We start from the raw sequence: 72089 nt of genomic DNA, 5'->3' as shown, positions 1-72089 counted from the left end.
CTTTTCTAACGAAGTATAATGTTCTCAGACATTCCATCAAAATGGCAAATATTCATTGTTTTGCTGGCAGGATTATGGAAAAACCATTTTCATAAAACCTTGTGGATGGGAAACTTTGTGTAGCAGAAAGTTTGTCTTTGACTGAAATGTTTCTAGTATATTTCTTCTGTCTCAAGGGCACAAGCTTAAAAACAAAAACAAGAAAAAAAACACACACACACACGGAATTATTAAATCTGTAGTCTTGAGACTTTAGGTAGTTATCAGTCAGGTTTGCCATTTAAAATGCGACACATAACAGAACCAACACTCCTACCAGACCTCGATCATTAAATGAACAAGCCTATGTGAATAGGAAGTTCTTCCCCACCATCACCGAGCAGGTAAACCAAGAGCAGTCCTTCAAAAGCTAATGTTCTGCAGCTCATTACCGTCTTCTCTGCACCGCAAACATCACGTGCTGCAGCCCGAGTCATCATTAAGGTTGAAGCAAAGTGGCCAGGCCCTGTAATGTACATTTACTGTGAGTCTGATCAACACATTTGCAAATGGTTATCGTACAAAGGCTGTCTCATTTTGAAAGATTATAGAACCCAGTTATTCTCCAAGCACCCACAAGTGTAGTAGATTTTATTAGGGTCGCCAAATAAATTTGCGTTATTTCTTTCGGTTAACTTTTATTCAATGTTTAAATTTGCAGTACACCTTAGAGCCATATAAGAGAGCCTGAATGTTCATATAGTTCTGGTAATTGTGGACCACTTTACTGATACTTTACTGATGGGAGGAATAAACTAAAGCCCGTTAACTCGGGCTTAATGCATTTATTTATTCTCATTTACTAAGTATTTAACAAAGCCAGTTAGTCTTGAGAGGACTATCAAGTCCTGGTCCACAGCCTGTAGAGGTCACCACCACAAAGTCCTGTGACATCACGGCAAGTGTCCTCCACGTTTTGCCACCATTATAGCAGTGACACCCTGCCAAGCAAGTAACCAATCCTGAGGGGGACTAGCCTCTCCACCCAGCTGATCTACAAGATGTTGGAGCTGTCTGAGACGACTTCCTACAAACCATTTCCCCAGTAAAAACACCACTTCCCAACAGTCTGCAAACAAAAACTCCTTTCAGACTGAGAACGCATCCATTCAGACTGCACTTCGAAACCATTGAAAGAATAAAAATAAAAACTGAACTTGAAGCTGTTCAGCATCTTAGCAGACGTTCATTTAGCTGGATGATGTTTTCAATTGTTGGGTTGTATCCACACAGATGAATGCATTTATTGTAAGTCGCTTTAGATAAGCTAAATAAACGTAATGTAATATTTTCCAATGATGACCATCCACCTCGGAGCACCAACTCACCTTAACCTGGGGTTGCAGAAACTTACACTCCTGCAGATTCCTGCTCTACAACATCAGGAGGATTCGCCCCTTCCTCACTGAGGAGACGGCGCAGGTGCTCATCCAGGCTCTTGTCATCTCCCGCCTGGACTACTGCAACTCACTACTTGCCGGAGCCCCGGCGTCGGCCATCAGACCTCTGGAGCTTGTCCATAAGCTGCAGCTCGCCTGGTGTTCAATCGCCTCAAGTTCTCCCACACAACTTCCCTTCTCCGTGCTCTACACTGGCTCCCAGTAAGAGCTCGCATCCAGTTTAAAACTCTGGTGCTAGCCTACAGGGCAGTGAATGGAACAGCTCCCTCCTATCTCCAGGCCATGGTCAAGCCCTACACCCCCGCACGACCACTTCGCTCTGCTGCCTCTGGGCGATTGGTTGCCCCGTCGCTCAGAGGTCCCTACGGCCGATCGACCCGGTCGCGGCTGTTTTCTGTCCTGGCCCCGCAGTGGTGGAATGATCTCGCTACTGACAGCAGAATGTAATGTACATTGTTTAGTTGTGCTGTGAAGGTGGACGGGCCCTCCTCCTTGCGTTGATTGTCAGGCGAGAGCACGAGGACATGAAGAGGTAAAACTCCAGAAAAACGTACACAATAAAACATATCACAAAGAAGATTGACAGAGGACTTAGGGGTAATGGTTTATTTTTGGAAATGACAAAAAAATATGCTAATCTTGGGTCTTTTGTTGCTTTCCGGTTGTTTGTCATATGCCCCTTCGGGGTCTTACCATATGTATATATTAATAGCAGCAGAATGGTTTACTTCTATCTGCATTCAAATTTCCTTCACTGCTGTTTCAAGTATCGAGTGCGTTCATTTAGCCAAGAGAGGGAGTTTGATTTTAGCTTTCAGATTTTCATCAGAGCAATGGAACGACAGTGCCTGTTAAAATAGTTCATCCAAATTTTTTGGAAAGACATTTACTAACTCTACAATCAAGTACTAAGTCTTTGTACAAGATTAAAGGATTCCACTCGCTGAATGAACTCTGATATGTGGCGTGAAGGGCAGCAAACATTGATATTCAAATCTAATTGATAAAACAAAAGATAGAAATTCTGAAAAGTCTGTATTAAAGTTATTGTACCCCGTGGTCTATAGACTAAAAATACATATTATGAGAAGAAGGCCTGTTCTAAGAAAGCATAAGACTTCAAACCTGTCATGTAGCAAAAAGCTAAACCACAACTTCTCTGAAAAGGTCAAGTAGATGGAGATGTCTAAAATCAGGCGATGTAGCCTCCACTGAGACAGCAGACTCGGGTGGAGGCGACCATCAACAAGTCCAAAAAATATGATCTCCCCACCTGAGACCTTCTGATGAAGAGCCTGCTCTTATAAATCACTGGACCACCGCATTTGCGTGGTCAAATCAGTCGGCCTGTGTTTCAAATGCGCGATTTATCCATCTTTTACAAGTACAGTACTAGTTATGGAATAAATGCTTTTTACCCCTCATCAAAGTGAGATGAAAAGGCTTATTATTGTTCACTGGAAGGGGTTTTGAGATTGGCTAACTCAAAAAGTACACAGTAAATGCAGTTCATAGTATTTGTGCATGCAGTCTAAGAGACACTTTGTCCAAAAATACTCCTATAAAAACTACTTATGGAAGAAATGCTTTCTACCCCTCATCAAAGTTAGACGAAAAGGCTTATTATTATTCTCTGGAAGGGACCTTGACATTTGATAACTCAGAACGTACACCGTAAAAGTAGTTCACAGTATTTGTGCATGTAGTCTGAAAAGTATTATAGTCCAAAAATAAAATAAAAATTCATGAACTACTGTTCTGTTTCTTAATTGCAAACAGTGGAAATGGAATCACACGCTATTCTTTACTTTGAAATCCAGCCCGAAAGTGTGAAACTATATTCAGAAGTCACTTCGGTCACTTCCTACATTCAGTTTATATATAGTTTTACTTTCAATGGCTCTGCAACAGCTCCCCAGGGATGTTCCGTTGGATTACCGTAAATGTTAGATCAAATGCGCACTGGAAACACTGTTGGCCTGACTGCAGAGACCGACTGTAACGTTAGCAAGTGGAGAGGTGAGTGAATTAGAATTACATCATAATACACAATAGGCTGTGGTACAGATGGGTGACAAATTCATCACAGAAATAATTACTATTTTTGTTGGTGAGTTTGTAGAATCTAGAAACTCACCTTAAATTGCCTCTGTTCCATCTCCGTTGTAGCTTTCCAACGAGGCCTTTGGTGCAATCGTGTCACCTTTAAAAGTTTTGGAATCCACCATGGAACAACAGCGTTTTTAGAGACTTCATCAAACTAATAAATCCAACAACGAGTGTCTTCTGTGATTGGTTATCCATTTATCAGTGTTGATAGGAGTTGTCGTTAGCCGTTAGTTTAAGCCTACTGTGGGCAAGATATATCCCATGATGCATTGGGTTGAGTGAGTCTGTCAACTAATCAAAAGGCAGTGTTGCAGTCTGGGCCTGTGTTAGGTTGCAACAATGCTGATCTCAGAGGCCACGCACAATGGAATAACCTGACATTTACCCCATCCTAGTATCATGTAGAGCTGTGCAGTTTGTGCAGCAGAACGAACATGGAGCGTCAGTTTGAGAATTTGTGTGACTATAACACAAACAAAACCGTAGCAGTGTCTGCAAATGTAGAGCAGTCCATGTTCAGGTGGTGAGCTTTTATAGCTGGAAAACACACAGGGCCCAGGTGAGGCTCATCAGCTGACGACCATGAGTCAGTAAGAGAAAGAGCAGCCAGGAAAAGAAACACAGACCCCTAGTGGATTGGAGGAGTCGTCACAATCACCAAAAGTATCAAAGTTAAAAAAAAATAAAAAATTCCAACCCATTACAACTTTGTATTTAAAAGTATCTCTGTTCAAGTTTTGAAATAAATATATATACAATATATTTTCATATTCATGTTGCTTTGATATGATATTCAAACACCATCTCCAGAGTGGTTCTATTCTGCAATTTATTGATCAATTTCATCACTTTTTGCTGTATGAAATAGTTTCGTTATTACCATCATCATCAGAATTTTGTAAATGGAATGGAAAAACTGACAGGAGCACTATTAGAGAAAAGCTAAAAAGTCAGTTAACTGTCGCAGTAATGTCAGTTACACAGCGATATCTACATAACTAATAACGCATATCCAAGTAAGGCTGTAGCAGCAAAACCGCTGACAGTGCTGATCTGAGCAACGGGGCATTTGTTATGGTCACTTGTTTATGGAATAAAATGTTTTCTGTTCCAAATCTAAATTCTCAATTCAAAACACACAGGCAAAGTAGAGTAGAGTTAGTCATTAACTGCTTAATGTGGATGCTGACCAGGGTAAAGTTAGGTAATAACACTTAAAAAGGTAACCATGGAAATTGCACCCGTGGAAATAATGTATTAACAAGCTCCCTTTGTCAAACAATCAATGTAAACACAATGGATGTATAATGGCCGAGGGCACATGAAGGAAAAGAAATAGAATACCTACAGTTGTGTAAAGAAAAATCCATATTAGATTCTGTATGAGCCAAGCATCATTAAGAACAACAGTTGCTAACACTGCCTGGTAATTATACTCCACACTGGTGCTACACTGGTGCCAGGACTTTAGCAGTGTCTGGTTGTCCGACAAGATGAGTTTATTAAAGCTGCAGTCACCTACACTACATTTTTCACACTTTGGGTTTTGATCAAAGTTTCTACCATTGGAAGCAAAAAACATGGCTGTCATTTTATTTTATGGTGGTGTTTTCTGCCCACCCGATGTTTGACTATTGTTTTTATCTGTTATAATAAGATCGCACTGACCAAGTTCACCTCTGGAACATTGCTGAAAACTTGGTCAAACTTTTTTTTGGCAGAGACAAAAACGCAGGCAGGCAGCTAAAGTATTGCAAACCACCAAATTTAAATTCAGTTAAATTCAGTTTTTACCACTGACTGAAACAACTGTTGGCTTCTTTTTTAGCTTGTCTGATTATGTGACTGCCGGAGTTTCTTACATGAGACTTCACTTTATCAATGTTGCCGTGTTCCCAGATATGTGCTAAATCTTAAAATGAATTAATGAGTACACAATCATCATAACCCGTAGAAATAATGGTCAAAGTTATACAAATGGAAGGAGTCGTACTCCTAATTTTGCTTGAATGTGCCAGAAGCCAGCAAAGTAAACACATTTGTGCTGCCAACGTTCCCGTCAATAGTTTCTTTCTTTGCATGTATTTATTTCTGTCAATACCAAACACAAAAAGTCAAAGGTCAAAACAAAAGAAAAGCTACACCAATGCCACACTGCCAACACAAGGCCGCAATACATTGTCTGGTAAAAAAAAATGCAATACAAAAAAAAAAATATTTGGAGTCTGTGTGACAATGTTGATGTGAAGCCTCTGAATGAGTCAGCTTGAACCCTGCATTCACTATTCTATTGTCATGCTGAAAGGAATGAGTCAGCGCTGAGTGAATGCAGATCTTAAGGTCACGTTGTGTCTGCGATGCGTAAGCCCTGCTAATGGCTGCTCTGAATGCACCTCTGTTGAGAAATTTAAAGACATGCCCACATCGAAAAAAGCCTGTGTGACACTCGAGAAGCAAGCACCACATCCACATTTCTCTCCCTCGGTGATCCAGTGGACAAGAAATCTCTTTTTACCTCCTTCCTTGTAGCCTAAATTACCTGTGTATCTGCTTTGTGGAGATAGGCCCTTATCTCACATGGAATAAGGTGACAGGGAAAGCAGCATGGTCTGTGAGGTGGATCCGATGGGAGGGCATATCTTGGAGGCGGTGGCTCTCTGCATCATTGGCAATCCTTCTATGCAGTATTTGCTGTGGTAGCTCCGGTTCAACTTCTGCTCAGCACTTGTTTCACCACGTGAGCGGTATTGTTTCCCTCGCTGCTGAACATCAGGAGCGGCTTTGCCTCTGATCACGTTCAACACAGAAGTGGCGATGTAGAATTTAAAGACACGTCATGGTTGAATGTTATACTAAATATTTACAGCGGATCAGATGTTACTATGTGTAATGTAAATAGGGTAGCTCATAGCAACAAACTCACAGAGAATCACCAGTGATTTACCGCCTTGGACCTACTTTTGCCGGATGTCCAAAGACACATCTTCAAATATATTTGTCTGTATATTTTATATATTTTTAACTGATTTTCTCTTAAAGGTGCTAAATTCAAACCTCAGAATTGCAACCCTCCTGTTACCCCTCAGGTTAACACTATTACATCCCTCAGCACTGTTGCCGTTGGTTGCACTGTTAGCTTCTAGTCGTCAACCCTCAATCATAGATATGCTCTCAATTTAGAATTTACCTCTGAAGAAAAGAAAAGATGGACCTAAATCGAAAATGATTGAAATGTTGCTCCACCACCTGTGCATATTCTGCACCAACACATTCACATCCTCTTATTCACAAGAGAGTCAAACAGCGGGCAGGTTTGAGGGCTGAGTGGAAGCTTTATTCTATCAACCTGCGACTGCAGAAGGGGTCAACCAGTCCGACAGATGTACTGGTAAACAGCCACATCACGCTCAACTAATTTGACAATTAATCTTTAAAAGTAATTAGACTTTCAAACGAGGACGCAGATGCACAAGCTTGCAGGCATGGATGGATTACTGAGCGGGCCTGCCGAGCACATGCCCCCAGAGCTCTGAGTGTCAGTGCCCCCACACCCCCACACCCCCCCCACACCCCAACCCCGCCTTCACCTGCAAAATGTCACTGAAAGAAACTCGTATATCAACTAGAAGAGACTCGAAAAGACCACACAGAAACAACCACAAAGAGACAAAAGAAGACTACAAGGAGACTAAAACAACTACAACGAGATGCAAAATGAAAACAAAGAGACGTAACATATACAAAGAGACACAAGACAACAACGAAGAGACACAAGACAACAACAAAGAGACACAAAATTCCTGAGAGATGCATGAAAACAAAGACAAAGAGACACACAAACAAAGATGAAACAACAGAACGGTCTGTGTGGCTCTGATGTAGGAGAGGTGGCCTTTCGCATGGCTGTGCCCAGGTGCCCATTGTCTCTATTCCACCCATGCATGCAGGTGATGCACATTCCCTCCAACACTTGCATGGTACTCCTCTGATCTACAGGAGGCGCCAAGAAATGCAGCAATGAACCAGTGACGGAGGAAGAAGAGGACTGCAAGCAAGTAAACATGAATGTAAACAATGCAAGTTTTGAAATTTAAAAAAAGGAAGAAAATGTATAGTTAGTCAGACCATGATGCATTTTGATGAAACTAAATGAAGATTTGTATTGTCTAATACTTTACACAATAAAATAACAATGGATTTAATTGGAACAACAACAACAGCAATAATAATATTAATGCATTTTACTCAATGGTTGATGCTTCTTGCAACATGCTAGAAAAAATAAAAATAGATTTGGTGTTTTAAGCTACTTTCTTTTTCTTAGCTTGCTGCTTTCCAATGAAGACAACTGAAAGCATTACAGCATTGTAATGTCAATCAATTTGGGGGGGAAATTGATTGATCTTTAATTACATTTTAATTGGGGAATATATAACATTTGTCTAATTATCACAAATTTAATTTAAAGTATATGACACAAAGAGGTGTCAATAAACAGACATTTAACAAGAACACTATGTCTTGTTACGCAACACAATGAACAAAACAACCAGTATTGTACATCTACATTTGAATGTCCCTATCTGAAAGCGGCTGTCTGCCTGGACAACACCTCACAGACTGGTTTGACTCTAACACATCTGTGTGCATTCGTTCGTTCGGGCTGCTGTTGACGCTGCTACACATCTTTAAGAAGCCGTACTTTCACAGTTCGCAGACAAGTGTGAATGTGAGCACATCAACCTGAATGAACTGTATGTGTGAACACTCCAAGGGGAAAGATAGATGAGCTACTGTGAGCTTGCTAACAGGCAATCTCATGACGTGTCAGTTTACCATTTTGTTCAGACTGATATATGTTTGAAAATCAAATATCCACTCAAGAGATTTGTGCCGCCATTCGGGTACAATTGAGGCGACTGACTTGAGGATCATATTTATATAAAAGATGTGGCAGAAGTTACTCTGAATAATGCAGCTGCCTGCTGCCGCCGTCTCTTCACTTTGATGCTGAGTAGCAAATCCAAGCTCACAACTCTGGCTAGCATGTTAGCCAACTACTGTAAGTTGCATGTGCAGCCTTGTTTGGCCCCACTAAAAAAACAAGTTCAAAATAATAATAATAATAGTTCATACATTTTTCAAAATGTGTTCGCGGGATTATTTATTGCAAAATTATTTATGTCCGTCCAATTTCTGGAGCATAATCTAAACACCTTGATCCAATAAATTCTCTTTAACAATCAACCATAAACAATTAAATCTGACAAATGTATGCACAACTTTATTCACACCAAATCAAACATCTTTGTTGTATTGTAATTGTAAGTCACTCTAAGTGGTCATTGTTTGCTTGAAATAAAAGTGAAAACAATATATTTTATTATTTCTGATTAAATATTTGCAAGAACTACACAAAAAACTACGTAACTAGCAAACATAGACCATTTAGAGTGACTTATACTCACATTATAATGCACTAATCACTGTTATAATGCATTAGAAAAAAGACTATAATGTATTACAAGTATGAGAATTACAATAAACTATGATCCTTGCAAAAAAAACTGTCAGTGAGTGACCAAAAATGATGCAACTATTGATACTTGCTTTATAATGAGTGCGTATCAGCAGAATATAACTCATAATTAAGTTTATAATACATTACAGAGGTTCAAAAGTGTGACCAAGATGTTATTTCCCCCCCCCCCACACTCTTCTCTTGGTCAGTTTTCTGGTGCAATAACACTCTTGTGTTCCTGGCAGAGCTTTCCTTCAGACAGTGAGGCTATACATCATGCTGCCCCGACCTGCCATCCAGCATGGCTGAGAAATGTGCAGCAAGAGACTCAGGCAGACACACGGTGGACTATTTTTTTTTTTTAGCTTGTGAAAGGATGAAATAACTTCATCCACCAACAGCTCCGTCTATATCACACCCCGAGTCCACTATGTGCCATCCTTGAGCACATTTAACACAATAACACGTCCTCACAATGTAGTTTATTTTGCAAACTCAATATCAAGGAAGATTCAGAATCAGGAAGCAGCCACGTACGGGCTTATTGTGTTACCGTATACCAGCCAGTAAAAAAAATAAATAAAAAAATCCAGGCCATCAAGTTGTCAAATCGTTAACGAGCCTTTCTCACACTCTGTATACGAGCAGAAAAGCCATTAACAGGTCAATGCTGCACTGTGACATGGACTCAAAAAGTCAACCGGCTGGGAGATTGCCCTCAGGTGACAGGGCCACGTTCTTCCCAGCAGCAGTGAGGGGGTGTGGGGTGTGTGTGTGTGTGTGTGTGTGTGGGGGGGGGGGGGGGGGGGGGGGGGGTTGTCAGGGCTCAAAAGAGGATTCATAATGATATCTTTAACAATAGACTGCCCGACTGCCAATGAGTCCCTGCCTGTCAGAGGAGCAGAGCCAAATAAGATGCCTCCTTCCTTTCCTGGAAAATTATGTAAATCTTAAAAAAAAAAACCGACTATAAACTCATTTAAAGCTCCACTAAGCAGATAAAGACACGTTTTCACTATTTTCTGGAATGACAAGACTTTCTCGGCAGCAAAACAAAAGAAAAACTCTTCACACTTTTTGCCCCAGCGATGTATAATAACCCCGCGCTGCCTTCCTTGTAATAACACTCCACCCCTCCTCCCCCTCCTCCGAGTTCAAGGCTCTTCTTCTGACATTATTATTACACAGTACCAAATTGGAAGTGTCTCAGGAGGTAGAGAGATGACATTCAAATATCCTGTCCGGTTCTCTATTCATTATGGCCGGCGTTAAGTGTTTTTCCCAACTAGGAACCCAGGTGAGCAACTCTCACCTAATCAGCTCCCCGGGGAGATCCGGCTTTCGCCTGAGAGGATGCTGTTGTGTGGGTGACATTCAGATTTTCTTTTCATTATTTTCAGTCATTAACGTCAAGTCGGTTCAAAACAAAGTTCTCGAAAGTTCTGTACGAGCTCCTGATTGGAAGCAGCATAGTCAGCGTGGGACAGATCCGGATCTTTCGACCCTTTTTCATGTCTTCTTTTTTTTTTTTTAAAGCTCTTTCCATTAAAATTTGAATAGAAATAGGAGCTATGACAGCTATTCAATAAATGTCCACTTATGTTTTTTTTTTCCAGGCGGTGTGATATTACCCTAAGGTGCATGGCAGTTGTGTAAGTTATTGTCTCTGTTTAACAGAAGCGCTTTCTTCCACCTCTCATGTACCCTAAAACCACTTCCTCAAACTTGCAATCACGAATGAAACGTCATTTGTTTTCTCGAAAGAGAACTCTCCGTGCGTCGCTGTACCGCGTCAGTCAAATGGATGACCTGAGGATGTGCAACCACTTTTTTAGGCTTTTTCAATTGCCTTGAAGCAAAAAAAAAAGTAAAGATGCACTCAGCTCATATTTCCAAATTAGCGTGTCCCTTTTTTGAACACAGAAAGGCACACTAACGAGAGGAGCAGAGGTGGTTAGAATGCACAAGATTCACAGGTTTTTTTCTTTCTGAGGGATTATTGGAGCGTATCCCTTCGGCTGGCAGTATAATAAGTGGGCTGAGGCGCTACGTACTAATCGTTTGACAGGAACAAAGTAAGGAAAAAAAAGGAGGATTTTTAAAAGGACTGCTTTGACCTCTGGTGTCCGAGGAAAAGAGGTGGTATGTAGGTCTCTCTATGAGTAATACTGCGGTGTCTTCAGTAGAAAGGGAATGTCTATTATCGCCCCCTTTAAATGTTAACATCTCCGTACTGAGCGGACTTCTAAACCTCAGTCCTGCTCAAAGAAATGAAGGAAACTGGAGGTAAGAAGGGAGGATGTGAATACCTGCACTACGTATGCATTGCACAGCTTGCGAAGCATGAGTTTTATCAACCCCGTCTCCGTCTTCCCATAGAACTAAACTGCACTCTCGCTTTACGCAAAAAAACTGCTTGGTTAGATTTAGTAAAAAAACGTCATGATTCGGCTTAAATGGCCTGCAAATACGGGACAAAAACAGCAGCCTACTGGATGAAAGCCCTGTGTTTTTGGACCCCTTCACCACCCCAACCTCACCAAAAAGAACTGATGGTGTGTCTCAGGGAGGAGAGAGAACCAGTGATTGAGCTCCAAGAGGGTTTTTAAATATCACGCCCACCTCCAATACCTGCAGGGGAAGCAGCCTCTCAAACCGACGCTCACAACTACCGTTATATTTACTCTATCTATATATATATATATATATACTATAATTTACTAAAAGATCGGTAATTGTGGGTTTGAGAAAAGGATGTGAATAATTGTTCTACTTCTAGTACTCATAAATTACTGTGATTGTGCTTTGTAAGAAAACCTAATGATAGTATCCATAATGTGATAAACCTCTTATGCAATTTCTACATTTGCACACAAATCTCAGAGTGTCAGTGCGTGCAGACTCAGGGGAGGAGCGTCCTCGAGGGAGGGGCTCTCAGCGCTTTGTGTTTCACAGCTCTCGCTGTAAAGCTAAAAGCAGCTGCATTTCTTCCCAAACGGTCCCTGCTTGCACTCACCTTTAAAAATAATCAGCATATCTTCAACAGTTGAGACCCGCACATATTTGACACAACAACATCGCGTAATTCCACACAGTGCCCCTCCAAAGGGAAACGGGGCCTATTTCATATTTACGCCTATAGTGAAGAGATGGTGTACTTGGTTGCGCTTTTGAGCGAGAGATTTCCCTAGCCTCTCACATAAAAAAAACTAAAAAAACGGTACCACCCTTTAAACATTCAAGTCATGGTTCAGTAAGGTGCCTGCTGTCAATTTTATTTATAAACCTCCCTGGCCTGTTCTTTCATTCAGACAGGCGCTCCATCCACCCCTTGTACATATCGCCAGGAGGGATGCAGACGCCACCTACGAGGCATCCTCAAAGGCAAAGGGTAAACACGGCTCACAACAGCACTTAATGTAATCACTGGGCAAAGAAACGCATGCCTCAGCAACATCAAGCTACAGCACTCTGGGAGGTGTTAAGGTGAATAAAAGCGCCTCAGTGCATCCCGTGGCTTTGGAAGTGTAGATCCACTGCAGGAAAGCCACATCCCAGGCATTACCCTCATCCCTTCGCGCCCCGGTGTTCGTCCCTTTCGTGCGACACGTGGCGAGGCTGCGAGGTCACAATGACTCCTCGGGTTGCACGTCTGACAACGGGCCGTGACGCTCGCAAAACCAAAGTGATGGTTCCCCGTGTGGAAATGCAAAGAGGAGCAGCCACAATAAAACAGATAGATGCCCTGGATAACGCCAGAGGAGCCCTCAAACTGTGGCATTTTAATGACATAATGGGGCCAGTTGCATGCGTTTCCTACTAATTTGCAGTTTCACTTTATGCGAAAGGAGTAACGGTAACCACGTGAGAGCCTGAAGTAAAAACACACAGCTCAGAGGTGGCCATCGTTTAACTAATTTGCATTGTATTATGATTATTATTTTTAACTCCACTATTCCCAGTTGCAACTTGTTTTCTACCTGTGCAACCAGCGTTGTTTTGCTGTTATTCCTGATGTGTCAAAACACTCATCTCTTCAAAATGATATGCTATGCCCTGGGTGAATACTGGCTGCACGGAGGAGCTCCATATTTTCTGGATAACATTTAACATTTTTTGCTGCTGCAAAGAGTTTGATGAATGGGCCTACAATTCTGAAAAAAATAAGTCCTTTTGAAGAGTTTTGTTCTGTTTGGAAGTTATAGCGCCACCAGTGAAGTCCAGAAAAATGTGTTCGTTTTTTTTGCCCCCGTTACTCATAATTTGCACGTTGAGTCTTTGTTAATCTGACTTTAAAGACATAAATTAGGCTTTTTATATATGCAGAGTAGAGCAGAACGATGGTGCTTAAATTAATTAGCCTATAGTTTACGCAACACTGACGGCATGCCAGCAGCTGCTGCACTATTAGCATATGCATCATTATATGAACGTTTCAAACTGGTGTTTGATATGAATTCCCCCGTTAGGAGAAAAAGTTGGGAACATGTGTTGTAAATCTAATTTTACTGTACCCCAGTCCAAAGTGTCTTTTATAGACACAAATAAGCAAATGAATATAGAGTCTCATCATCATTAAAATGATATCTTAAAAGTAGTGAATTTGAAATTCAGCGTATATCTACTGCCTCCATTGGGCTCCTATCATGCCGACGGCTGAGCCGGCAGTTCGCAGCTTTTTACATTTTTCTAAATAATCGTATAATATCGTATATATGACAAGTTAAAAACCTATAAACAATAACACTTTTTGCAAATGAACATCATGAAAATAAACAACAACAAAAAACTATGCAGCTAATTGTGCAAACGGTGCCAACAATGGCAACAGTGCTGACAGAGCTAACAGTGTTTATGTGAGAGGGAACCAGAGGGTGGACGCTCGGTGTTATCAGTTGTCATCATCATTTCAGAGCAGTGCAGAGCGAGCGACCGCGAGCGAGCAAGCCGGGAACGCTCACATGCACGAACATGCGCTAAAAGGCACGAGCTCTGAATGTTGTATGGAGAACCTTAAAAACTAAAGTGAATAGAAATAAAAAATAACTAGCTTGCCGTTCACTTGAAAAGCAATGTGGTTGGTGGACAAAACGGCCTAAAAACTTCCCGGTGCAAAGGGAAGAAGACTTACTGGACCCAAATAGGTCACCAGCAAGAGAATATCTGAATAATGATCGGGAAGCCAAAAGAAGTGCAGTCGCCGAGTCCTTAACTTTCCTCATACTGCACCTTCAGGCCTCATTGCTCATACTTCTGCATTTATGTTGTGTGCTACATGACAAACTTAAAGGAGGTGAGAGTCACAACACATAGAACAGGCACTGCTCTTGAATAGAAACAGCCCTTGTCGCGTCGCATGGACTAGTTCGAGGATGAGGACGTAGTTAGATCTTCCCGGTGTGCACTACTTTTGCATTCACAGAACACTAAGAGCTTGGTGTAAAGAACGACTTTGGCACTCTGAGGTGAGAAACTTTCCTGCCACTTTCTGTGCACCAGAATTACATTTAGGCAAATGTGATCAATCAACAAGGTTTTCAGTTAGCGCGGAAGAAACATTTCTGGAAATGACAGCTTTCATATGTGAGTTTAGTTTGTGTTTTCACATGCAAAAGCCTTCCACAGCTTGACGAGGGCAAACCTGAGACTTAAAGGAAGATGCGTCACCTCACATGTGTTGAAGATGTGAAAAAAAAGCTAGAGAGAGAGTGTGAATACAAAGCCAGCGCGGCCCTCGGGTTTTGGGACAGAGCCGTGGCCATCAGTGCCGAATCGTAGCACACACACAAATAACCGATGCACTTAGTGTTGTTCGCTCATCTGCCATTTCCAGTCTCAACAGACACACTTCTATTTTAATTGCCGAAGAATTGGCTCAAACAAAGTGACAAGAGTCCACGCAAGTGTTGCGCTACAATACAAATGAAGTTGGGTGTGAAGAATCAGAGATGTTTCTGCAGACTGTGCACAGAGGGTGTAATGGGAAAGCCTTACAATGTTTTAAGGGCCGTCCTCAACAGTGGAGGAGTCGCTCTCGGTGCTGTTACGAAAGACGGTTACAATCAAGTAACAGGATTCTTTGCATGACAAGTATGTCTTCAGTTATCATCTTGAGAGTAAATAAAAGGGAACTGTCACAGATTGGGTTCGCTACAGAGCCACTTCAATTTCTGTGCAAACAGCCAGAGCGGTATGGACAGAGCGCACTTCATTGCTATTTTCTCATGCTTTTCACAGATCCGCCGTATATTTTGGCGGATTGGCGGCAACGCATGGTCTCTGTTTCCTCGAATTGAAATGTGCCCGACTTGGATGTATTTGCTCAGCGATGCTTCAATAGCATTTACTGCCCTCGCAGATGGCTGCTCTCCTATAGCCTGGAGGAACATAGTCAAGTCTGAGCTGCTTTTAACTGCAACCCAGCGAGTTGGCTTCATTTTGTATTAGTATTGCAAATATCTCAGGGAGAGGAGGATATTTATTCCCCGAACACTGGCAAATATGAGCAAAAGAGGACTCTCAAACCATGAAATTTCAGGGGGGAAAATGAATCCACGTCTATGTGACAGCCTGCGGGTGCTATAATTGGGTTGATAAGACATTATTCGTTATTTTCGCCGGTTTGCATCCCACATCTGAGTCAGGGAGCTCAGTCATGAAGCGACTCTCGTGCTTTCCCCCCACGTGAGGGATGATGAGGCTAATCCAGGACCATTCAATCAAATGAAACATTTTAGTCTGACTATTTTTCAATGTCACATTTCTTCTCATTTGATCCATGAGGTAGGCTTGTCCCATTGGCGTCATCTATCATCATCAACTCGAGCTATCGGGCTCACCTGACCACCGAGCCGTCGCTCTCGGGAGACAGATGCCTCCGAGGAACATCTGTCAGTCAAAGACTCGCGGAGGCTTTGCTGCATTTCCATCTTCAATCAACCACAAAGAAACTCATGAATCTTTTGCGCTGGAATCTAGTCCTTGTCAATGTACGCATGCAAGTGTGCTGCTACTTAGGTACACAGCCAAACTCTGTAAAGAGTTCCTCTTTGACACTCCAACTGTGTTGGGTATTCAGTTGGTTGCAACCAGGCGGCCGCCTCCAGTTCTGACGAATGAACTCAACGCAGAAGTGTCTTAAAACTTGCATTCTCTCTTGTGGCCATCAGGGGCCGATTCCTCTGGTTGCAAAAATAAGTCGTATTGTATAGAAATATTCTATATACATTTGAGTTATTACCAGTAAACATTGTAAAATATGAGTTTATGGTCACAATCGTTTCAAGTCTTCTTCAATATAGCATGATGTTCATTTAGTAAATGATGGTCCCTTTTTAGAGTCGAATAGACCATAAAGCAGAGTATGCTTCAGGGCGGGCTTACTGTGATTGACAGGTCGCAGAGCCGTATACGGCTTCTCTGCGTCACTCCTCTGCAGTCCAATTATGGTCACTTTCGTTCACTGTCTGCAAAAAGTCAAGATGGCGATAGCCGTAATTCAAGATGGCGACGGCCAAAGTGTTGAACTCAAGGATTCAAAATGGCAGTCCATAAACCAATGGGTGGCTACACAGTTACTACGTCCACTTCTTATATACAGTCTATGGTTGCAACTTGCAACCACAGCGATAGATATCACCAAATTCTACACTGTACCTTTAAGAGCTTTACAGGTAAAATAATTCTAAAATCTATCCCTAGAAACACTGGGAGCCAATGGAGTGCAGCTAAAAACAGTTATCCATATGAAGATTTTCACAACCCTGTCACAGATATATATGATTCCTGCAACAGCTTTGTTAAAAGGGCAGCTTCGAGCCAAGACAATGGGGGGCGAGTGGTGTTATCTGCATTCAAAAGATATGTGAGATACTATGAATAGCTCAAAAAGATAGAATGCAAAATAAGACTTTGTCAAACCTTTGGAGATGCAAGAGCAGCAGTTCATCCTGTCACTCGAGAGTCATCTTTGAGCGAGTTTGAAGGCTAATCAATGGCAGCCGACATCTAACTACAACGACCTCTGATTTAAGCAGTCTAGTTAGCAGAAAACATCCAAACATGCCAACACTGCTCACCTAGATGGACTGACTGAGTCCTCGAAATATCAATGCATCGAACAGCTGCTGATGAAGCGCTGACGCAAAAAGGCTGTAGCAGAGAAATGAATTAAGCCTCCTGAAGAAACGGACGGGCAGGACAGGCAACAGATTTCAGGATGTTTTGCGGTCACCAAAGGTTGACCGCAAAGCGTTAATTGGGGTCACACCTCCGGGAGAAACTCTCCTTTCAGTGTAATTTTCTTTGCTGGATCATTTGGCTGCAGGATCAGATGGAAAACTGGTACAAATTAGCCAATTTTTGGTCTGAGACCCACTAGTGAAGTGGGGGAAAACTGGGATCGTTTCATCAAATCATATCGGTGTTTAGACACATTATGTAGCGATTCCTCCTTTGCCAATAATAATAAGCACTCTTGCCAAGTTGCAAACACCATGTCATTAATCTGTTTTGCGCCACACTCAATTACTCCATTTTCTCCAAGGATCCCAGAACAGACTGTGGCCTTAACTGTGGTTTCACACCATCTATAATTAGAGAAACAATTATTCAATTCCACCATAATTGTGGCGGCAGAGCTGTGTAACGCACACATATCACTCCCTGTGTACAGCCACAGTGTCTCCCTCACCGTTCCCTCTCACCTTCAGAGTTCGTGTGGGGCTAATGAACACAGCTCATAAGAGCTGCATGCTCCCCCGATGGTTCAGGAGGATATTTCACTTGTTTATGTTCGCCATATGGTTGGTGGGGACCGGGGAATAAGAGTTACCTTCACAAGGGCTCTCCACACACCAATGGCCTGTTTCATGCTTGCTTTATGTGTTAGTTGTGCTGAACTTATTGTTTTTAAATGCAATTTTTTCGGTCACTTTGAGGACACCGTCACTGTTCTTTTACTAAAAACCCTAAAGTACCTTTATAAAATCATATATATAAATATATATTAAATGGCCAACGTTAGATGTTACTTAGCAGTCTAAAAGAAACTTTGGGTGTTTCGCATCAAACCTCAACTCTTTTCTCGACAATAGCTTTGTCCAGCTGTGGAAAGCCACACCAATGTTTACTCTCATTTTGCTTCTTTTTAGATCACTCCTATTCTTTGCCGCCAAACGTGCTAGCTTCAGCCATTTTTGTGTTTGCCACTGATCGATGGCTGTACCTTCAACATGATTGACCAAGACCTCGAGGCAGCTCTACCTTTTGGTCCTCTCATGTTGGACTGAGGGAAGACCGGACGCTATGGTTACTCACTATCGCCTCTAGAGGTACAAGTGGTATTACAAGACAGGACGGGGCGAGGCAAGCTGGTTAGCGTGCTCATTTCAGTGGATATGTCTGCAACAGTTTGACATAATGTCTACACTGTAACCTCTTCACATTCTGTTGATAATATTAGTACATTTTTTAAACGTATTAAAATTCAGAACACTGCACTTTTAATAAGACAACAATGAAAACCTGTTGGTAATAATGAGGAGAGCAGTCATACTTTTTATGAACACTAAACAAAAATAGAAACATGTGCTGCATAAGTGGTAAACTTTGCATTCATTAATGTAGGCTATATTGAATTTTTGGACATTGCAACACGGGTGCATATTATAGAAGGTGTTTAGTTTCCTTTATTACAGTTAATTAAACAAGGTACAACAACTGTTCCACTGAGGAAATGGACAATAGTGGCAATAATCAGCATGACAGTAAGTCAGACCCAGTGGCTCCATTCAAAACATACACACGTATGCAGTACACCAACATGCAGCCTGCATCTCCAGTCAGCGTCGGATATAGTGCCGACACGGTCCAGATGTCCTCCCAGCATTCAGGCTGACTGCCTGAGACAAAGTGAGCAATGAAAATAAATGCCTCCACCGGAGGAAAATCCAGATCAGTTCAGCGCTGAAGGACAGGAGTAAAGACAGCTCGTGAAGTAAGCCAGGGCATTTAAGGTAAACTGCAGAATGTGTCTTGTTATTTGCTGTGTTCAGTCGATTTCTTAAATTTCTCTTGTTTTCTTTTGGTCAGTTTTGTTTGTTGTCAAGTTCATTTTTTCCCCCTTCATCATTAACAAAGAGTACGGTGATATGGCTAACAAGCTCAGTTATTTCTGTAACATCTATCCGTCTTAATGATGTTGAAGCAATCGGCCGTCTCAGTAATTGCATCTTTGAAGACGACTGCTTCACAGAGAGCACAAATTGCAATCCTCGGTTTGGTAATTAAAAGTGTGCAGTGGAAGCTGGGATGGGATGATTAAGGCAGTACAGACTCTCTACTGACAGATGACGGAATGAAAACTGAATTGATAACAGTGCAGAGTCCTTATCAGCATAGCCCTGCCATTCGTCGTCATGCACTACACACACATTTGAGATGTTACGGCCTTATAAAGTTATGGCTAATTTGTTCGCTGACAGTTGCGTATATACACGTCCAGGAGACACAAAGCAACGTTAGCATTCTCTGTGAATTGTGTTTCTGTCTACCAACCAACAAACGTAATACCAACATTCACTCTCCTTCTTGCTCTGTTTTGGTCTTCACCTCCACTCGATATACTTTCTCATTCTCCAATCCCAATAAGTTCGCTCGGCCATCAAAGTGAAATGGTTTGTGATCGTCCTAATTATCCAGGGGATAATCCACCATTGTATTTAGGTTCTTACATTTCCGTAGAAGACAGTATTACAGCAGTGAAAGTGAGTCTTACAACCTGAAGTACCTCGACGTCCTCCCGGCTTCTTCCTGTGTGCGTCCTAATCTCTACAGATTGTAAAGCCCCTTGAGGCAAATGTGTGATCTGTGATATTGGGCTATATAAATAAGTGATAAATAACTTGACTTAAAAAAACCTACGTGGATGAGTAGGCTATGCTGGGTGTGATACATGTACAAATCCTGGATATTCAGGATATTCAACTTTTGTTTGTTTATAATGCAATTAATACTTGACTTATTTATTTACAAGGCTTGTACAAAGGCAATAAAGTAGTCCATGAATATGAGTTTACAGATAATTATAATCCCTCCTCGGCATAGTTTAAGTTGGTTTATGGCTTTTTGCCCGGGGCATATCAGTTGCACTCGTTGTCTTTTTGATTCTTCACAGTTCATTTAGTTTTTACTTCCTTTGGCGTTTTGGAGAATAATGCAGCGCATAGAGTATGAACGCCTCCGTTCATGCTCAGAGCTCGCGGGGCCATCTGCGGAGGCTCCCGCTATGGCGCCAAGCGCGAGTACAAACAAAGCTCTATCATGACCCATAGTCATAATAATCACATTTATGGGAAATACGCTGCCTTAGAATAAACTATGATTTCCCTATCAAGCATAGGCAAGTGTAGGCTATTTCGACTTCCATATGGTAAGTCATTGACATTCTCCATTGATAACAAAATAACCAACCACATCCCTTTATCTTCATCAGACTCCTGTGAAATAATTTGACAACTTTGTCTTCATATTCCTCTGCCCCCTCCTGAGCTTCAGGTTGTTAACCATGTTACACATCACCATAATCTCACACCATTTCTATTTCTGTAAGACGCTCTTTAACTGTGCTTACTCACGTGCACTGCTGCAGCTATTGTGAGACTTCTAACCATGTCAATATACCATGCACTCCTTCAGGGTTGCCAGTTTGGTAAATTGTTCCCTGGTATCAATTTGACTAATCGCACATAGATGAGCAGTTTTCACACAGGCGCACATTCGTTAAACACCGCCGCAAATATTTAGTAAACATGTTCATTCTGTCAGTGTTCAGACTGTAAATCAGAGCAGCGCTGTCTGGTAACAATTAATCATCCATACTAGTGTATCATCCACTTTACAGAGTAGATTTAATGTGCTGCATGTTAATGATTATCAGCCAAGAGAGTCCATGAAGAATCACACTATTTACACAGAAGATATTAGCATCCAATCAAAAATTAAAGTGAGCATCTATTGTGTTTTGTTCTTTTCAGACTGTGTAGCACATAAATCAAATCACCGGTTGTTCTCATATATGTGCATTGGAAGCTCCTGTGCAAGTAGGATGACATGTAGGCAACAAATGATGGCATATAAACTCATGTTGCACCGATCAATAATTTACAAAGGAGTGATCGACGTGGCAGCGTTCGGATCCGCTTGGGATTTCCAAGGTTAATGGCCTACATGCATTAATAGGCCGAAGTGCAAAAAGGTCGCTTGGCAGGGTATGACAGATAAGAAGACATTATTCTTCTGCACTGAATGATACAAGCACACAGTGTGCCTAATGTCAAATGAAAAACATGTCGGCATTGCCCTAAGTTAAAAACAAAAGGACACGTGAGGGTGGATTAATGAGATGATTATGTTCTGTTAGTCTTACAGCCTTGCAGCAAAGACAAACACACTAGGTAGTGACTATACTCACCAGGAATTAATGTACAATGCAGAAGATATGTTGTACGATATGACAGCAGATTGACACAGAATGCATTCAAGAATCTTCTCAGTGTTGCAGCGGCGTCGTCAGTACCGGCGTTCACACTGTAGCAGACGTGTAAAATAGGCCACGTTCACAAAGGCAGACCTTCATGCTCAGCTCTGAATTGCTGCAAATATCTGACTTTTTTGGGGATGGTTTCCTTCATATCTATTCTGGGATGTAGCCAATATCTGACACCGATGTGAACCGACAGCCATGTTGAAAAGAATGTGTGAAGAGCGAGAGTAACAAAAGATGTCACATATCCGCAGCTTGTTTTGAAAACATCTTGGGTTTGATGTCTACCCTCTATTTTTTTACTTGATTTGAGGCTTCTCCCCAAATATCAGTCAAGCCGTCAATTACACATTCTTTTCATGGTTGTTGTTTTTTACATTTTTTTATCGTCCTTCAGGACAGAGAAGATCCTGGCTTAATCATGCCATAATCTGCCATAGTGCAAACACTAGTCGATGATGTTGTGATGTGCTGAATGATGGCCAAATACGAAATATGATGTGAATTGTAATAAATCGAATGAATGCTGTGAGCTCTATGTTTAGGCTATAGCATTGACTGTATATAGGAAGTGGAAGTAGCCACCATAATGTCACTTATTGGTGTGTTGAGTGATGTTTTGTAGCCTTTAGTTTTGGCATTTTGGCAGTCGTCATTTTCATTTTTTGGAACCAGAAGTGACCACCGCAGAGCTAGCAACGCTGTGCTAGCTTACCACCACGGTAGCTACGCTGTGCTAGCTTAACACCACGGTAGTGATGCTGTGCTAGCTTAACACCACGGTAGCGACTGAGACCATAAACTCAACTGTCAACAATGTTTACTGAGGTAATAAATCAACTGAAAAGTAGGCTCATTTTGCTAATAGACTTCTTTATAACCAGAGGAGTCGCCCCCTGATGGCTATTAGAAAGAATGCAACTTTTTAAGGCCCTTCTGCGTTGGCTTCACCTTTGAGAACCGGCGGTTGTCTTTGGCCTTTAGCGAGGTCCGTTATCGGCCTTCTTGTTATAACACCGTCTGTAGAGCTTTTCTTCCATTGTATCATTTAAAAAAAGGTTTTCTGATCATTTTTTCTGATCATCAGCAGCCACAATTCAATATCCAGCATAACAGTGAGATTCTGTAAAAAACATGTTTGCCTCCACAGACCACAGTGAAGAATGAATGTGATGAGTGCTGTGTTTGTCAGTCCCAGCCCTCACCAGTGGTCTTCTACACAGAGCCTCTTCCCTGTGAAGCTCTACGGGCTGCCTGTCAGCTGTCCCATGGTGCTTGGAGAGGGCTCATGGTCTTTTTTAATTCCCAGCCAATCTTCTGTCCATCACAGCACTTCATCCCTACTTTGGAGCTCAGCTCAGGTCCACACACTGTCACTTTCTGACATATCTCGCAGCCTACACCTCCACAATACCAGAAAATATTGTCAGTTCTTCCCCGCCCCCAACTCACTTTCAATATGAACATCAAATCATATTTTCCAACTGGATGTAGGAACAGAGCCTCGTGGCTATACCTCCCCACACCAATCCACTCATTTTTATTTCTTTTTTTAGCAGTGTGTGTGTGTGTGTATGTGAGAGCTTCGGGTTTAGTTTTTGACACATCACCCCACGCTTATCAGGTGACCTAAGCACTTTCTTGGGATTGTCCCACATGTTGATAATAATGAGCGGGGGTTTGGATTCTGAGTAGCACAACATGCACATCCCGGCAAAGGTAAAGAAGCCACCGTTTCTTCTGCTGCCATTCTCAGGAAATTCTATGAATAAAGGATTAGCTTCAAGCTGTGAGTCAAGCTCTGGTTCCCCCAGTTGCTTTACATATTTAAGGCCAAATTTTGCACCGGCAGAACAGGCGGCTTAAAGTCAAAGGAGATTGTGCAGCAGTTCTGTAAAGTGGGAGTGAGTCTTGGACGAGTATATTTAAGTACAGTGAGTTCCTGAAATTCAAAACGTACACGCATTATCAGGTTTGTCAGAGTTTATCTTTGACCTTCCTCCTTTTTGTAACTGAGAATGTTAAGTTGTACTTTAAAAAAAGCCTCATATATCCCTCCATGTTAGACATATTTACAGTAAATCAATTTCTTTATGACACAGAGATGATGAGCTGAGATCAGAAAGCTTCCGGTGAGCTCTAAGGAAAGTCATATCGCTGCTGATTTTTATCTCCCAAGACTAATGCCAGGGATAAACTGCCTAATCCATCATATATTTAATTGCCTCGACCAGGATCTTTGCTACTGATATCAACTTTATGAGCGTATGTACATAACTTCAACCTCTCTAAATACCGGGTGATATTATGAGACTGAAAGTCACACAGTCAGTCTGTAGAAATGCCTTTTTGGTAAAATGGTTTTATTGTGACAAGTTATCCTATTTCCTTGAATGTGTTTTGTAGCTGTTGTAACACTGGCTGTGTTAGTAGGCCTACAGACTATAGGTGTATTAAGAGTGATCCGACTCTTGTATCTCAGTGACCTGGTGTCAGTCATCTTGATCTCACTGTAAGCACGGCACGTTTAAGGAGTTTTTGCGTGTCATGCCTACACCTTTTTATCTTTTCACGTGTCCAGCGCCAAACTCAGACGCACTGTCGCAGGTTTAAACATGTAGGTTTAAACTTTGTGATTTCAAATAAAACGATTTGAAAAGATCATGGTTTTGGGCAGGGGCGCAAATTTCAAACGTGTGGTTAACAATGTCAATTCAAACAAATCTACTTGGTAAGGTTAAGGAAAAGATCATGTTTTGGGTTTGTTAGTAAATTAAGCTACGTACGTAAGCAACAGTTGACTTTTTCTTTCACGCCAAATCTATCCAGCCTGACCTCTCTATGTGGACTTTCTTGCTCTTTATAGTACGCCATCTGAATTCCAGAGCACTTGCTCTAAACGTCTTATAATGGCGGCGTGTAATGTCACGCAAAACACACAAAATGACTTATTGATTATGTTATTGACATGTAATTACACACGATTTGGTGATGCCAAGCTGTCCAAGATCCTGGCTGCAGATACTGTTGGAATTAAGTTTAATTAAACCCTAAATTGGTTTCACGTCCGGTCCTGAGAATGGTCACAACACCTGATTAATTATCGGAATGATTAAAGATCTGGCTATTAGAGAATTCAATTTAGATCAGCCGTCACACTTTGAGAAGGTCCGCAGTCGTTCGTCCCGCGTGGCTGATGTGAAAAGATCTGGTATTAGCTGTTGCGATCTTCAAATATAATTGGAGTAATATTTGACATGTGGCTAAATGTTGTTTAGCCACCACAAGACTGTAAGAGAAATATAACTGAACTTCTCTGCAGAACATTTTCAGCAGATTATATTGCGGTCCACATCTCACCAGCACCTTTCATCCATGTGTTGCATCGTGTAGGCGAACATGTTGACCAGTTTCACAATATCATGAACCACATTCAGGACCACCAGAGCTGGATAAAAATGAGGGATGTCCTTCTTCAGCAGTCTTTTCACCGGTATTTACTTCGAGGAGCAAAACAAGATCAGTTCTCCCTGCAGGGCACCGGGATCAGCTGGTGATGTTACTGTTGTAGTAGTCATGGAGGCAAATCGGGATGTGTTGGTTGTTGCATTTTATTACTAATATTATATCATGTGGGATCATATCACTGTGGGAACTGACTTTTACTGCAACCAGTAATAACAATGGAAGAAAAGAGAAGCAACAGGAAACAAATGAAAAAGGGAGCGAGTTGTGTAAGGTCAGTCTTTGTCTGTGGAGAATCAGGACCAAACATGAACTCAAGGTATATAATGTAGTCTTGTGTGTGACAGTTTAATAACCCATATTGAAATATGTTCCCTGTTTTAGAATGATTAAAGATTGATGAGGCACATCTGTGGTAACTAACTATTACTTATATGCTTATACACTTATATTCAAGTGAAGGGCATCATTTGCCACAGTGTTTACCAGGTATGGTTTCAGGCCAGCAGTTTCACCGCATGTGGGATTTCTTTTAATTCATTTGTGACTGGTGAATAAACATAAGTCTCACATTCCAATGTTTTGCAAATCTTTCCTTGGTCCTGAGGGAAACCGCTGCCTCTTCCTTTTCTTACACTAGTGCTACCTGGTTCAGTCCCAAAGGATAAGAATCCCTCAGTGTACTTACTCACAATTTGACGTGATTCTCCACTGCGCGCTCTGTAGCACAGCAGAACTCTCCTGAGACCAATCCCGCGAAGAACAGGTCTGCTACCTCTCAGTAAGGTGTGTGAATCACACAAGCTAAAACACATCCGCTGATTAAAGGGTTTCAATGTGAAGGATTTATTGAGTCTTCTTGCCATCTCACAGAGATATCATATTATATTAATACAATGGTATTACATTACTGAAGTAAAAGATTGCAAGTTCAGTTAAAGAAGCAGATTAATCAGAAATGAAAGTGAAAACAAAAAAAAATCATAAATACAAGCTTCAAACAACATGACATATTCCAGCAAAAATAAAGATATATAGTTAATAGCATTAAACAGAAAATTGTAAAAAGGATTTCATTTTCTAGGAAACAGCAAGTCATATTTATATATCTTGGTCTTCCAGTGTGGTTACCGTTGTAACGCATGGTTAACATTGTGAAATGGTTTCGGTTAACATTGCAACAAGTGATTAACATTGTAAAACAGTCTACGGATAACATTGTAACACGTGGTTAATGATGTGAAATGGTCGTGGTTAAAGTTGAAGGACATGGTTGGCATTGTGAAACACACATTTAACGTAATGCGTGATTAACATTGTGAAGCGGTGCGGTTAACAATGTAACATGTCGGTAATGTTGCGAAATCACATGGTTGATGCTTTTAAGCGGCCACGGTTAGCGTTGTAACACGCGGTTAACGTTGTGAAACGGCCACGGTCGAAGTTGAAACTAGAAGTTAACGTCGTGGAACAGCATGGTTGACGTTGTAACGTGGTTAACATTGTGAAACGGACGCGGTTAACGTAATGCTTCTTTACTGTTGTGAAATTGACGTGATTGACGTTGTAACATGCGGTTAACGTTGTAAAACGACCGGTAAAAGTTTTAAACATGTGGTTGACGTTGTAAAGCATAGTTATCATTGTGAAATGGACGTGGTTAACTGCGTAACATTCAGGTAACGTTGTGAAATAGTCGCAGATTAAGGTTAAGGCAACAAAAGCACTTGGTTAGGGTTATAAAAAAGAAGGTTTAGGTTAAAATGAGTTTGTCTTGTTACATAACTTAAGCTACAGACATAAAGTCACATGACATGAAGTTGTTCAATAAAAATAACTTGTTTGACCCATACACCACCATCACCATCAACCTCCCTCCCACACTTAGCGTGCTTTCTCGCTCTTCAAACTACACCTGTTGCTCTGTGGATGGGTTTACATTGCATGAGGTGAAAGCCCAATGCATCTCATACAGACGCTTACGGTGTGTCACTATCAAGACACAGAGGGCCACTGGCCAAGCGTCGGTATTTGACGCCTTGGGGATGAGACCAGGCTGGTACAACATTATAAAAAGGCAATTAAAATTAAATCTGCACTAAGCAAACTATATCTGAACTCTATAATATTACAGTAGCACGTCTTTACATTTCATCACAACCCAAACAACACCTTCTCTCGTATTCATCAGTCAGTAGCGTGTTGTATGAAGGTGACAACTAATTGAAAACTTGTCTCCTACAAATGATCATCCTCTTCTGCATCAGGGAAATACACCGTTGATTACATGTAATAATGTTGTAATGAATATTATGTTCTTCATCATATCAAAAAATGCAACATAAAGATTTCCAAAGATGTCCTGTTGATGTTGCAACTAGTTGAGATGCAGTTTCACTTGGTTTTGGCGGATGCTGACGTTAGCATGTTCGGGAAAACACTTTTATACTTCTCTTTCAGGTTTGCGGGTATGATACATTTATATGATAGCCGTTTTTAGTTTTTCCCTTTTTACTCCTTAACTCCCCACTAAGTTACACAAAATACAACTTCACAAATAAAACAGCACAGTAAATAACATATCATCTATGTTTGATAAGCCTGCCCCTTTGCTCAAACAATAACAATCTGAGTGCGTGAAAGCAGATTTGAAGAATATAAACTTGATAAGGCAAAGCAGCTCTGTAAAGAATTCATCTTATCTGGGTTTGCATCTGTTTCCAATATACGATCCATTTAAGCCGCAACTCCAAGTGTTTCTTGAAACATGCTCAAAAAGCAGCCTGGGATTAGCCAGTGTGTCCTTGCATAAAATCGACACTCAAAACATTCCCGCCTGTGATGAACTGAGGCAGGTATTAAAGTGTAGATTAAGAATGTCCGTTATAATGGACTCTGTGACAGCTGTGGTGACTGGTAAGAAACTGGTAGAAATAATTTAATTTAAAAATAATTGCACACAGATAATTATGAGATACAAGTTGTATGACACCAACGGATGAACCGCTGTTGGTTGTTAGTTGGCTAGCTTAAGGCTCTTTTTACCAACGTGCACAGAGCATTGAGCGCATGCACCATTTCCCATGGATAATTATACATCTTGTACCTGTACCACTTCTGTATCTCCACTCTGCATTACCTTGCCCTCAGATTGCACTTTCTGTCAGGGAGCTGAAGCCGTTATCTATGCTCTCTATGCCACCAGACTACTTTGACAAAAAGAGCAATTTTACCGTCCAGCACACAGGCGTTGCAGGTCCGTCGCTGCCTCAATCGGTTTGTTTGTTTGTGTTCTGGTGTGACTTTGGTGTTTTAAAGGGTTCGATCAGTTCCACCAAAGTCACACAATAACACAAACAAACTAATCGAGGCAGAGGTAGACTTTCACATTTTGACTTCTCTGAGGTAAAATGACTGTTTTTTGTCAATTGAGTCTTGTGGCTTTGAAGAGAGCTTAGATAACGCAGTTCCCCGTCAAAAGGGATGTGTGACGACAGATAAAGTGATGAATATGTTCTAAATATAGCGTACACTTAAAGTAAAGTGATTTCTAGAAATGTCAACTTATTCCTTTAGTTATGTGGTGTAATTCTGACTCCACCACCTCCAATTGAACTTTTTCTTAATATAAAAGATAAACACATGACATCCAAATAATGAGGACAAAGTAAATACATATTAACTGAACTGTTAGTTTTCAAATGTCATATGTTTAGTATGTGAAACTTGTACCTTTCGATCCGTAGCATTCATTAAGGTCACAGCAAGTCAAGAAATGACTTGGAAGTTGAGGCAAAATAGGTGGAAACAGAAAGTGAAATGGGAAAACTGGGACACGAACGGCCCTGTGCTCAAAATGACAGATAAGAAATTCATCTTTCCATGTTTATCAAACTCGTGCATCCTGGAGGATTGCAGTGGTCCTGAAAATAGGCAGATGAAAATGGTTTTGTAACCGTGCTGTTGCCTGTGAGTAACAGTCCAGCCACATATTTGTGGGCATTTGACAAGCTGTCAGAGCGCTCCCATCATCCAGGTTTGGTTTGCACACCAGTGGTTTAGAAACCGACTAGTTATCTTGTTATTCCATAGATCGGACATGTAGAAGAGAATCATAAATAAAATAATGTCCAGAGCTGAATAAAAAGGCATTAGAAGCTCAAAAAAATAACATAAAAATACAAAAAAACATCATCAAATGGCAAATCCTCCTGGGAACTGGACACAGACACCCATTTGAGTTAAGACCTAGAAATAAAAGAGAAGAAAATATATTAACCATGGATCATCGTATATTCCACCTTGAAATCTCGCCTTGACTTGTTTCTGAAAACACAACCTTCTGGCCTGAGATGACTGTATATTTTGTCTCTATTGTGTCCCTTATATGATCTATTCAAGTAGAAATGTAATGAATAAACATTGAATGTTGTACTTTTTTAAAATCTCATATTTGTGATAAAGCACTTGAACTATCTTAGGTATTGTAAAAAATAAATTTGATAAGTAGGTTAATGGCACATTATTTAGTTTTTACGTATAGCCTGTTACATTATATATAATATAATTACCTTCAAACTGATTTTATTATAATGTATTTTATTTCAAAAACCTAAAGCATTTGTCAAAAAACACTAAATTCAAACACTTAATTTAGTCTGGTTATTGTAATAAATAATACAAATTTTGTTTAAATAAGGAAGTGTGATAATGTGTCTTATTGTGAACTTTCTATTCGAGGCACAATATAAAGTAACCTCCATCTACATTTTGATATAGTGTAGTCTATATTCATGAGCATTGCATGTTTCAATATTTTGAGTAAAAAACGTTGTGTGCTTTGGGAATTTCATCTTCATGAGGCTGAAACCTGGGACGAAACCGCCGTCCTCGAGTATGTTGCAGTCTTATTGCAATTCACAGGTGTATTATGAAGGCCTTGTTCCAGCTATACGGTAAAGCTGATAAACAATGTCAGTCACACGGGATTAGTTACACAGAGTGCACCCATTCCGCCGCCTCTCTGCTTAATTCCAACTCCAATCATCTGCATGCCGCAGACGGTTTCAGACTTACTGGACATCTTTGGTATGCGGATGGGACCACTGCTGGTGCCATCGCCCCCTTCCGTCAGAGCTTTGATCTCAATGAGGTAGTCCTCTCCAGAGGGGATTTGCAGCTCCACGCTGGTCTTATTGGTTTCCAGTACGGTGGTCCTGCCCTGCCAGTTCTGACGATACACGACCTGGAGGAGAGCGAGGAGCATTTCATTCTCCAGTCGTAACAGTCAGAAATTAAAACTTTAGGACCTCTTAGCAAACGGGAAAGTATGACTTCAGCCAACATATTAAATTAGCGTGTGAGAAACAAATCAAGTTCCCTCAAGCAGGAGACCAAATGTTGGTTATACAATCCCTCTCTAGAGGAGGTAATGAAGTCTTGTGAGGTGCTGTTTTTTGGCCCGCTGACTCAAAAGTGAGGAAGATATTTTCACAACACGACCTCAGACATCCTTTTTACACATTTACTCATGTAATTTCATCTCCATCCAAAACGCAGCATAATGGTTTATTTCATCCTTCAAAAGCACAGAGAGTTAAACACTGAATTCAGTTTTTTAAAAAGTGAAACAATTTTAAGAATCTTTGTACTTTTGATTCACAGCAATGCCAAATTATGAAAGCATTCATGTCTACAGGCACTGCACGCTCCCTTACAACAGAGCCTTCACAAAAGACTTATTAAACGAGCAGGGCCGCATATCTCTGGAGAATAAATTTGTTTAATATATTTGTGGAAAGCATTATCAAATACAGTGGGGGGTTTTTTCACATAAGTATGAATCCAATATGAGTCATTGTTGTACTTGTTGGAAGAAGTCAAATTCCTTCTGTGGTCATGACGCCTTTTTGGTTTTATCACCTGTAACCGATCTTTTAATTTTGAAAGGGCCAGACAGGGCCAATCCATAATGCAGCACTGGAGCGCTGCGGTCTATCTTTCCACTGTGATGAGAAAGCCATTTATTGGGATGACAGCTGCTCAGGCTCCATTTGTTTCTCCACTTCTGGAGTTTCTGCTATTACTCTGACAAACTCACCTTGTATCCTGTCACCTCGGACTCATTCTCCTTCGCCTTGATGTGTTCCCAATTCAGAAAGATCTTAGAGTTGGTCAGGTTCCACTTGATATTCCCTGGAGGCTGACTCGGAGCTGCAAGACGTGTAATGATGTGGACACGAGGTTCACAAATTAATGCATAAAACTGTGCCGTCACCAACAGTATTCTCTACACTTACTCTGCAGTCAGTGTTCTTATAACATCTGGGGTCTCATTTATATCAAGTGACGACCTTCGGTTCTGAAAAGTTGAAGCGATTGCTGAAGGGCTTTGAACGCTCATTCCGTCTAATGGCCAGCAGGGGGCGACTCCTCTGGTTGTAAAAGGAAGTCTGGCTCTGAGAATATGACTCTGCGTCTCACTTGATTTATTACCACAGTAAACATGAGTTCATTAGTTTCAAGTCTTCTTCAATACAGCATGATGTTCATTTAGTACATTATGGCCCCTTTCAGAGTCAAATAGACCATAAAGCAGGGTATGCTTTGGGGCGGGGATACCTTGTGATTTACAGACAGGTACCGCTACATCCCTTCTACTCTTCAAATATGGTCACTTACTTTCAGTGGTTGCAAAAAGCCAAGATGGCGACTGCCAAAACGCTAAACTCGAGGCTTCAAAACGGCTTTCCATAGATAAATGGGTGACGTCATGACGACTATTTCCACTTCTTGTACACAGTCTTTGATTTATATTCCTTATGAATGCACAAAACTGGGCCTGAAAGAGGTGTACTGTAAATACAAACTGAACAGGAGAGGGACAAACGGGACGAAGAATGCCCTCACCTGTGCGTAAACTCAGACCCATGCTTACGCACATTTTGGAGACGCAGATGGTGAGGTGGTGAATTGAAGACAAATTGTAGAAATTCAATTTCACTTAATACCGAACGACAATTATAGATCCACGATATCATAAATAAACAATCAAATCAACCAATGTTGATTGATACTGTAACTATTCTATAAGCACCTTTCAATTGTAAAAGATATAAGCCAACTCAAATCGAAGTCGCTCAATATTCCAGCAGCGTTTTCTCGCCTTCACATTACCCAGAGTGCAGAGGGTCGGACTGTATGGTAAGAAACAAGCTAATCATTTGTGGTTGTAGAAATCCAAGATCATGTCAAACAGCATTAGAGACACCGCCTCCAGTCCCCTCAGCCGGCACATCTTCACCAGCGGCATGTATGGATTGTGTGAAATAGCATAGTGTGGAAATAATACCGGTGACAGCTCTCGCACAGTCATTACACTCCATCTCCTCATTAGGAGTTCACGCAAGGTGTGAAGCAATCAGTCGGATTGTTCTAAATATATACTGCGGTGACATGCGCGCCATTTTCGGCTTTTGTGAGCACGTACAACGTCAACCATGCTCTTTTCCTAAACCTCACTAGTTTTGTTGCCTTAACCTAACTCGTTAAGACTCAAGTTTATTTTGAGAAGACACTTTGTGAGAATGTGTTGCTATAACATAAGCATAATAAGAAACAATGAAATCCAGAATAAAAGCGAGCGTTAAAAAATGAAGAGACATAGATAAGAAAATTACAATAAACATATGAAAAGATACGATACAAATATGTACAATATACTTGAATTAAAATAACATGAGAATAAATCGTCCATTCGCAATACCAATATCCATAATGTGTATATAGTATATATATAGTATAAATGTCATTAAAGTCCCAGAAATGATACAGAGGACATGACCTCAGGGGCATCAGTAGAGAAAGGAGAAATGTCTCCAGCGACCAATAACTAAAGGTCATTTCAGTAAAAGGCAAAAGCAAAAAAACAACAACAACACTTTTGTGTCTTGTGTCTGTGGACTCACGTGGTTTCTTGGTTGTGTTGTTAAAAGCGGGGCTGCAGGGTCCAAGTCCAGCGCTGTTCTGGGCTCTGACTGAGATCAGATAGACCGTGCTGCCCTTCAAGCCGGAGAGCAGAGCCGTGGTGTCGATAACCCTCACTCTCTCTGCCTCGCTCTGCTCAGAGCCTTCCTCCCAGAAGAGAACCTGGACCAAAGATACGAGGGTTACCGCGGACACCCGGGCCATATTGTTTGGCATCTTCCACTTTCCATTACCGATCCATGAACCGGTACAAATCTGCGACGCGGTCGAGTCAAGTCAAACCTTATTTATTTTGCCAATTCCCTACGGAGAGTCTCACAATGTGCTTATAAAGAGGAGTATTATTCTAGAGTGCATATAGGTTGTTACAAACTGGCTGAAGAAATGTGATAACAAGCGCCAGGGTTATAAAAGAGAAATTGATTAAAACCAAAAGGGTCATCTAGGTTTAAGTCTTTAACACGCTGAAACAGTCATTCTAAAGGAAATAAAAAACAGAATTCCACACCATCAGCTCAGCTACTGTAGGTCCTGAGGCATTCCAACCCACATTTTTTTTAAAAACTACCAAATGACACCGTATCTGACAATCAGCAATACCAAACGCAGCCCTGGGAGAGAGAAGTGCGAGGATAAGGAGCTCGTCAAGATTCTGTGTTCATAGTGAGATCATTTATGACCCTGAACACGAGACCGGGAACACCAGACGGGAACATGTCAAACAGATGGTTTTGAGAGGAGCTGCTTATTCAATTGGCTGCACACAGGTTTTCAGGGATCTTGCTCGTGGAAAGGCAGATTAGCGACAGGGCCTGGAGTTGCTGATAACAGATGCATCTAGGATGGTTTTTATTTTTAACATCAGCAGTTTAATTATAGCCGTTTTACCAGCACTTTGGAGAACACCTAAAAACCTGAGCGGAAGAAGTTTTAAACATTGCATCTGCTACACGCACACGCACAGCACGATGGAAGAGGGGGATCTGAGGAGGCTTAGGCTGTCTTGCTGCATCTTAAAGTCTTATGGAGATAGTGGCAGAAAAGTGCATCATTTCACCGTAGTCATTTAAATATTGTTTTTATACAGCCAGCTTACATTTTTGTATTTAACTTGAATGGATGATTAGCTTATAGTGAAAAAGTACAGTATCAACATTGTATGTGCTTTGCCTACATTTTGAGTGAATGGCCTCTTTTTCTGATGATATGCATATTAAAAAAACAACTGAAATAAAGATAAAAGAAACAGAAACAGAAAGAAATAGGTCTAAAGTTAGCACTGGATTGTTTTGCAAATAAACCTACAGCAGAGTTCACTGAACTAACCTCACGACAGCTGAGGGTACTCAGGTAATTTAGGAAATTCTTCCAGGAAGTTGTAGAAAACAGCATCTGTTCTGTTGTCTCCCCTACCGCTTCCTATGTTGTAAATTGACCGTTTGTTAAACTCCTTCCCCAAACAGCTATTGTCCAATGCTGAGCAACTGTAACTAGGAATAGCAGAAGGAGTGTGCATGGAGCTGTGGTAAAACGTGATAGTCGGAATTAAAAGAGGAGACGTGGTTCTTAGACGTGGGTCTTATTTTATAGCCTTTTAAAACCTGAAAAACGACAAGAGCTAGAGTGTAAGGAATGGAATAAGCTGTGGGTTTATCTGCTCTTAAGAAAGCCGCTAGCGTGCCCGGCTAACGAGTTAGTCACGGTAGAAACCTAGTGCTTCTTCAAACACCCAGTTAGCACCTGATCTGTTAATTAACTACAATATTTTAGGGGTCAACAGGTGTTCGAGTCATTAGCACCTCAGTTGTTACTGAATTTGACAAACTCATCGATTCAGTTTGAAAATGCAAACAGACAGAAATCTAACCTGTCTTTCAATACGCCAGTAGTTCAGGACAGTCAGCAACTTGCTGTTCGAATGAAATTGTATTAATTTTACATTCTTTTTGTTATTTCTATATTTTCTTATAACAGACTGGGTATAATACGTGCGTTAACTAGCTTGCTTGCAGTACAAGAACAATGCTGATCCTTAATTTCCTGGATTACCAACCAGCCGCCCAGGGACCCTATTAGCCTGACTACTCCAGAACAAATGGCAAATGCAAATTAGTCGGGACATTTTTCGTTCATTTTTGATTTCCAAAGGGCGTTATCAACGGGCGTGGACCAAAATGCCTCTGGACGCAATATGTCTGAACGAGTGTTGCCGTTTTATGCCATCAGCATTTGAAGATAAAAGGGTGCCGCAATGCTTCACCATCAAGTTCCACATCGGTTGCAGCCGTCTTGTTCGTTTTCAGTGTCTCAAACACGCCCCAAATTAGATAAGCGGTTGTGATTGGTCCATCAGATCTCAAGTGGCTGGAAATCTGTCCAAAGGGAAGAGGGGGCCAGACACATCTGCCAGAGCAAATTCAACTCATTCCCACACCAGAACCCTATACCCCTAGAGGGGGGGGGGGGCAATTGTCCCAGGCATTGTCAACTGATTTTTGAACTGAATTTTCACACTATACTGTAGTACAATATCGAAGTATGTTTGTTCTGTCCTGCAGAGGACAATCTGGTTTTACAAGCTGTCTTATTTTAGTTTATATTGCGCTCAGTACTTTATGGCTGGTTGGAGTCTGGGCAAATATTGAAGCTGCCGTGTGTAGTCTGCTGGGTGCGACTGATCTGATAGACTTGGATAGGGCAGGAGGGCAGGGCACTGATGCCCTGGGGCCCCGCTTACAGGTTAATCCTGCCATGCTCAGAAACTTGTATAGCGGCGTATAGTTTTGATGGTAAAGCAGACAGAATCAAAAGTTCAAAGTGTTGAGAAGATAGTGTTTGCTGAAGTGTTACACTTACTCAGTCTGTTATCACTTGGAGCTGTATTTAGGTCCAGGGGCTCCGGCTACTTTCCTTCATATAGGGCCTATAAATCACAGTCTCTCGCCATGACTGCCAAACATGGTATGTCATTCACATCCAGGCTGAAGTGCAGTCAAACAAAATCTCTGAGCTACAGAGGAACGCTTCCTTAATATATTCACAGTCCATAAATGTCTTTCCAAGTTTTGTAAAGCAATGAGCAATGGCTTGCTTCGTTATAGCGTGATTTGTAGCAGTGGCGAAGACTTTGAGGGTGTTTTCTTCATCCTTGAAAGTTTTCTCATCTTTGGTCTCATTATGTTTCCCCACTCTTCTGTCCATAAGGGCTAGAATGGCCGAAATGTAGCTTTCCTAACTAGCGGGTCTGCCATCAAAGACCAAGCCGAGCCTGCAGATGGACAATGTTTCCCTGATGTCGAATTTTTAATGTTAAGATGTCTGCATTCCTCCTGAAGCAAATTTAAACAACGCACTACAGGAAGGCACTCCTTATTTTGTTTTGTCAAAGCTACAACTACATTTCATCACGCAACGTTGTGATGCAAAATCTATCGTTTTTTTGAGGGAAAGAAGTGATGTGGGAGACAACCCTGCACCAGTAAAAGCTCCAAAGCGTGTGGTGAGGAAATATGACCCTGAATACAATACATTTTTTTTTTGCATATAAGGGACAGTGATGCTGGAGCCGAATCCTGTCAAATGGGGCACTGAAACCATCAACGCTCCAGAGACACTTACACACAAAGCGTCCGGGTTGTGTTGGGAACCCTAATGAATATTTCCTTAGGAAAAGGGGCGGGCTTCAGGCACAATAGAAAGTCATCTCAACATGAACAACTCAGTTAAAAAGCCACTTCCAAAGCTAGCTACAGTATATGGTTGCTGCTTGTGTGGCTGGTAGCAAGAAACCCTTTACGGCCACAGAGGAGCTTTTCTTGCCAAGCATTATGGATATGTGCCAAGAGTTTCTGGTTGAGGCAGCTGCAACCAAAATCATTCAATACCACTCTCTCCCATGTGTCTCACTGTGGTAAGCAGAGTATCTATTTCGGTCATTAGAGCTGACAGTTGCATAACACATATGTATAGCCCAGTTTATTTTTTCTCTCTTTTTTTTCCATGTTGGGGTTTTTTTCAATTTATTTGGAAAGGCAGTCCTGACATTTTTTTAACAATCAATACGGCCTGACCATTTCAAGCACACTTCACTGAAATGAAAGGCCCTGCTACCAAAGCCTAAATGGCATTCATTGGCCACCACTCATGATCAGCCCTGCTGGGACAGATATATCGGCAGAGGCACACGAGTGCTCTCAAGGCTCTCTGCTCCACAGCTGGCTGTGTTTTTACTTCTCAACCTGATGCTTTTTGAAGAAATACATACAGGTGTTATCGTGATAGTTTAATTTATGATGAATAAAAACAAATAGAACATTGTGAATATCCATCAAACATCACAGATAACAAGGCCAAAACATCTGTTTTTGCATCAAATGCAACCACACATACCAAAACCAAAACATATTGAACATGGCTGAAGTCCCACATGAAAACATAGTCAGAAAGCATGCGTCCATTACGTATGGGCTATGCTCTCCAGTTTCTCCGTCTCCCTCTCTTCTTGGCTGGAGTGAGACCTCTAATGAGACTGTGGGCATCCTCTGCTGGGTCGTTCAGGAGCAACTACAGAGGGATGTTATTTCTGGGGTTCATCCAGAAGATTGCGGATACAAAAGTTTATATTCCGGTGATTTTCTAGGACTCCGGAACAGCGGGTATACTTTTCTCAAGCGCTCCCCAAAAAGCCACTGTGTTACTTGTAACGAATTGCACAAACACAGTTCTGCATTTTTTCTGGAACGAGGTACTTGAACTAGTCCAATCAAGCCGTATATATAAACCCCAATAAACTTAAATGGCCTCTAAGATTCACAGGGGATGGCATCCACCCAACTCTCATAATGGCAATGGCTGAGCCAGCGGCTATCCGCTAACGGTGCAAACAATGGCAACAGTGCTGAAACAGTTAACAGTGTTGACCTGAGCGGGATCGGAGGGTGGGCGCTACACTTCGGTGCTTAAACACATTTGTTTTCATTCCTCAGCGAGGAGTTCCTTCACTTTACCTTTAATGGAATGACCTACATGAACAACAGGTTCGACCCTGAACCCCTTTTAACATTGTGAGCCACTGCAGTCTTCTTCTGCGTAGATGTGCTCATTCTATTAGCTCATGTTGCACTTATGTAAATGACTGCATGTGGATGTGTAAACAGCTGTTTGACATTTGCAGCTTAAAATGTGACAACCCGTCGCTTTTGCGCTTACAGCTTGTTTCCACTGCCCCCCCCCCCCAAGTGGCCATCAGTTATTGCGGGTAGAAGTGCCAGTGCACCTGGTGACCATTCCCCCGGCAGCTCCAAGGGAACAAGTGTACTGGAGGGATGAATAGGTCTGAGTCAGGAACAACTTTAGGATGTGTGGGGAACCGGCCCTTACGAGAAAACAATCTTTGTTTGGCACGGATGTGAAAAATGACTGCGGTAGTTGGGCATAAATAGGCCAAATCAGTCCTTGCATTCTGCATCACTGTACTTTATACTATGAGAATATATATTCACAAAGAGCCAGTTTAAGTTAGTGATACGGAGACATATCATTTACTTACACACTCCACACCTTCAGATATACCTTCAGATATTCTATAGGTCAATAGTGTGGGCGTTACCACAAAAGCAACTTAGTTTAATTTAGATCTCAGTAAGTTGTGTTTCGGATTGGTCAACAGAGAGAAATGCAAGTAGGAAAAGTTCTCATCTAAATACATGAATGTGACAGCGATGAAGTTCTGAAAGTAAACACCAAAGTGACTTTAGTTCTAAAGTCACTTTCTAAGAACGGAGTCAGCGTCTGTTCATCCAGAATAGAATATCGGATAATGACATTTTATATATGTATATTTTACAGTTGGGATCTAACTTTAATTATAAACCATAGCTAAACATAACTGATTCCAGCAGCCTTGTCGAGTAAACTCTGGGGTATTGTGGCCAGCCTCTGCAATTTAAATGATCCACTGAATCCTGATCTGAGAGGTAATTTAAGTTTAAATGAGACACATTAGAATATGTCACAAAAACCCAGTGGACTTGGTCTCAGAAAAGTTTGTCATTCTAAGCATTTCAATTACTATCTGCCCACGTTCACTCTTGTCGGATGAAGCAGGTCCACCCAGCTTCAAAAATAGAGTTTAAAAAGGAGACATGTGCTCAGGTTTATACTTGTATTTTGGGTTTCCACTAGAACATGTTTCCATGCTTTAATGTTCAAAAAAATGCTTTATTTTTCTCATAGTGTCCATCTGAATATACCTGTATTCACCCTCTGTCTGAAATGCTACATCTCTTTAAGCCCCCCCCCCCTCCCAAAAATGCCCAGTCTGCTCTGATTGGTCAGCGTTTTCCAGTCTTCCACATCTGCTTTTTTGCCGTCACTCACTGTGTGTCAGCTGCACAATGTTTATCTGCACTTCTACTGCCGACGGTATAATGGTGACGTCATAACCTTAACGAAGTCGAGTTTCTGAATACGGACTGTGACACCATGCTTTAAAATATAACAGATGGACATTTTACATCCTACAATTTGGAAATATAATATAAATCCAACAGTGAGATGTATTTCTAGATAGAATTATACAAATAATGGTAAGTTAAATGTTTGGCAACATTGAAATGTTGTAAAAGGAAAGGTATGTTATATCGGAGCAGACTTGTTAAATTAGTTTCCCTATTTCAGCATGAAAATTCATGCGAAAAAACTCAGCTAAACTGCTCTGTCTCGCTCCCAAACAAGCGGTCACGGTGCATCACACCCCTGTCTTATAACAATGTGTGCACCAAACACTGGCAGCGACCTCAACGCTTCTCAGTAGAAGTCACGCCACCTGGGAATACCCGACCATATAAAAATACCTGGGGTTTAGGAGAGACTGTTATTTTTATCTAGGTTTTCCACAGCCAAATCCCAGGAGAGTGTTTGTTGTACTGGATAGTGATGTATGATGTTCACACTTTTTTTTATTTATTTATTATTGTGAATAGAGGCTCCCAGACAGCCTTGGTATTGAGGTCTTGTGGAGGCTGGAACAGCTGCCAACAGACCTCTTCATCCCCGAGATTAGCCAGTGAAAAATCTCCCGCTCCAACACATGCAGTATTTCAATGTCAGAATATTTCCACGTTGTCGCCACCGGCGGTTCTATTCAAATGAACGCCGGCTTATTGTACTGCCAGTCATTCTGGGATTAATGTCGACTCCTTGTTTGAATATTCCTGCTGGCACTATTATTTAAACTATTTTTTTTTCATACCTCATACGCAATGATCTTTCCGCTGCCGGACCCGCTGGGAATTGGTTCCCAGTACACTTCGATCTCAGAGGCTGACACAGCGCGGGCCCAAACTCTCGATGGCGCCTCAGAGGGCTCTAAATAGGAGAGATCATGAATTATGCATGTTGGCAATTAAGAGTGCATTTCTTGAACACGATCAACTTTATTTCTGTTCACAGCGGGTACAGGGGGGGGGGGGCAAACACACACCTTCCTCTGCAGAAAACACTGTGTCGACGGGGCTGAACGGCCCCTCTCCCATGCTGTTGTAGACGCCAACTTTCACCTCGAACTGGGACAGGGGTGCGATGCTGTCGTTTCTGTAAATATATCTCGACGCATCTGGTGATGCCAGCACTGTCTGGATCCAGGTGCTGCTGCCAAGTGGGCGGAAAGCCACGACATAGCCAAAGTCCTCTCCGCTCTGCTGTTCCTCTGGAACGGGCTGAGATAGGGGCACGGGAAAGTTACGCCTTTGACCCCAAACAACTGTGAGCAGAAATTGAATTGGGGAGTTGTAAAAAACTCTCTTTTTTACGTCCAACAAAGTATCGAGCAAATCTCAGCATCTTTCAGCAATCTTTCTGCACTTTGAGCCACATCCAAAGAATGTAAAGTTGTCACCTAGCTCTAGATTTACACATATGAAAGTTGCACTGGCTCCCTGTATCTTCACTTTGATTTACGCAGCAGGAGGGGGCCGAGCAGGCAGCAAATCAGAGGAGCTCTGCCTTTAATTAAAAGCCGTTCCACTGAGCGCCAGGCCACTGCGGACGCGCTCCCTCCGCCAGGAGTTCGTTCTCGTCGAAAGCTTCGAGTCACAATGGATGACCACTCAGGGATGCACATGATCCTCTTACCTCCCACGTGATGACGAGTTCTCCTCGAGCTCCTCCGCCGCCGCTCACATTAACCGGAGCAACCTTGGGAACTAAAACAGGCACAAAGGAAACTTGTCTCAGGCAGGTGCTGGGGATTCTGTCGGGTATTAAGAGGAGGTAACAGTCGCTCCGTAGAGCTGCTCATTCGTGTACAAAGGGTTAATCACACAGCTGAGGAATCAGCTTTTGTGTTGACAGTGGCACTGCCACCCGCGTACGCTGACGTTATTAGTCGAGCACCGTATGTCGGCCCCGTGTCTGAGGCACGACGGGGAAACTTGTTCCCTTGTGATTCAACCAGCAGGACGGAATTACTAATAACGCCTCGCGTGTCGATAGTTCACTTTTTTCTCTTTTTTTTTTCTCTCTTCATGCAGCTATTAATTGTCATGTTCCAGAGTTGTGACATACATGAGCTTTAGCGTGGAGAAGTGTAATTTAATTTCCACGTCTTTTGCATGCGACTGAGTAATCAAAGCATTGGCACGAAAACGATCGGCAGATTCAAAAAAAGTCACAGGGAGCACGGGGGGGGGGGGGAAACAGATAAATCACATTCTCCAAGTGGGGCTGATTAATTTGTTACCAAGAGAGACAACACATTGAGAGGATACCTGCTGCTTCGGTTCGAATCTGTTTTGATGGTGTACCGGCATCTCCCACACCAACGCTGTTGATTGCCACCACCCTGAATTGGTAATCCACCCAGGGGTTCAAATCTTTCACTGTTGCATGCATCATCTGTCCAGGCACTGAATCAGGAACTAGGATTAAAGAATTTAGAATTGAGATGTGTTCCTTTCTTTTTATTTTGTCTCCAACAAATATGAAAAAAAACATTACACAAACCAGTGAAGTACATCAAAACAAAGTGTTGTGACATGTGTTTTACTAGTATTCCTATTACAGTACGTTCAGTACACATTCTGCAATTATTGTGGAGATTGCACAGCAATGTCTTCATGTCATCATGCAATACACACACACATTAAACGAGTAAACAGAATTAATAAGCTGTCAGAGGAGGTCGCTTCAGTTGACGGGAACGCAATCGGCTTGTTATGTTTAAAATCGCCGTCTCTCACATAAAACTGTAACTGTAAATAAACCGATGTTGAGGTTACAGAAGGATACAATGACATAAGAGCAGAGGAATAAAGAAGTTGTTTTGCTTTAACTTATAATTACCAAGTAAATGTTGATTGCGCAATGTAATGGCTGTAGAATAATGACACCATCTGTTTCGGATGGTTCCCCGTAAGCCTCGCTTTCACTGTGCAGTTCGGTCTGGCCTCCGGGTACGACCTCCTGGGATAATGAAGCCTCCCTTCACGGCACAACGTGAGCGCGTAAAACTATTGAGCGACCGGAGAGGATAGCACTGTTGTTTGTGGCGGAGTGATTTGTCTTGTTCATAAAGTTTTGGAGAAAAATGAAAATCGGTGGAAACTCTACAGCCTCCCCCGTTGATGGAGAAAGAAGGCGGTGATAAAAAAACAATGTTAAAACCTCGGACGGAGAGCTCCAGGACATGAGAGGCTTCAGTTGGCTTCCTTTCTACTCGATCAGTAAGTACCAAAACAAGTACCGAGCCCACTTATTAAAACCACTGGGCGGTTCACTCAGCTTTTATCTTAGCACTGTGCTGTCGGTAGTTGCTAGGCCCCGACAATAATACCACTTAGAAACGCTACGGGGGGGAAGACTTGAAGAGTTGTTTATTGCCACTTTAATGATTATTTCTGACAAATCGTCTTGTAAGTAGAATGGAGTATAAGGAAAATGAAGAGACGGCTGATGTCTCTATATATTCTCCACTTTATATAACCGATCGTTAACAACCTCTATCGCAGATGAAGAAAGCGCATAAAGACCCATAAAGGCAGTTTGAATAAGCTGGAATACAGGCTTCTAACGCCATTTCAGCCCTTGTTAACAGAGTAGAGAGTAAGAATACCAGGACTGCTGGTTCTAACTGCTGCTTTTGTAGCTAATGCAAAGCCTGACATTAACATATGATCAAATATGACGCCTTCTTTTTTGTACTTGTATTGACCCCTTTTCTTTTGGTTTTGTTTATTTTCAAAGGGTTTGGTCATGGCAGGCTCATATTTCTCCAAAAACTGCACACATAGCTCTTTGAACAAGAACTCGACGTATGAATTGGCCAATTACCGCGTCGCACCTATATATCTGTGTCATCAGCTGCAGCACTGACATGCCCAAGTTATCTTTGCTGAATTGCAGTGTCTCCGTCATATAACAACGTCACTCGAGAGCGTCAGCAAGTCTTTTTAAATGTAAAATGTCCCAAAGAGTTCACAACTTCAGTTGACTTGTAGCAAAGACGACTACTCTAACTGCCAAGTCTTGCCGAAGGGAACTTTCTCAAATGTGTGATTTTTACCGCAAAGGCTGTGTTACGTTCTTGGTTTGTAGAGTTTGAAAGACATTGGCATTTACCAGGCAGACAGGACCTAACGGAAGCTTATTTTTAGTTGCATTATGGGAAATGTAGGATCCAGAGTTTTGGGAGCTTGACCCATACAAGGTACTAGTCTGGATATCTCCGCACTTTGATTATTCTTTTTCAAAGCCGTCTCTTTTTGAGTCCCTCAACCTCATGAAACTGCAACGCTAAATCGCTGGAGTTCCCCTTTAATTAAGGGATCCATGATGTTTGCTTATATTATGTGTTTGTGTAAAACTGGTGTATTATTATCAGATTTTTTAACTCTCCAAAAATCCGGATTGGCCTCAAAAGTCCAGTACCGGGTAGTTTTAACATGCTGCTTGTTAGATTCTGTGTCCTGTGTGAACTTCATAATGATAAAAAGAGCCTAAAGTGAGCGACTTTAACAAGAGGACCCTTTGTTCTTCAAAGAGAGTAAAGTCTCCTGTGACCACAGGCTCACATATTACAGTGTAAATCCTCAGCATTGACTTCCATGCATTGAAAAGAATAAGCAGCCGTTACCTGTTCTCACAGTCTGCCAGCCGATAGAGAAGGGGGTCCTGGCCTGGACCATGTACATGGTAACAGGACTGTGATTGTCAGGTCCGGAGCCCCAGGACAGTTGCACAGCGGTGTCAGTGATATCGCTCACGGCCAGGCCCTCCGGGGCTCCAGGGGGTCCTGCAACAGGCCGAAATGAGGACAGACACCTGCATCAGCCTCACTGTACAAACGCCAGCCAAATCAAAGGGGGAGTCACTTCAGGTGAGCACGGCGGACTCAGAAGGGATTCACAACTCGGATAACGACCTCGGCGTACAGCAGGTGGAGATATAATGGGTTCTATTGGGAGTGCCAGTCTAATCAATAACACTGAATAGTGCAGTTCACTGAGGTGAGACCATCTACTGTATGAGATTACTCACAGTATGAAAGAGGAAAAGAAAAAAGGCTCTCGTTGTCTAAACTAACTAACCATGATGAGAGAAATCATTATTTCCCACTAACATTATAGACACTGTTAATGACCAGGGATTTACAGAACACAAGGCGGGATTTACAATTGAGATCTCATTGAAATTAGGGAAATCACTAACACGAGATCAAACAAACAGGCCGGCAGATTTCCTGCTAAGCCCGCAAATCTGCAAAAAGTAGCCCTGAGCCCTCAGCGGGACTACCTGCCGCTGGAAGAAGATCACTGGGTATCAGAGATGCTTGGTTTCAGATTAAGCGCACGATCCGTATGTAAAAGCCGTAGCCGTCTTGACTTTGGCTGCCGGCTCTTGATCTCACGCTTGGCCAATCTGAACCTCCCAGACAACGGTGTCATTTTCCCTCCATTTGGTTATCCATTTGAGTCATGGGTGACTGGCACAGTGGTTTACAGTAAAAGGGATCAGGCCAATAGAGTGACTGGCAGAGAAAATGAGAATTCATCACCACGCCTCTCCGATATATATATATATATATACATACACATATATATTCCATGACCTTTCTGGAGCATGCTGTGGTGCGCTGTGCCTCCGTGGATGAAGACAGCAGCTGTCTTCATTCACACTACCTCTCACTTTCAGGACTTGTCTTTGTGATATCAATACAAGTTCAAATATTTTATCAGCCATCTAAATCTTACGATGGAACTTTAAATCGTTTATGGAGATGTAAATCCCAAAATTCCCAGGGGAAGCTATGTCTGCTTTGTATTTGTAATGACAAAAAAAAAAAGTCAGTACCGTTTGAACGCAGGACAACATGAAACGTCTACGTGGGAAGTTCATTTTATCGTGTGTATTGAGCGGAACCCGACACGTCCAAAACTGACGCTAGAGGGGCAGCTAGAGCGTCAAAGCTTGAAGCTTAGGGCCGCTGACCAAGTGTCTGTATTTAACGGTAACATTGAGGAAGAATCACACTCACTGCCTAACTAGAAAGAATGCAGCAACTTTAAAATAATGCGTCAGAAGTCACGTGAATAAAATCAATCGCTGATCAACCTCCGATATGTGTGTCAAGCTGCTTAAGATAGCCACGTTATAACATCAGACATGTCCTCCACAGGATATATGGAGTTAAACTTTGTAAGAAGGTGTTTTTACTCTTGCGTGAAGCTGGTCTCTGATCTTACTGGATAGCCCCGAAGCTTTCGGAGCAACTTACCTGTATCCCTTTAACTTGATGATCACAGACCCCATGGGTTAAAAACTGAATAAATTAATTTCAAAATGCTCACGGTTGTCAATCAGAAAGTATATTAAAGCTGTTTTTCCTCCGAATCCCTCAAAACTGATATCATGGTGCTGCAGCTCTCATCTGACAGCAGTGAGATGTGTGCGTTACGATGTGAAGAAAAACACACACACACACTCCACACAAAAAAAAAACAAGAAATTGAAAAGCTCCATAGAGAGTGCTACAAAATGACAAGTAGGAAGAGGTGTACCTCTGACAATTAAGTCTGCTGCTGCTGAGACGGTGTCAACTTCAGTGTGCACCATACACACGTACTTCCCAGAATGCTTTAGCTGAATGTTCCTCACCATCAGGTCACCTGCAAATCCCTGATGACAAAGACACATTGGTATAAAAGCCTCGCAGAGGAAGAAAAACAGCAAAAAGTAGCAAAGTCAGAGTCAGAAAAGAAAAGAAAAGAGAAGTATGGAAACTCCTCGGAGCACATTCAATTTCTTTCTCAGTCATACGCAGTAAATCCTGCACAGGAGAATCTTCACCACAGGACTACAAGAAAAAAAAGATGACATGACAGGCTAGCAAAACAAATTAATTCAGCTTTACATTGTAAGGAAGGCCAGACAAAAATGAGTTGTTTCAAAACCATTTTTTATTTGTATCTTTTTGTTGTGTTTATATTTTACCCTCACAGCTCAGATGAATGTCTCAGACAAGAGATTGTTACAGTTTCTTTTATCATTTCACTGCTGTGCGCGCCCACACACCCGAATGTTTCTCCAAACTCGTCTTTTTCTCCAGCAAAAATACAGCGATTCAGACACCGACCCCCTTTTTGTGTATTAAACAAAGGCGAGTTGAGCAGCTGTTGTGATTATGTCGGCCGTGGAAGTGTCAGCGCTGCGCGGGCGACTTCAGTGGGCCTGGTGGACTCCAACACAGGGAGCACAAATGTGGTTATTACGAACGGAGCGCATTGATTGATTCACTCGTATAGTTAGATCACCTCCGGGATGGAGGAATGCAAACCCTGTTTACAGGTTTTCGCACTTCAGACGCGCGACACACAGTAACATCTGCTGGCATCTGTGAATGAAGTGCACACAGTTTCGGACCCTAATAACACGATTCCCTTTGGTGCTTTAATGTTGTCGATCATTCAGCCTAAAGAATGGAGGCAATTCAAAAAAATGTGCCTCGCAGCTCCCCCAAAAGTACGCTAATTAAAGAAATAGTTGAAGATTTATCTCTGTCCATTACATTTTTAGCTACAGCCAAGCAGCAGCTTAGGTTAGCATAAATGCTAGAGATGGGGGAAACAGCTATCCTACCTCTAAAGCGCACTATACAACCACATTATATCTCCTTTGTTTATTTTGTTCATAACCCCTCCCTCTGCAGATTGCTGTGCTGTTTCCACCCGTTTCCTGTCTGTATGTGTGCTAAGCTAACTGGATGCTAACTTTAACCACAGACGGACATGAGAGTGGTATCTTTTCATCTCTCAGCTCTTCAAAGCGAAGAATATTTCCCAAAATGTCGAACAGCCAGATGCGGCCACTTCCTGGCATGTCATTATTACATAACTTTTTGTGCTGATCAAACAATAAGGGAAATAACATCTTAATAAATGAGCTTTGGAGGCCTTGCTTAGATTACCGTAATGCACGTCATACTGTTATCACCTAGGAAAAAACAACCTAAACGTAACTAAGTATTTCACTACCTTTTCCTAAACCTAATTACATATTTTAAGACCTTTTTCTAAACATGACTAGGTTGTTTTGTTGCCTAAACCTAACTGAGTTGTTTCCTGTGAAGACGGAGGTTTATTTTGAAAGGACTGCATGCATGGAACGAGCAGAGATTGAAACGTGTTGCTGGCTTTTGAAGGGAAAAGCTTGAAAAATTGCCTTTTTTTACTTTTCATGAGATATCATATGAAGCGTTATGTGAGGATACGTTGCACCATTAAATACATTTATTTTCAATCCAGCTTTTGAGGAAAAATGTGATGGTTAAGAAGCACTCAGGAAATAGCATAGCTTCAATATCAGCTCTAGCTTTTAAAACAATGATGTAAGTCAAATCCCTGGTTCTGATCCCCGGCCTAAGACCCCTGAAGAACAAGCATTCGGCTGTATCATACATACCCCTCCAATCATCTCAAAGTGCTCCTGCCTGCTGAAATCAATGGCTTTCCCATTGAAGAACCACTTGAAGATGGGAATCAGGGACGAATCACTGGACACCTCGCATGGCAGCACAATGCTCTGTCCAACGGTGGCGTCCAAACTCAAGGGTGGGACTACGATCTTGGTCGGCTCTACAGCGTCATGACAAGAAAAAGGGAGAATTAATCGTTACTGTATGTGGCGCTGAATATCTATAAAATCCAACAAAATGAAGAATGCAATAAAGCTTAATTTGCCCAGAACAGTGGGACAGATTCTGCTCTATCAGTGTAATTAAGTGACCTCAAATAACTTCACTTAGGAAGCGAGTGCCTCTCATAACTCAGTAATGAATAATTAAAACACACTGCAATCACAATGTCAACTAGAGAGGGGAAAAAGAGAAAGGAACTCCCACTCTATGATCATCATTATTTAAAAAATCCAAATCTGAAAGTGCTACAGCAGCTCTTTTTTAAATTAAATGTCAGTGTCAAAATATTCCTCACTCACAGCTACAGACGGTGGCGGTTTGCCCCACTCCGCTACATGCACAATAACTCACAGCTGACAAAACCACGGATGACTTATACGTCTGTCAAACCGGCGGGAACATAAAACGGCTATATATTTCATTATCAATTTCATGCTTGAGCTAGTATTTTTCCCCCTTTACAAAAGTTTAAACCCTTGGCTTGAAAAGGTACAGTAGTAAAAGTGTGTGGAGAAAAACAACAACAACAACAACAAAAACGGACACACCTTTCACCAGCAGCGTCCCGGTGCTGCTGGATGCCCCAAAATGGTTTCTGGCCGAACACGTGTACCTGCCTCCGTCCGATGTGGAGATGTTGCTGATACGCAGCGTCCCATCCGCCATGATAGTCTGTCTGAGGAGAGGGACAAAGATCAAACAGTCCAGTTCTCAACTCGTTAGCCGTTAATTGAAAGAAAAGTGACGATAAGCATCAAATTAGAAACTGCTTCCTGGCCGGAGATACGGTGTCATTTCTCGAGCCGTTTCAACTTTTTTTTCTTAATTTATATTTTTGAATGAAGGCTTCAGAATCTATTCCAAAAGTCTATTTGCACGCCTCAGATGATAACAATTATCTTAGCTGAAGCAGAACAGATTTGCTGAAGGGTCAGCACAGTATTGACAGCGCAGCAGCTTAAATGCACATATTAATTGGATACACAGTGGGCCACCAGGGCCGGGCGGCGATAGGAGGAGGAGGAGGAGGAGGAGGAGGAGGAGGAGGAGGAGGAGGAGGAGGAGGAGAGGGGCAATAGAGAGAGATAGAGAGAGAGAGAGAGAGGGCGATTTAGAACGGGATCTTCACCTGCAGCCTTATCGCTCAGCAACACGTGGAGATAGTATCAACATGCTGTAAAGCCATTTCTGAATAGTAATAGCATGGAGACATATAGAAGCATCTCACTTGATAAAAAGAAAGTGCCGGGCTGGTCTCATGGGAGGAATAAAGTGGGAGACTGAAAAAACCCCATTGTGGTCTGGTTGTAGCAGCTTGCGGGTTACTTTTATGAACTTCATTTCCCTTTTTTTTTGTTACAAGATTCTCTATTGAAAATGAAGCCAATTAAATCAGTGAAAAATCTTAGTGTAAATATATGAAAATGATATATTAAAAAAATTATTTTAACAACTTAACCTCTGTATTGTTAAAGGGGGCATATCATGGAAAATTCACTTTTTTTTGCGCTCGTGCACATACAGTTGTGTATCTTGATTTTCTACGAACCCACAAACCTTAAAATGAGAAAACCCATTCTGTCTAACAGAAAACATGTGATTCCCTTTGTCACGTGCCGGCTCATTAGAATAAAACCGTCCCCCCACCATTTCTTCATAAAGTTCATTCTTATCTTATCTGAGTATCTCAATCCTCGGCTTCAGAGCTATCGTTGCAAAGGTGCACCATATATTTCTTAGAATTTCTCAGACTGGGCTTTTTTGTGGGGGGGGGGGGGGGGGGGGTGTTAAAGAGACAGGTTTGAACCTAAAAAATGAGCATGGTATGTTCCTTTTAATGCAATAAACCACTTAATATCATCTGTTTCTCATACTGTCTGAAAGAAAGAGCCTCGTCCTTGACTGTTCTGTCTTTGACTGATGTTCAATTCTTTGCTTTTTTTTAAGGGGAATATAAATATAGAACTATAAAATATAAATATAAAAACAGCATAATAAGGAGTGCTAGTAGTATTCCTTTGCTCGGTCTGGAGCATCTCGCTGCTGCCCGATAAGCTCATTGCTTTTAGTGCGCAGCAATAATTAAAGTATCAACCTTTTAAATCAACTCAGATCTTCTCTCAGATGGACTGTGGTAGCAGGACAACAACACGCTGCTCAGAGAGACTTTCCTGAGAAAATCAATCTGAAACACTTGAACTGAGGGGGACAACAGGACTTTAGAAAGTAAGTGAAAATATTTCACATTCCAGCCTGGAACGCTTATTTTTGGCACCATGGCTCTGCACAGACAAGTTGGAAAGCATGTAAACATATTCATAAACGAGGCCGATAATGCGCTCCTGTTGTGACCTTTTGGATCGAGTAAATCAAACAGGAATGCTGCGAGCAGCCAGCGCCGAAATCAAACAGATTCACATTGGGCTCCGCATTGGAATAAATATGTATTCACTGGAGGCCGCGCTGAGACCCAGAGAGCATGTCTGACACAGGGTGCTTTGCGCTGATTTATTGACAAAAATATCAAACGCTGAGTGATGGAGGCACGCTGAGAACATGACCCGAGGGGGCAATGAGCTGCGAAACAAATAGAAACGCGAAGAACTATCTGCTTTGTGGACAAATGTTGGTTTATGTTGGGAATTTATATTCTAATTCTAATGCCCTGCCTGGGTAATGCACGGGTCATTTTTCTCCCTTTCCTCCATGACCAGCGCATGGAAGAAAAAAAAACGGGATAACTAATCAATCCCGCTGGTCACATGTTGACGCAGGTCCAGCGAGCTACATAGAGTCCATGGAAGAAGAATAAATGGCTGAACGTATTGATCGGAGCCAGAGCACAAAAGAAAATGAAGAAGGGAAAAAAAGAAATACAGCAAGAGACGAGCTGTACACTTTGCACTTCATCTGATGCAAACGCAGCATGCATAACCAGCATGCAAATTAAAAACCACCAAATTAGAGTCAGCATGTGCCACAGTGTTACATGAGTACATTTAACGGCACTCTGATCTTGATCGTCGCGGCGCTCTCGCTCATTTTCTGCAGTCTGCTCCTTGATAGATTGGCTGTCAAAACACTGTACCCACGTTGTTGGTGTGATCTGAAATTGCGACATGTAATTGGAAATCAGTTGCTGGGTACATCAGATGGTGGCTTTCATAAAAGAGCGGACAACTCTTGCAAAGTACAGGAGCGTTTCAGTCGAGTGAGGCAATCATAATGAACTGAGTAAAAGACCTTTTTTATCCAATCAAAGCCTTATGAAGTCAGAAATGTTCATTTTTGATTATTGCATGTTTCTGATTCACTCACATTGATGCATCGGAATGAATGAGCATGAACCGTGTTAACCCCCCCCCCCAAAAAGTGATTATGGTGCACTTTGCTCTGGACTTCTGCCAGCAAATTTCAATGGGCTACTCAGGTTTATCTCCCTGTATTCACATAGGACTCTGGTGTCGATATATTCCGACCAAAGACTCATCAGAAGTATTTGTACTAAAGAAAGAACTTCAGTGAGTTAACCTGCACCCTGGACACAGCTGTTTAAGGCAAAGACTTCTTCCATTTGAAACTTTTTCACACTGAAAGTTTTTAGTAGAAACTTCCTTTTGATTGGCAAAAGACGAGTACTACCAGGCCGCTGTTTTCAGCTAAATATTGCTTTTTTTTAAGTTTGAATGACGTTTGCATAGAATGTACTTTTACGGTTTCTGGGTGAAGCCCGAGAGATCTTATGAGAACACTTGGGTGGGTGGATGAAGTGGCCATCCTACAAGAGAAAAGTCCCAAATGACATGGTGATTCTATTTCAATCATAGCAGCTTTCAAATGCGGGGCCACATACAGATGTTGGTATAACCTTGGAAAAACTATTCAGTTCAGCAGCTATTTCAAATCTCACATTTGCGAAATTCTCGATGGTGAAGAAATATGTATGAACTGGCTAATGGAAATGACTTTGGTCATACGGTGTTAAAAGAAAATATGCACATTTCCACAGATCCAACGTTCGTTTCGTCTTCTCTGCTGGAGTGACTCCTGCTGGGTGGTCAGGGTGCCTGCATTGAGGAGGTGGGGGAGGGCATGGGGGTGTATTAGGCCCCACCAGCTGAGCTCCTCACAGGTGGGCATCAGTGGAGTTAGCGTTGTCGAGGGCCACTATCGACGGGAATCGACCGCTTGTTAAGACCCACCACCTTTCAAGCTTTCCATTCCCTCATGGCACGCGTGCAGTTTACATTGATACCAGCGGCAGATATACCATCAAAACCAAAAGGTTCTTTAATATGAACGTGATGGCTACATACACGATATCATGCTAAAAGACTGAAGCTAAAGCTGCATGTTCTACGCAAAAAGTCAGCAGCCTCACTCGCTGAAGAGCCATGTAGACTAGAGGACATTTATGGAAATAAAGAAACGGGAGTGTTCTTGCAGTGTAAAGCTAGTTAGTCCCAGCATTGTAATAAGGAAATTAAAAGCAGAATCCTGTTAGTTTGAGTACACACTTGTTCACAGTTTTATTTTTGTCTGGAAGAGAACCTCTGCTCTTCGACTAAATGCTCACAGCTGTCTGAAGCGACTCGCTTGAGAATTGAAGGCTGGTGATTTTGCACGTGCACATTTTACACATGTCTACAGCCTTGTCCCATTAATACACATGCTAATCGCTGGTGATCAACATAAGCATTCCAGATATCAAACTGCATTCATTCGCACGCATATGATGCTTTTGCTTGGGGGCTATTTTAATGTTGTGCCAGAACCTACAGTCATTTTTTTCAACTCAAAAAAACACAAAGAAACTTTCTGTTAAACTTATATGAAAGAAAGAAAAATCCCTTCCCGGCAAGGCTCTCGGAGAAGAAATTGCTGCTATTAAGTTAATTATACGGTTTGAGACTGACAAGGCCTTCGGATGGTGATTTACATAAGAGACAAGCTTTCAACTGCAGTGTGTCTGATGACGTGCGGGCGTACTGGACCATGTTTTAAAAAGGGAAACACCAGGATACGGACCTTTCTTCCCTCACAAACTAACCTAAATGCACGATAGGCTAAAACAATTACATTAACAGTGGGAGCGTTTCCGTCTTGAGGGTCTCTAAGAGGGTCAGAACTGGCTTCAGTCCCGCAGTGCTACAAGTAGGTTCATGTTGGAAAGCGGTTTTCACCGATTTACTTACTTCTGGTTTTGAGTCTCTTTACTTGTCGGACCTTTCTAGCAGCCAATGAGCCCGGCCCCTTGCTTTTCTGAACCTACATCACATTTCCCCCCCTTAAATCTTTCACCGAAACATTTAACGAAAGCAGCTCTCCCGCTGTGCTCCAACTCCGTTGGTTCTTATTGTGTGTATTAGTCTATTGCAACAACAAACTGTTTCTTTTAGCTCGTAGGTGTTGCCTCAGACCTTTAAATCATGACACGGTGTGGCCTGTCATGTAGCCCGGGGTGGAGTTTTGCTCAAGGACGCAATGAGTTATTTTTTCTCTGTGTTTTTTTTCCACACAGAGAGCATCCCTTCAGGGTCTCGGTTCTACATCCAGCACTTTGACTGCCTTGAAGAGCTCTGAAGCTGTGGGACGCTTTGAAGTTTCAAGAAAAACAATTTCAAATTGCACTTTTTATCTTGTGCCGCAGAAAAACTGATGGAGTAGGAGGTCACGGCCTCGTTCTTAGATCTAGTAAAAAAAAAAAAAATAAGGGCTTCAGACAAAACTACTACTGTCAACAGAAAACCAACATCTTTTTCTATGTGAGAAATAAGGTGTCTATCTCTGTCTCGGACCGAACAAGGCTGCGTTATGCAACGCTGGCTTCCCCCTGAGTCCCCTTGAGCAGAGGCATAAATTACAATGAGCGCTAGAAATGAAAATGACCACGTGAGCAAACCCTTTTAACAGATGCCATGAGGAAGCATGAGCAGCGGTGCATACGATACCCTACCTCTCGCCGTCCTTCAGGAGTTCGCCCCCTCTCCACCAGGAGACGGTGGCCCTCGGGGAGGCGTGGGGGCGGCACTCCAAGACCACCTCGCCCCCCCTCTGGATCACGGTGGACTTCTTCACGGGCCGCCGGGTGAAGTCCGGCGGCGAGGCTGAGGAGCAAACCGCCGTTAAGGTCCATTTGTTTCGCTTTGCGGAGGGCGCAACAGCCGCGCATCAGCAGAAATGTCAAGTGCATCACAAGCAATTACGGCAATTTCATTTGGCCGCCACACTGGCTTACTGTTTGAGTGAATTATGGAAATGAAAGCGAGGCGGGCTATGGCTCAGCGGGGAGCTGCTTCTGCCTCTTATCATTTATTTATTTCAGATAGGAAGCATGTTCATTCTCCTGACAACACAATGTACATGCAGTGTATCTCTGCTTTGCCTCTGGTTCAATTCATTGTAAATAATACAGGGCGAGCAAACTGCTTACCTACAACCTTGAGCTCAGCGCTGGCATACACGGCTCCGTGTTCACTCTCTGCCACGCACTGATACATCCCAGAGTCCAACAGACTGATCCTGGAAATGGTCATTCGACCCGCTTCCACGTGGATCCTGCCCTGCAAATCAGGCCAGCTGATTAATGTTTGGCGACATCTTTCACTGGTTCATGTCCATTTCATTTTCTCTTTTGCGAGACGAGTGCAAGCTGTTGGATCATCCTTTGCCTTCGAGGTTTTCATTCTCACATTTTGTCAACAACAACAAATGTCAAACCTCAGCTTGACTTGTGGTGTCTTACCTCTGCTGTTAGCGGCTGACCGTTCTTCAGCCATTTGTACGTGGGCCTGGGTTTACCCATGGCTTTACATTCCCACTGCAGATTAGCATCGATGGCCATGTGAGCATCTTTCAGTGTCTGGACCCAGTGCAGATGTTCAGCACCTGTGGAAAATGCCAAAATTAAATTGCAGAGGGAACAGATGAGTATAATGATCATTATAATGATATGTTAATGCACTGTGCAGCTAAATAACTGGATTGCATGATTGCATTTTTTCCCCCAAAAAAGGCTGCATGAACAGTGTGTGGAGCAGCTTTTTTTCAAACATTTAGAGCTTGTTTACTCTAAATGTGGAGTAAATTGCTGTCATATCTTGACTGCTGGAGTGGTTTTTGGGTCTGATTTACAAATCTGAAACATGGCGTATGTGTTTCATCCAATTTGCTCTCGCAATCTGCGTGTATTTAGCTTCTGCTTTCACTGGGGCAGCAGCTCATTACGCAGTCAGTGCACGGGACAGGCCTGCAGGCGCATTGTGCAGTAGGTGCAGTTCATGGATTGGAGATCACCAAGAGTGAAAATGTATTATGCTGCAAATACTACAATAAAACAAAGCAACAGGATGTCAGGATGTCATCTATTTGTGTTGCAGTTTGACTCCACCAGAGAAAAGAAACAAATTCTGTTGCTCATTAAATTGAAAAAGTTCTTGATATGTCGGCCTCTGTGCGATATTAAAGCAACAGCGTCAATAAACAAAAAAGACAAAAGAAAATATAGCTCATATAAAAACACAGTTTACACAATACCTGCAATCAGAGGTGAGAAAGAGAGAGCTCACTTCTTGTCTGCTTCTGCGAGTTTCTCTTTCCCGCCACGACCTCAATTTTTCAATACTCTATTTACTTCAGTTTATTATCCTTCAGAAGTGCCTGACTTCCCGAGTTACTACAAGTAACTCCCTCTGCCCGTTGCATGACCGGACCTTGAATGCAGAGACTAGACATGAAGAGTCCCGACAAGGTGGGCTCTAAATGTGTAAATGAAGGCACAGGGCACAACGTTTAGTCAGATTTAGTGAGGCAATCTCAGAACCCACCGGCTAACGGTGGGATGAAGGTTTAGCCTCTGGGGGGGTTTCTGGGCCAAGACTTCCTGTACCATGTGTTTACAGTCCAATAAGCAACTTGAGAGGACAGAATGGTGTTGGAGTTGAGAGACAATGTCTACATGCATATATTTGTTCTTAGAGATTAATAAAAAGCTAAAACGCGATCAGACGATAGCCGATGGGCTCCAAGATTGCATTTCGGGCCAATGCGTTCCGCCTTTTCTTTCTCTCCACACAGAACTGCTCAAACGTGACTGTTCAACACTTCTCGGATTACAAACATTAACCAGAACGCTTCCGATACCAAAAGCTTGTCCCGCTGCCTCCAGATATCTGTTTATATACAGGTGGGGCACACGTGTCAACACATGGTCTTATAAAGAATGAGCTGTCATACATTACCATGTTGTGGGCTGATAACAAGCAAGGCCAATCATCCTATACAAACAGTCCTATAAAAGCAGCGCTCTCTCCACCACCACAATTGACCTAAAATCTAAGAATATTCAAACTTTTTGGACAAATTATCCTGAAGGAGGAAAAACTAGCACATCACCTAATGGCAGCTATATAAATACTGCTCCATTCCTTATTTATTCCCATCGTTTATCAGGTATTACCTTTACTACTAGTACTATACTGTGTTTTATCCTATTCACTTTCTCATATGCATGTATATGCACATGTTTTTAAAATGACTAGTATTGCAATGATTGCCTATGTAATATACCTTCTTTTGAATAGAGCAAACACGTTGGAATTGCAGTAATTATTTTTTCTATCGACAGGAAGAGGAGCCGTTGCCCCGGTAACAGCTGGTGGGGATCCAAATAAATACACTGAAAATCAATCTTGGTATAATGACGGACTGAGAGAGAAACTTCGACAGCCACGTCGAATCAATAGTCACGTTCGCATACTATCACAGCGAGATTCAGAGGGATGAAGCTTTAATCTCCAGCCGGCTGGACTTTTGTAACGGCCTCTTCTCAAAGAACCGTTCAGCTCCTTCAGAACGCGACCGCTGAGTCCTGACAGAAAAGAAAACAACTTCCAGTGAGTCATGACACCGAGTTTGAATCACTGTCGCTCGTCTATAGATCGCTCACTTGTTTAGGACCTCCACACATCTCCGACTGTCCCTCTCTGCTCCGTGAAGCCCAGTTAATAAACGTGGAGAAGCAGCATTCAGTGACTTTGCACCACAGACGTGGAACAAAAGATTTGGTCCGACTTTGAATACTTCTTTTGAATCCATCTTTTTATTTTCTATTCTGCCTCTGACTGAACCTTCGGCCTTAATTATTTTTCAACCTTGCATTTCTTGCTCTTTATATATATTTTTTTTTTACATTTTTCAAATTGGATTTCTATTTTTTTAATTTGTTGGGTCATGTCGTGGCTTATCTCCCTTTGAATGGATTAATTAAAGCACCTTGAATTGCATTTGTGCGTGAAATGTGCGACACAAATAAACTCGCCTTGGCGCGCCTCACTGTGTGTCAACAGCCACTTACGCCTTCGCGTTTGGCGCTGCTCACGTCAAAAACTAGACGCCTTACACAATCAAAACAGCTGGTATGCAAATGATATGTTAAACCAAAAATGTACAGACGGATATGATATCGATCCGTTTCCAGCTCCTCATTAACGCGTTCAGCCGACGGGACCAGCGGAGACTCTCACCGATCCGTCTGCCTATAGAAGACAGTCGGGACTCATTTCAACGCCAGCGGTTTGACAGCCGGTAGATTCTATCCCGACGTATGAGTAATGTCATTTTCTACCTCAAGCCGCTGGTTAAAAGAAATGTACAGGACGGCCAAAAAAAAAAAATATTAGCAGTGATCTCCTTTGAAACAAGCAAGCAAAGGTATACACGGCTCTTACTGTGGAATATGAGTTGCCCTCTGGCGACATTTCGTCCTCTGGTGTTCGCGGCCACACACTCGTACACACCGGCGTCCTCCGGGCGAAAGTATGGGATTTCCAGAACCCCGCTGGAGTGGTTGATTTTAATCTTGCCAGGGAGTGGGTTTCCATCCACTCTTCTCCAAGAGATGGAAGGCACGGGGCTGCAGAGGGCACACACACAGAAAGGTCACGCTGGCCACATCCTTCCTGCTCACGCTGACCAGAAGGCCCGTGTCTGCTGAAGTAAAGGATGTCTGGACACTTCATTAAATTTGACAATGCAATGTGAGCGTGGTTACGCGTTTCCGACACTTACTTTCCCAAGGCGAAGCATTCCAGCTTCACCGACGATCCTTTAGAGACTCGGAGGGTGTCGGGAAACTGAACCTCGATCTTTGGCTCGTATTCACCCATCACTGCTGCGTGAAGGATAAAAGGGGATCACATCAGTCCAAACACAAAAAAACACGGACATGCAGTTCCCTGTAATTCATATTGGATGTAAGAACCGTGGCGCGGATGACACTGGCAAGGGGAGCGAGGCGTGCGTGTCGGCGCCGTACAAACCAGCGTTTGGCTCAGCGGATGGATGAGTTTGGATTACATATCTTGCTTCAGCTCGAATCTGAAGTGGTACACATAAACGGTCCTGATGGGGGTTTAGTATGTGTGGCAAGCTCCTCGCTGTGTGTGTGTTCCTGCATGCATTTTTGTCAGCGCAGACTACATTTCTGGTTATGTAAATATGTGCCTTCATGCAGCTAGACGAGGCTTCCTGGAATACACAACCCCTGTACAGTTCAGAGGCTTTTGGGATGGTGGGGAAAAACAACAGCAAAAACAGCATCACGCTCAAGACAAGCGATTTATCTCCCCGTCTTGCCCCCCCCTCCCCCATCCCCACCCATGGGCACTGAGTCCGACAGCGCGCGTCAGTTCAGTGCCCAAGATAACCAGGAGGCAACAGAGGCGAACTGAGGGTGCTTACCGTCTCTCCGCACCACCACAGGGGTTGGAGAGCTGAACACTGTGGTGTTGGTCATCATGTTTCTCACCGCACACGTGTAGTTCCCCACGTCCGAGGCTTCAACTTTGGCGATGTACAAGTTGCCCGTCTTCTGAGAGATAAAACGGCGGGCGTCCTGTTGCAGGAAGCTCCGCTGGCCGTTGAAAACCCATGAATATTTGATCTCTGAAAAAGACAAAAGGTGAATAGAGGAACAGATACACCTTCCTGTGACATTCCTAAAATGACATTAGAACCTGCATGGGAAGGGATCTCTTCACAAATAAATGATGAGATATTTTATTTCTCCTCTAAAAACATAGATATAAGATGACATCACAGAATAAGGCTGGGGATGTTTTATATTTTTGGTCAACAATCCCACAAGAACCATCAATGAACTGTAAGATGGCAGTTAGAGCTTCTTTAGTTAAACAGAATGTGTGGGTGTTAATTACAGGAGGGAGTTGGACACATTGTTCAGGTTTCTAAACACACACTTCATCCCCCTGATATCGCTCCGCCAGCTACCACAGCCCACAAGTTAAGGATGAGTCATCAAATTCAGCAGCCGCTACAACGATCAACCACGGCGCATTCGGCTGAGAGTCACCAGTTAAAAGGCTACGTGTTCCGTTTGTGAAATAATGTTTACCTTGCAGTCATTAGGTGGCCCTGTTTGAACAATTAACGTTATATTTCAGTTAGAATAAATGTATTCTGTAGGACCAGCCGCAGCCTCTAACGTTAGCTAGTTAAGCTAGCAAGTTGAAGTTTGCCACTACCATTGGAGCAGTTGACAAGCGCTTTGGTTCTTCTACAGAAACATTACACTGAAGAGAGAGTAATGGCGACTCTCGGTATTCGTGTTAAATAGAATACATATTTCAGCCAGACTGTTGTACTGGACGGCATGTTCCTTTGTTACACTCTTCACAACATTAGCACTGATGTTTGTGAGTCAATCACGCATACAGTATTAAAAAAATGTATATTACTCTACATGTGAAAATAGTCACATAGTTACTTATGGTTGAATAACATTTGAAAAAGAAACTGCAGTGCTCAGCTGTTTTTGAAAATGACTTTGTTTTCATAGGAATAAAGGATATATTTGGGACCCATTGTTGAAGACAGGAAGTAGGAATGAATTTGCTTGGGACGGAGTCTGGAAGTCGAAAAGCACCGAGAGATGGATCGAGGTTGAGTTCAGCCAGACTGTGTGAAACAATGCAGCCCCCTCATCCTTTTGAATTGGACCGCTGTGTTCGGGTGTTGACACGCAGGGGTACATTCATGGTGGATTCCTTTTTAAATGTGAACAATGTAATTCTGCTGTTTATATCACAGGAGAAGAAATTATTTTATTCAGGTTTTTTTTTAATTATATACAGCTTTGTAGTGTTTTGGCTTTTATCGTATCCGCCTTTAAACTCATGGAGCTATTAATCAAGCCAGCGTTCCTGGATTTCATTGTCTGGTACCTGAAACACCAAATCCACCCCTTGTGTTGTTGTTTTTGTTTTTCACCACAGGGCTGTTTTTGGTCTGAATACCCAGTTTAACCGTATCTGCTTTGGTCTTTGCATATGATTTTTCAACAATAAGAAAAAACATAGAATAACTGGTATGGTATCACAGTAAATTCAAGCAAATATGGAATTGGTCACAAGGTCACATGTGTGCTGTATTACTTTGTCGCATTCTGTATTAAAGATTTTGCAGGCAGTATTTAAAGGGATTAAAGGGGAGGATTCATGTCAAAATAAAGAATGGAAAGGACTGATGAGAATGCCAATGTAGCAGTTTAAAACACACACACACACACACAGCAAGACAAAGAGAGAGGGGCAGAGATGTCTGCAGGGGCCCGCAGAGTGAACTTGGCTATTAGCCCAGCCCTCCTGTATCAGACACATGGCATTCTGCTGTCAGCCCTTTTGACTGGGCAGACGGTAAGAAGTCCCACTCGCTTCCTTGAGGGAAAACAGTGAATTAAAATCATTATGGGGGAAAGTCAGGGGCAGAAACTGACAGACCTTTCATGATTAGGAACTATCAGAGACTGGGTCTGTTTAAGAGCTAGCAGTCTCACAGCAACAGAGGACTTGCAGGCACATAATCTCATGTCCTCTCTGCACGGCTCCTTTTTAGACCACTTACCTATTGATTGCCCAGAGACGCTTTGCATGATCCCTCTTTTACCAAGGTGCATCACTGTGTGCTCCTCAAGTGGCGCAATCAACAAGCATTAAAGAAGCTTTTGACATAATGTGGCAGCAAACCCCCCTCCCCCCAAAAAAACAAAATTTTTCAATTTCAAAAACACCTCAAGGTAGCATTATCGTGTAGCGCAAATCCCATCGCATGTGTGACAATGCTGTGTTTAAGAGGCAAAATGAAGAGATGGAGGCTTTGGAAAGGGGGAGGAGAGGGGAGGCTGGAGGGCAAATTGTTAAAAGTGTGGATTCCCGCGTGGCCGTAGGATTCAGCTGGCAACAGAGAGCGGAGAAAAGGCTGCAACACTGGCGTGAAATTGTGCTGGTGGGCACCGGATGGCTGCAGGAGTGCGGACCACTTTGAGGGTCTGCTAATCAGCAGCGCACAGACATGCGAGCCGACTCGCAGCTGGTCCACGAGGATAAACGCTTCCCCGGCCACAGCAGCCACCGGCAGACTTTATTACCCGCAGATAACCTGCCTACATATGAGAAAACCCCCAGAAAAAGACAGTTGGGGGAAGTGGAGCTCTGGAGACTTTATAGACGACAGCGTGGTCACAGATCACATGGGCTAGAAAAGTGAGCTCAAGGTTAAGAAGTACGAGGCTATGAACTATAGATGTGAAGGCATGGGTCCGGGCAGGTAGAGCAGTGGCTGAGCATGGAAAAAAAAAGAAAAAGTCTGACAGATAAGGAGAAAACAGTGTGTCAGAGTTGGAGAGCAAGAGCAGCAAAATGAGAAGGTGGGAAGGTATAACAAAGAAAAAACAAAAGAGACACGGCAGTGTTATAGGGAGATAATAAGCAGCCGAGTGAGGAACAATAGAGACTGCTGAGGCAAGCAGACAATGCAGAAGAGTTAGCGCTGTACCTCCGTAATGGGGTGGAGGGCCGCAGAGCAGAACCACGGCTTGACCCTCTCTCACCGACACCGTGTTCCTTGACTTCCTGCTGAAGTTCTGCAGAACTGTTGAATATGAAATGAGAAGAAGAAAAAAATAGACAACTTTGCAGTGTTTGACAGCTGGAATGACTTTAGAAAAAGGTGACGAGGAGGAAAAGGGCATTTCAGTCTGCAGAATTACTGCCATCTGTTCGCGTTGCTTACGAGTCAGACCCGGGAGTCGCTCGTTAATATCGCAGCACGAGCCGGAGATCTGGTGGAGGGTGCACCAACGTGCCCCTCGCCAATCGAGCTTGAGAGATTACTTTCGCCTTTAATTAAATGCTGCCGTGCGGCGTGAGAGAATAAACAGCGGGGAAGACATATCAATCCCAAAGTCTTATAAATACCAGACGAGTCCCAGGAGGGATCCATCAAATATCAGCAGTGGTCAAATCAGAACTCGACTGATAAAAGAATGAAGACATGACGGCTCTCATTCCTTCAGACCCGTGCGATTGACATTCAATCCGAGATTGCGCTCTGTGATACGAGGGCGGGATCGGAGAGAATACACTATTGACAATAAGACAATTATGACATGTACAACTGCCAATCAAAACTACTTTTGTGCCCTTTAAACACAGAGCCCCTCCCCACGCCTGTCGTGACGCAGTGACAATTTGGGATCCCTGTGGAGAGTTCTCCTCAGAGGGAGCTTTTTGTTGTTGTGTGGATGTGCAGCGTTTTAAATATGAATACGGTAGAACAAAAATATTTTGTGGACGTGTCACCGAGATACCAAACCAGCACAGTCAAGGAATAACCTCGGTGTGTCCAGTCTGTTACCACTGTTACTACTAAAATCTGACATTAAACAAACAATCATACAATAAAAAACCAACACTATAAATGTATAACCCAGTTAGAAGGCAAATAAGGTTAATGTCTAGCATCTTAGCATGCTAATACTACTATTTATTCCCATTAGGAGTGTATCGTTAGCCTGTTAATGTGCAATGTTCCACCAAAATACTTACCCAGAAACATTTGGTGTTTCCTGCCATAAAATATTTGATAAGTGGAAAATGTTTCTGTTGTAAATGTTAGCATTTGCAACAACTGAGCCGGCGGCTTGCAGTTCACGGTGATAACGGTGATAAAGGTGATAACGGTGATAAAGGTGATAACGGCGCTAACGATGCAAACCAAGGTAAAAGTGCTGACAGAGCGTACAGTGTTAACCTGGGGGGGGGGGGGGGGTGGACCGGAGGCTGGATGCCACACTTCGGCAGCGATACCATCGGTCGGGATGACGCTATCAGCTGTGGGGCAGTCACTCACATGCACCAACATGCACTAAAGACACACACGGCCTGCCCGGCTATGTCAACACAGGAAGGAGAAACTCAGATAACAACACACACAGAGGGAGAGCGACTACATTCTCTGCTCGGGTAGGCTTTGCTGCACTATATCTTTACGTAGCAAACAGCTGTTTGCTCCTGTGGATCCCGTATACGTCGCACCTTCAATATTGGCATTCTATGAAGTCGTGCACAATTTCACAAATTAAAAAGGGAAAAAAAAAGACAAAAATCTGACTCTACTCACAAGCAAACTGGACTTTCGCTTCCCTGCTGACAACGGTCCCAAAAGTGTTGGTGGCGATGCACTGATACACTCCTCCGTGATCGATGACATGGGGATTATTGATCAACAGGTTCCCCTCCACAAGGCTGTAGTTAGGATCTGACTGTGTGTTTATTTCACTCCCATCCATTATCCACCTGTAGAGAAATACCAAAAGAGGTTTCCTAGGTCTGCTAATAGTGTGATTCCTCGTCATCTTTGTGAAAATAAATCCATACAGTCACACAGTAACACAGCCTGGTATCATAAACACTGTAGTCTCACGTATTAGACAGTCAAAGGGCAGTAAAAACACTTACCTATAGCGCGGAGGTGGGTTTCCCTTTGCTTTGCAATTAATAAACACCTGCTTATCATCAGCGCTGAGGGGGAAAATACTGTCACTAGGCTCCTGGGTGAAGACAGGACCATGGCGCGTATTATCTGTGGGGGGGAAAAAAAGCACATTAGACGTACAACAATACAGTACTCAGCATGTGACACTGAATTAATGCAAAAATAAATCACTCGGTGATCAAAAAACTGTCTTTAAACTCTACACCCAAATAATTAGCTGCCAACATGGCTCTTCTACGTTTAATAAACCCTCTTGTGCACATGTCACGAGGCAGATAATGCACCAAGATGAGAGAGCAATTAACTCGGGATAAGCCTGTCCTATACTGGCTAACAACTGTCACACTTCAAACACGCGAGTCGTGATGTTTCTTTCGATCGTTCACAATCTCGTTCACAATCAGGAAACTTATTCAGAGAAGTCATTTTATCAGTAAACACAGTGCTGTTACAGGAAAAGGCAAATAGAAGCAGCTTTCACTCATTGATTCATTTCGAACCCAATTATTTAGTATTGCTAAGCTTTAATACATGTACGAAATACCTTTTCAGTCTAGTTTAATATTACTTAGTATTTGAAAAAAACAAATAGTACTCAGTAAATGATATGCTCCCTTCTTGGGTTAGGTTACAACTCTAGTTAGCCAGAAATGCTAACCATTGCAGCTAATGTCAGAGCAGATAAACACACTTTTAATCGACTCTTGACACTTCTGCTTGTGTGTTTTTACTTTTTGAGAGACACAGAGAGATAAAAGGTCACCGCTCTCCTAAGTCTGACTCACCAGTTGTGGACTGCGGGTATATAAGCGGCTGTGTATCGCACGCAAATGTCACTTACTTCTGGTGTTAAGTGTTACTAACAGGTGCTTTAAGTGAGAGCTACAGCCGCGACTCTTTATTCAAACTCACACTTTGAATCCGGCTCACTGTGTGAACTTAAACGTATACATGCACGGAACCAAAACACAGGCAGAACGCTATAGCTGTAACACATGCCAAGAGTAATTAGAAAGATTGTCAAGTAAACCAGCTGGCTAATTGAGTTACGCTTTATTCCATTATGATCGCAATGCCAGTAGGATAACTTGGTTAAGGTGTTGACATAATATCTTATTCTTGATGTAATCTGATCATTAGAGAGCCTGCGAAGCTGTTGAATGTATGCATGTTGTTTGTGGGTCCGCTCAGTCGAGCTTGTTGTCTTGGTAAGTTTCATCCGAGCGATCAATACACAGGAGTAATTAACCAATGTAGCACTAATTACTCCCATGAAATCTAACATTTCTTCAATGGACGCGCACTCACACACTGGTGTCCACCCCCCCCCTCACCCCCCCCTCTCCCCCCCCTTTCCTCTGAGCCCCTCACCGGCGTTGCTCCTGCAAAAAATGGTTCATTTGTCTTTCGCCGCACTGCTTTTTGTCTCTAACCTTGACGAGGACAAAGAGTGCTCCCTCCCGTATCATCATCGCCATCATCATCATCCTAATGAGAGTGGGAGTCTTTGCTTCAGGTAAGGGCCACGTCCCGTCCCCCCCCCCCGGCCTCTGAGGGAAGCACTTAATTTCTTTATTATTTTTTTTACCCTGGTTGCGATGTCCTTTAAATTAAACAAATTAATGAGCCTTAAATAGCCGGGCTATTTCACCAGGGAAATGATCTGGTGGTTCTGTGTGTATGCTCCAGAACAGGCCTGCCCTGTAAACACAGCGACTGCACTGACCGCTAACATACACACACACACACACACACACGCGTACAAATTAACACTTAATTAGTTTTCATGGGAGTGCATGCAAATCTGAGCTCACTGGCGGGTATGTATGTGGTGTGGCGCATGCTGCTATTTGCATATCCCTTCATTCTTCTCTCTTGTGTGTGCAGGCTGCATAGATATACCGCAGTGAAACTGCTGACTTGAGACGAGATGCTGAATCAATGGAAACGGCAGCATAAATAACACAACAACAAACCCCACTCCATGAGCTGTATACATTTAAATGTGTTTTTCTGAAGAATAAACGGTTGGCTTAAGATCAGCATACCCAGCGTATCCATCATATGTCGACATTAAATCTCCCTCGGCCGTCCGGGCTGCACCGGGTTACCGTAGCCAGACGTTAAGTGAGCGCTCTCGGAGAGATTTGAACCCCTTCAGCTGTAGCTCACACAGGTATTAGGGAGCTGAAAGCTAACGTTGCTCTGCTTTCCTCTCAGCGGAGACGAGTGCCTCGGCACACGGCGGAATCTATGTTGCTGAGAACGGTGTACGGAATACATTAACGCTGAAGAAAAGGGCCTGTGTTGGATTTGTATTTTATAGTGCTTACCACATTTCACGTAAGTGGCAGCAGTTGGACATAAAGCGGGGAAATTGCATAATAAAACAGGGAGGCGTTAAAAAAAAATAAAAAAATAAAAAAGACCAGAGAGTGTGAGCTCTCGCACGGTCTCCCTTCAGATGTAAATCCGGCTGTGAGTCACGTTTATCAGAGAGGGATCTAAAGAGAACATGTTCAACTATGGCTGCCGTTAAATATTAAGATAAAAATGTAACTATAATAGTTAATCTTTAGAATGGCACAAGGCAGTTTCACAACTTCATCCCTCCATAGAAAACTACACCAGTAAATTTAAACCTCTGCCATGTTTGCACATTTTTATAAAAACTTTGCCCGTCTGCAAAAGCTAAACGCCTTCTGAGACTATCGCTCCCTTTCAAATGAAATGAGCCTGCATGGGAACGAGGCGAACCCTCCCTGTAGGAAGATGTATGCATATCAGGTGTGTGTGTGTGTGTGTGTGTGTGTGTGTGTGTCGTATGAAGGCGGCTCTACTTGGCGTCTCACCAGCCAGGCACTCTTTGAGTGACAGAAAGATTAACAGTTCCCATGGCAACAGCATCTTCATTTTCCAAGGTCAAAGATGCTCCTTCTTCCCATCCAGTCCAGGAGAGCGGAGGATATTTCCTGGGCAGACGCTGCTCTGTGTGGCTCTGGAAGGAAAAGAAAAAAGGAGGGCATACGAGCGTGAGGAGATGCCATCTACGACAAGACTTCTTGAAAAGAAAAGAAAAAAAAGAAAACAAGCTGGAACTCGTGGAAATCGTCGAGCCATTAATAATGAATTCAACCAAATAAGCCGAGCCAAGATCCCGTGCCGAAGGGCCAGCTAGCAGCTGATACCAAGGAGCTGATATTTAGTGTACACATACCGCTGCTACGCTATCTCCTCGTGGCAAGTCAAGCATTCCAAAAAAAAAAAAATGTGGCTCGCAGCAACAGATGAGCAGAGCCGCCTGCCAACGGTGATGCTAAGCTTTCTAATAACTGTTAGTTCAACATATTTACTTTGGTAAAATGTGTGATGTACAGCATATATCACAGGGAATGCTGATGAATGTAGACAGACTGAACTGAAGGAGAGATGAAAAATAAAGATCCCTCTGTGGGCAAATCACTCAACCCACTTAAAAACATGTTAACAGAAAGCCCATCTTCCACGGATCACGATGCCAGGAACTATTGCCATCGATTCACAACTACAGAATGAAAGCTTTGATAATTTGGCCCACCTTGTTGAAAGCAATTATAGGTGAGACAATGCAGCTCATGCTGTTTCGGTTGCAGTCTGTAGGCAGACGCATCGGGGTGTTGGGATATTACTTCTGAGCCCATTGTTCACAGCTTCTAAAATCGATATTTGAACCCACAGAGAACGATCAGCTCTGAGGAGAGTGAATATTGGACTTCATCAGGGGGCAGCTACATGCGCTGCTTCAAGTAGCAGCAGTCTGATATCTTGCTATCATCTCGTATGTTGTTACTGTATGTGTATTCAGTACAGGATGTGCCGTTACGTGGTTTGGTAAACCCTGAGAATTCAAATTATAACTCTTACGTTAGACAGACTCACTTTGCCCCAAGGATCACTTCAGCACAATGTCAGGAGGCAAATGAATTAAGCAACATAAATAATATTTGTATCTGATTTGTATATAAGATCAAATGAATCAACACTCTTTTAATTCTTACTGCTACTATTTACGAAATAAATCAAGTTGGCACAAGGAGTGACACTTGACATTGGTCATTGAATTGCCTGTTTTCAACCTTTCGATGTTTGAGGTTGGCATTTCGGCTGTCGATTTTGGATTTTGGTCGTCACCATCTTGGTTTTTTGTACGACTAGAAGTGACAAAGGAGGGTGGACAAGTACAACAATAGGATATTTTTAGGCAACCAAAAATGTTACAATTAACTTTCATGAACTGAAAACACACAGTGAAAGGGTTAAAGTTCTAAGACAAAAACTCTCAGACTGAACAACGCCGCGGTCGCGACCTGTCAATCACAAGGTAGCCCCGCCCTAAAGCATACTCTGCTTTATGGTCTGTTTGACTCTAAATGGACCATAATCTACTAAATGATCATAACGCTGTGTTGAAGAAGACTTGAAACTATGATTGAGACCATAAACTCATGTTTACAATGTTTACTGAAGTAATGAATCAACAAAGAAGTAGAGTCATTTTCTCATAGACTTCTATACATTCGGACTTCTATACAACCAGAGGAGTCGCCCCCTGGTGGTCAGTAGAGAGAATGCAGGTTTAAGGCACTTCAGCATTGGCTTCACTTTTCAGACCCGCAGGTTGCCGACTGGTTTATCGTGTTTATCTGCTTTATGGGATGTTGACATGATAAGTGAACACACGGTTGGAGTCTCTGTTCATGCCCTTATGAATGCATAATCAATATGTTTGTTCTTTATATTAATTATTAATAAATGAATAAATGTTAAATGCCACAAAAATGTGTCTTGTCATCATTAAAAAGTGAAAATAATGACACAATTCTTTTGATGAGAAACACCTGATTGCACCCACATTAAAAAATGGAACGAGTATTTATACGTATATCTCTCACAGAGAAGAACACACAATGTTACAAATAAAATACAAAAATGTCTTTTTTTACAGCATTTCTTCTTACTTTTCTGTCTCTTGCCAACTGATGGATGCAACAAAACAGGAAGAATCACCACTGGTGAAGGGAGGAATGGAGAAGAAGCATTAGCCGTATAGAAGGCGAAGTAGATTCATTCTGCTCTCCATTATTTATTCTAAGGGAGCACAATAAGGATCACTCAAGCTCCATCTTGTCAGTCATCATTATCGATTTTGTTTCCACTTTTTGTTTCCACCCCAAGCTTCTGCCTTTTGTTTGTCATCCGGCCCACAATCTTGTCATAAGTCTCAATCAAATATGGAGGCATAGATCAATAACGGGAGATATGGTTGATGGCTTTCCTTATGAGACTCACTGTGTTGATATATCGGCTCGTTCTGGAGAAAACCGATGGAGAAACTTTATCTGTGTAGATTCAACAGCATTCTTTTGACCTACTGTGGACGGTGAGCTATGCAATGCTCTTTCAATAAACTGTTCATTGATTAAGACGCTGGGTGAATAGGCGTGAGATGAATCGCACAGAGATGCGTATGGCAGTTACATGGTTAAATGCATGTTTTTCTTTTTTCGTCGGCCTCTCAGAAACTTTGAAATCAATGCGAAATGTTTTTCCAGACATTTTGTCAAAAACGGCATATCTACGATCGATGCTGTTATAGGCCGGCACCTGTAAGTAATTCCAAATCAATATGTCTTCAAATTCAGACGCGCTCGCCAAGAGCCGTGTGAGCCGAGGAACTCAGAACGAGTCAAATTAGACCCAGAGATGAAAACACTATTAAACCTGCATCTTTCAAGCGGGATCAGCTACTTTATCAGCGGATACGTGTGAAAGAGAACGAGCTTCTTCACATTGATCAGACTGAGCTGATAAGTGTCTTGGCTATTTTTGAGCCTGAATTGAAATGATGTAGGAGCTTGTGTTGAGGAGCGTTTACTCCTCCCTAAAGCATGGGGCGGATCTTGATCGCACTATTTGACGTATAACTTCTAGGTAATGTCTACATTAATACCCACATAATTCATTCACGCAAGTGAATCCGAGACGGATCATTTGCCGATACGAGGACGCTCGATGAGGAATTACAGCCATTGGTATTTAGTGGATTGAGAGGATACGGGAACCATTACAGCCCACTGCAGAGGTTGTCTAACAAGCCCCCCAGCAGCCTTGAGTCATTAGTCTACCCGCTCTGCCCAGTGATCAATGTTAATCTACGTTCGCTGTAGTCAGCTGTCCGCTCTCACTTTCAAGCTGATCAACTTCATTTCGCCGGCTCGCGAACTCGCTCGTTTGGCATTCAAAGTCAGACACAAGGAGCCTGATTGCATTCCGCCATAGACAGTAGCTGTTATGCATATCGTGTGGAAAATGCAGAGGCCACAATCCCGTAAGGTGCATAAGCGAGGGAGCTGGGAGGGAGGGAGTTCCTCTGTCGAATAGCACAACTCTGTTTTAATGATGCATGGGCATCCGTGGCATCCTTTGGGGAGGATGTGTTTCTTGGTCACAGTCCAGAAATTTAAAGTAGTTGCTTGTGATCCCCATGATTAATTTATGTACCCTAGAAAGAAAAAGAAAAAAATCCAACGGTAATAATTCTTGTGCCCGGCGGATGGTGGTCGCAGGTGTTGGAAATACCAAATAGGATGAGGCCAAGCTAATGGTGCCTGCGAGGGAAACTATCTGTCAGGGATAATCCCTAATACTGTAACACCTCCCCGCCACAGATAATGTGCTTCCCCCGCCTCTCTCACTAGCCCGTGATATTGAGATAGCTGTGGAGAAAATGATTAGAGGGGGGGAGAGGGAGGGGGGGGGGGATATTGACACGGATAAATGTATGTATCCAGAGTGAAGTATTGCCCGGTTTAATGTTCAGCGATGATGAGCTTCCCACTCTGGAATAGCCAAACTGGGCTATGAATAAAAGGGAGTCCGGTGAACTCTGGTGAGCCGGGTTCCACATCATTACACTCTGTGTAATTGGCTGGACATGTGACTCCAGAAATTAACTTGTGAAAGGTAATTAAGGCTTTTGTTATTTCCCTTATTTTTTGGTGGGGGGGGGGTCATACCAATCTGCATCAAACATAGGCCCCATGAACACATCGACCCAACGCCATTGCGGCTTTGAGCCCCCCCCCCCCCCCAACAGCCTGAAAACATAGTAGTAATTGTTTAATAAACCGACGCTCTTATTAAAATGTATGGGGCTCAAGTTTCATCAGAAGAAGTGCCAGGCTGTGTAAATATCCAGAAAAGCCTCCTGATCTCACATGTTAAATCCAGTCAGCCACAAGGGAGCATGAGCGGCGCTGCAGCTGGGGAAGCTAACCATCACTCACGGTGCAAATGCATAATATTACTCATTGACTAAGAGTTGGAGGGGAATATTGAAAGCTAACATCCTGTCAATCCAATAGAGGCTCCGCAAACACAACCGTACATGAAGTTTGGGCGTGGAAATGAATACTTATGAATGCTCAAAGTGAGAGGACACAGAGAGCCTGAGCAGCTTCTGAGTTGTATAGAATTTGCACACCTATGTGTGTCACAGTAAATTGTCCATTTCTATTGTTTTTTTTTCTCTTCAGTTTTCAGATCATGGATGGATCGTGTAGCATGTGTCTTTGTTTTCAGCACAGCTAAGACTAAAAACACACTGCATTACCAAAGCTACACTCTGACGCTTTACAGGGACGATGCCCGACTGTCACTGTGTCAGCGCGGAGGGAAGACAGAAAGGGCGCACGACATGAGTGCTTGTGTTGAACCTCAGATTCTGGTGAATCATGTCCTCAGAGATTGCTGGAGACGTCTGGAATACGCTGCTAAGCATGCTGCTCCTGCGACCCCCCCCCCCCCCCCCCCCCCCGGGTAAGAGATGAGAAGTACAGTATGTCGTCTGTCAATGGCAAATAGACTGTACTTGTATTGTGTACTTTTCTAGTCTTCTGACCACTCAAAGCGCTTTAACACTACCTGTCATCATTCACCCATTCA

The 72089-nt window shown here is 42.5% G+C and overlaps 1 protein-coding gene across 1 annotated transcript; it reads right to left on the bottom strand.

Annotated features, from left to right (window-relative positions):
• Positions 1-28224: 28224 nt before the first annotated feature.
• Positions 28225-67019, bottom strand: cntn6 (contactin 6; the record flags this gene model as incomplete). The annotated part of the gene is made up of 23 exons (XM_079186362.1): positions 28225-28284; positions 29298-29326; positions 30155-30323; positions 31179-31291; positions 33046-33226; positions 40317-40432; positions 40548-40782; positions 41198-41268; positions 41833-41982; positions 44196-44354; positions 46120-46237; positions 48020-48192; positions 48803-48930; positions 54211-54361; positions 54688-54817; positions 55000-55142; positions 57983-58167; positions 58323-58425; positions 58995-59198; positions 62106-62201; positions 63732-63907; positions 64070-64193; positions 66959-67019. The coding sequence occupies 23 exons, from the start codon at positions 67017-67019 to the stop codon at positions 28225-28227; spliced, it is 3075 nt and encodes a 1024-aa protein (XP_079042488.1).
• Positions 67020-72089: the final 5070 nt, after the last annotated feature.

Source organism: Pholis gunnellus, assembly GCF_910591455.1.
Source record: "Pholis gunnellus genome assembly, chromosome: 3".
In the NCBI taxonomy this organism is placed as follows: domain Eukaryota; kingdom Metazoa; phylum Chordata; class Actinopteri; order Perciformes; family Pholidae; genus Pholis; species Pholis gunnellus.
This window is presented reverse-complemented; position numbering and strand designations above follow the sequence as displayed.